This window comes from Panthera pardus, unplaced genomic scaffold, assembly GCF_024362965.1.
Source record: "Panthera pardus isolate Hobbes unplaced genomic scaffold, ASM2436296v1 HiC_scaffold_20, whole genome shotgun sequence".
NCBI lineage: Eukaryota > Metazoa > Chordata > Mammalia > Carnivora > Felidae > Panthera > Panthera pardus.
The window spans coordinates 90,423,731-90,484,678 of NW_026526766.1; the positions used below are offsets into that span (position 1 = coordinate 90,423,731).

General features: G+C 63.2%; 2 protein-coding genes across 2 annotated transcripts; both read right to left on the reverse strand.

Moving 5' to 3' along the window:
• Positions 1 to 46,556: 46,556 nt before the first annotated feature.
• On the reverse strand, positions 46,557 to 48,705 carry LOC109258249 (uncharacterized). Its single transcript, XM_053908497.1, has 3 exons — positions 47,692 to 48,705; positions 47,236 to 47,397; positions 46,557 to 47,090 (listed from the first exon to the last, which is right to left on the reverse strand). The coding sequence occupies exons 1-3, from the start codon at positions 48,287 to 48,289 to the stop codon at positions 46,861 to 46,863; spliced, it is 990 nt and encodes a 329-aa protein (XP_053764472.1). The 5' UTR covers positions 48,290 to 48,705; the 3' UTR covers positions 46,557 to 46,860.
• A 567-nt stretch (positions 48,706 to 49,272) lies between these two features.
• Positions 49,273 to 50,988, reverse strand: LOC128778659 (uncharacterized). Its single transcript, XM_053908498.1, has 2 exons — positions 50,019 to 50,988; positions 49,273 to 49,506 (listed from the first exon to the last, which is right to left on the reverse strand). The coding sequence occupies exons 1-2, from the start codon at positions 50,725 to 50,727 to the stop codon at positions 49,355 to 49,357; spliced, it is 861 nt and encodes a 286-aa protein (XP_053764473.1). The 5' UTR covers positions 50,728 to 50,988; the 3' UTR covers positions 49,273 to 49,354.
• Positions 50,989 to 60,948: the final 9,960 nt, after the last annotated feature.

A 60,948-nucleotide genomic window follows, 5' to 3' on the forward strand; every position in this document is an offset into this window, starting at 1 on the left:
GAGTTAGTGTGGGAGCTCGTGGTGATTCTGTTGGACATCCTTGGTAGAATTCAGCAGTGAAGGCGTCTGATGCCCTTTGGCCCCACCGCGAGGCCAGACCCATCCCTCACGCCCTGTGTGCCAGGAGGTCGGGGATGCAGTGTGGGGTCCCTCCTGGGGCCCCGCCGGGGGCACGTGCCGGGCTCCCGCTCTCGCTCTCCTTCTCTCTGGGGCCCCTGTTTCCTGCTGCTTATCAGACGTTGCCTGAAAACCATCCCTTCCTCTGTCTGTCCTGCTTGTTCCAGCAGCTTGAGGCAAGAGCTGAATCCAGTCCCCGGTTGAACATTGTGGCCAGAGCGGAAGGAGGCTGGGATTTCTTGTTTATTTATTTATTGCTGGAAGTTTCTCTCTAAAGGGATCTGGGAAGGAACGGACGTACATTCATCTGCTTTGGCCAATCATCTCGATGAAAACTTCTGAATTTTCATCTGAAACTTAGAGCAGGTCCAAGATGATCTGTACAAGGGCTCGCTCTGGATGCCGTGTCCCCCAGCGTGCCTTGGGGTGTGGGAGACGAGAGGGTCTCTCCGTCTCCGCTAGGAGGTGCCCTGGACCTTGCCACTGATGGAGGCGGGCCCGGGGCTGTGGGTCTGCCATCTGGCCTGCCCCCACACCTGCAGACACGCCTGTGCGTGAATTAGCAAAGTCGAAGTGGGCTGCCTGCTGGTGGGTTCCAGCAACATCTCTCCCACGCCCCACGCCGCTCGGCCGTCCTCAGGCCCATCAGAGCCCTGTAGGCGGGACACAGCTCAGGAACACAGGGACACGAATGGCTTGCGAGGAGGACCACCCTGGAGGCTCCCTGCGGGTTCTCCAGGGAAGGGACTTGGGGACAGGAACAAAAACCAGGTGCCCTCCCGCAGGCAGTGAAGGGACCCTTGTAAGCAACTCTCACTTTTTGCTCCTGGTTTAACTGAGGGGACCTGGGGATAAGGGCCAGACCGAAAGCAGGGTGACTTAAAAACCCGGCACTCAGGTCTCCGGGCTCAGCCATAGTCAGAGGCATGGGAGGTCAGAAGGACCCAGACCTGAGTCTGTGCCTCCCTCCTCGGGACTAAGGGGCCCACCTGCCCTGTCTGACCCTGTTTGTCCGCCTCTGGCGGTCGGACGAGAATTGCACCTTGCAGGGATTTGAGGCACTGGGGGCGTCAGGGACTTGACCTTCTTACGTGCTGCTCACACAACAGCTCCCGGGCGCGAAGGGTCACCCAGCCCATCACGCCTGCAGGGCCCCCCGTGTGTCATTCACCGCCCTTCTCCACGGCAGCGACAATGAGCCCTCCTGTGACAATGTGGCTGCCATCACATCCGTGACTGCAGGGGCTCCTTCGAGGACTCGCGGGCCATCCCTGACCTCCCTCGAGACTGTCGCTCTGTGGGCCTGGTGGATGTGAAGTCACTTGATTTGCTCTCACGTCCAGAGGGAGGCCGGCCTCGGCCTCGTCGGGCAGGTGGGCGCCAGCGGCAGGCAGGACGGGCGCTCGTCCACGGCCACCGAGCAGGCTGGTGGCAGGGTCCACGCCACTGGACCGTTCTCCGTGGCCTTACAGCAAACAGCCGAGTGGCTGGAAAGAGCAAGTCGTGCAGTGGGACTGGGTTACACTTTTCAGCCACGTGATCTGGTGGCCCCACGAGAACCCACCTGCCGAGTGAGGACCCGGTCACCTTTCCTGGAGGTGACAGCGCGTCCTGAGGCCGGCGATGTCAGATCCAGGGAGGCACCATATCCTCCCACCGGTGCCTCCCTGGAACGAGCCCTTCCGTGTCACGTCCACCTCCTCGCCAGCCTTCTTGCCCACGCCTGGCCCTGTGGCGCGTCCTGCCGGCCCCGCACGAGGAGGTAAGACACGCGCTTTCCTCCCAGAGAACAGCCACTCCTTTGCCGAGCGTGGTCTGCCTGCTTCCCGCCCACCCACCCCCGCGGCAGGAGGGAGAGAGCCTCTGATGTGTGCGTTGCTGCTCCGGCCAGCAGGGAGGGTTCTAGAAGGTCAGACAGCACGGCGTGCAGCTAACTGCTCAGCCCTGTGCCTTCGGGTAGCAGGCAGCCAGCCGCCCTCACCAGTGGGGCCGATGCCCTCCTGGCCGCCGTGAATGTGACTCGGGTGATTCAGGGCTGCGCCCCCCCAGTGCCAGGAGGCCACTGTGGACGCCCCTGCCCCGCCTCACCACTGCTCCTGCCCGGCCTTCCTTACCAAACCACCATATTCTGCCACGGGGCCTTTGCACGGGCTGCTCTCCGGGCTGATGTGCTGCTCTCACCGCATCCCCACAGTAAACTCCCCGCAGAGGGGGCTTCCTGACCCCATGGCATACAGCAGCCCCCTCCCTCTGCCTTCTTCTTCCGTGCGCGTGCATAAAGCGGACAAGAAGCAACCTTCCAGCCTCTGCTGGGCTTGCTGCACGGCCGCTGCTTTCTGCCGGCTTCTTTCTCTGCACAGCAGGCCAAGTGGAGGGGCACCGAGCCCAGTCGGAGGCGATTTGCCCCCATCGTGGAGAGCCTGCCAGGAGTCGGCGGCCCGGCGGCCGCTCCAGCCGCAGTCCTGTGAGTGCACAGAAACTCGTGTGACAGGGTTCCTTTGGGACCGGGATCCTGAAAACAGAGGGACCCCAGACCTGAGGCTGAGTCAGCGCCTAATAAAGGAAGTGCATTCGGCGTGTCCCGGACAAACCTGAGCGCCGGCTGGTCTTAAAACAAAAGTCCAGCCCACGCCAGCCCACTGGGGCCCCAGAGGCCACAGAGCCCCACCGGCTTCGGGGACTTCGGTCGAGCGGCCGCCGGGCCCGCGGTGCAGGCAGAGCAGCGGCTGGCGGTGGGCGGTGGGCAGGCCGGGTCACCCCTCCCGGTGATGGGGGAGGGGCTCCAGCGGGTCGACTCGGCACGTGAGGTTCCGGCGGCCAGGACGGGTCGGGGGGATGCACCCCCAAGCAGGCGCCCCGCTAGACTAGCCTGCGGCCGGGACCTCAACACATCCGCAGACAGGGTAGGGAACCATCACCCCCCCACCCCTCGCCAGGCATGTCATGCAGAGAGCGGGACCCCCTCGGAGGCCGGACTCCGAGGGGGTCCGGTCACGTTCTGTGCTCTGTGGCTGGCGCCCCTGGAGCTGGCCGTGCCCCCGCCCCCCCCCCCCCCCCAACCAGGAATCCCGTGTGTGCTGAGCACCGGGAGGGGGCGGGCAGGAGAGCCGGGAAGCATGGGCAGGCCTCTGCCTGAAAGTCAAGGCCCTGGTCTACCTGGTTCCACCCCTAGACCCACTCCCTTGGAAAGGGCCGGGGAGCCCCGATCTGGGACAGGTGTTTTAGAGCAGGGCCTGAAAGGAAAGGCTAGAGACCCAGTAGACGCTGACACGGGGCATCAGAGAACCCCAGAGCCTGGAGCTCCGCCAGGGGCAAATCTCGGGGAGGCATCCCGTGGGTGGGGCTGGGGGCTGGGAGAAGGGCCACGGGTGCGGAGGCCAGAGTCAGAGCTCAGGGGCGGACGGCCTTTGAGATCAGCTGGCCCAGCCGGCCCCAGTGAGGAGTCCTGTGGAGGGCACTGTGTCGGGGAGGTTGGGGGCCGGTCCTGGCGGCCCATTTGCCACGACAGGCCCGTTTCGTGGCCGGGTTGCAACGCTCCTCCCGGGCTTCATGTCGGTCCGGGGGCCCGGGAGGATGGCGCAGTGCCTCCCCACAAGAGACGCTCAGAGAAGGGGCTGCCTCTTGCTGTGTCACGTCTCCCGTCTCTCGCTTGGATTGGCACTCACCCCATGTTCGCCTGCCCCTCGCCCTCTCCTTCCCAAGTGCCACAGGAATAATCTCTCCAAGTGCACATCCGATCCCGTCACTCCTCTGCTCCGACGCCTTCCGTGGCTCCCTAGTGCTTCGGGGATGAAGCCCTGCAGCAAGCCCTTGCCTGGACCCCATCCCCCGAGGTCCTGTCCCCTGGAGCCGGGTGGGGGGCTGCTGGCCCTCCCTCCCCGCCGGGGTTGGAGGCTTCTCTCCCTGCACCCGGGGAGCGCAGCCTCTGCTCTGAGCAGATCTGCCGAATGGCTGAAAATGCAAATTACAGACGCTCCACTGGGTTCCTGGGAGGTGAGAAATCCGGCAGGAAGGGCTTATGAAGCCACTTGGAGGTGCCCCGGGCTTCCTGTTGGCCGCGGAGGAGCCTCGTACTGTTACCCCGATGTGATTTAGTGAGAAGGAATTTGAGTCAGGAAGAGCAAGCACCCCTCCCGCTTCCCATCAAAGGAGGGTCCATCTTGCCGCTGGACATCTGTTGAGGGTGTGTGTGTGTGTGTGTGTGCACATCCCATGTGCATGTATGCACACACACGTGCGTGTTCTAATCTAGTTCTAAAACACGACCCCAGCCATCTCACAGGGAGCATCAATGAATATTTACTACCTCGGTGTTTTTTTTTTCCCCAAAAGAAAAAAAAAAAAGTAATTTCGCTGTCGGGTTATTAAATCTATTTTTATTGCTACAAAAATGCCTCCCATCCATTAAGATGAGGGGCGTCTGGTGCTCACGATGATTGTGTTTCGGCCGCTGGGGCGCCTCCCTGTTCCGCAGGAGGGGGGCTGGTTGCAGGGCCCCCAGCCGCATTTCTGGGGCTCTGACGTCTTTTCTTTGCTTGGAGACCGTAAAAGAGGCCGCTTCTCAGGCAGCCGCAGGTGGATGGGGGTCTCGGGCCCGCCCACCCCCTCAAATCTGAAAGCCCCCACAGGTCAGGCCCGCCGGCGGTGAAGAACTTAGCGGTTTTCTGTTCAGTTTCAGCCAGCTTTGGCCAGGAGGACCTCAGGCCAGGTGCCAGGACCCAGCGGCCCTCCAGGGTGCAACCCTGGGACAGGAGGCCAGCCCTGACCTGCCCCCACCTCCCCAGTCCAGGAGCCCTTGGGTTCAGGACCGTTCGGATGGACCCCTCTGCAGTCACCTACACGATGCCTGACTCAGACCGCGGAGGCGTCCTCGGCTTGTCCCGCAGGGGGGTGGCTCCCATACGCCCTGGACCTCAGCCCCGGAGCAGCCTGTGCCCCGGTGGAAAGGGCGGGGTGGCCCCCTTGCCACCTGTGCCCTTGACCCGGCGGTCTCCATCTTCCTTCTGTCAGCTGTTAGCAGCCCGTGGTCAGCCGGTCACCCAGGGATCGGGAGCTCCGGGGCAAAGGTCAGGGCCCCGCCTTGGCGCCTGGTCCTGGGTTCAGGACCAGAGCTCCCACCTGCCGACCGGAAACGGAGAGCCCAGCCCAGGACGCTGGGCGCACCGGCTCCCTGTCTTCCGGCTCCAAAGTCTGCCTCAAACCAGCTGGACCCGGGTCCCAGGAACTACGAGCCACCCTGGAGTCCAGACCCCGGGCTGGGAGGGCGTGTTCAGAAAGGCACCTTCCTCCTCCGAAGTCCTTCCCTGCCTCATGGGGTGGGAACACTCGAAAGACGCCAAGTCGGTTTCAGACCATCCTTGTCAGTTAACTGTGCTTACTGATCCCTGACTCAGCACTGTCTGCGTGAACAAACTGATGCTCAGAACAGCCCCACCCCGGAGGACCTATTATTATTTCCACATGTAGACGGAGGCTCAGAGAACTTAGGGATGTGGCCCACGGGTGCACAGTGAGGGAGGGGCAGAGCTGGGATCTGAACCCAGGCCTTCTGCCTCCAACCTGGACCCTGTGCCTCGGACATGCACCACGCCAGGAGTGACCAGAACCTTCCATGGGGATTTATTTAACCTCCACGTGGCCTTTGGATGCAGGGGCGCGATCTCCATCTAGAGACAAGGATACACGGGGGGGCCATACGTGGCCGAGGCCACACGGATGCGCAGCCTTCCGGCGCCCACCGTGTGCCCTTCGGGGGCTTTGGCCGTGCTCAGCATAGAGGCCAGACCCTCACCTGGCCCCCAGGCTCGTGCAGTCTGAGCCCCTTGGCTGTCACTGCTCACCACGGCCCCCCGGGTGGCTCCCCCGGAGGTCCAGGCCCTCCCGCTCAGGCCCTTCCCAGACTCTGTTCCCCGGGCCTGCATCACCTGCCCCTTCACTCTCTCAGATTTCAGCCCCGAGGTGCCTCGCTCGGCCGAGCCTCTCGACACCTGCCTCACGGGGACGGCCACCAGCCGCGCCCAGAACGCCGCATCTTTCCTCCAGGGCTCCGGCCACTACTTAGTGCCGGAATGTGAGGTCGGGCTCCCCGTCCTGACGCCGAGCACCCGAGGGCAGGCTCCGGTGCCCTGGTCAGGCCCGACCTCATTACTGTTCCGTGAACGAACGAACGGCAGCCCGGTGTTGGCTCCGGTTGGCACCTGTTCTGACAACCCACGAGGAAGCCTCGATTCCCACCTCGTAGGTACAAATCCAAGCCCAGAGAGGGTCTGACACTTGCCCGTGGCTGCACAGCTCCGAGGCCAAGCCAGGCAGAGCCGGGGTCTAGCAGTCTAGCAGGCGTCAGATCCTCTGGGTACTGATTTCCAGGTGCCCCACGTGCCGGGTGAGCAGGACGGGACAGATGGGGGTATAAGTCACCTGCCCGCTTACGGCCCCCTTGGGCAGCCGGCCAGGTTCTGATCCAGTGGCTGAAAATGGCACTTTCAGGAGGGACACTGTGGGATGCCTTCCCAACTGATGCATCAGTAGGGCACGGAAGGGGCCTGGGGGGGACATGGGTGCAGCTGAGCCCTCCCGATCCTCCTGGGCCCAGGCCTGACCATCCCATCCGCCCTGCCGTCTGCCCACCCTCACCCCTCCCTCCAGAGCCAGGCCTGCGCAGCCTTCCCAGGGGGGATCTTGGTGGTCCTTTCACTTTTCAAAGCACGTTACTTCCCACTGTGACCTGGTCCTCTCTTCTCCCGGGAGAGAGGCTGGGCTGACCCCATGACCCCATATTCCCACTCAGGGACCGGGGGACAGGGATCGGGGCCCCGCCAAGGGCCGGGAGATATTTGGGGGGGGGTGCAGGTGGGGCCGTTGGCGCCTCTGGGCAGGATACAGCCCTCAGGTTCCCGTGCACAGCTGGCTGATTCCATCCCTGACCTGGGGCTCCAGGGCTCCCACCGTCCCAGACTCTCCCTCTGGCTGGGCTTCTGGCTGACAGCTCAGCTCACAGGCCCCCTGGACGACTAATTTGGTTAGGGGGGCCTCTCCCCCGGGTCCAGCGATGCCCCCACTCCACCCCCAGGGACTAGGTTTCTGGGGGCAAAGGGAGAGGAGAAAGATGAAGAGATACGCGGACAGATCAGAAAACTCGGTCTCATTTTTGAGTTTGCAAAGGGCTAGTCTAAAATATAGTCAGAAGGGGCGCCCGGGTGGCTCAGTCGGTTGAGCGTCCGACTTTGGCTCAGGTCGTGATCTTGCGGTCCATGGGTCCGAGCCCTGCACTGGGCTCTGTGCTGACAGCTGGGAGCCTGGAGCCTGCTTCGGATTCTGTGTCTCCCTGTCTCTCTGCCCCTCCCCTGCTCATGCTCTATCTCTCTCTCAAAAATAAATAAACATTAAAAAATTAAATAACTAACTAACTAACTAAATAAATAAATTACAGTCAAAAAAGATAGCCCGCATGAAAATCTCCTTTGGTAGGTCCTTTTTGGTAAGGACAAGGTGTTTTCAGACCTCAGCTGGGGCTGGCTTTGCAGCATGGCTGCGGGATAATTCATGTCTGGCGAGGGCGGTGGGGAGGGGGTAGGACGACTCAGGCTCTGTGGGGAATTTCAATGGAGGCTTCTTAGGTTTGCCTGTGATGTTTCCGAGTTTGTGGTGTAGACGCTGGCAGGTGTACAGGGCTCTGGGTACAGCATGTCCCAGCTTGGCCGGGCTGTAGGAGGAAGGGGGGGGCAGTTTCTACTGGGAGCTGACAGTTTCTGCCGGGAGCAGGCTTCGAGGGCTGGGGGGTCAGGAGAACAGCAGGCGGCAAAGTCAAGTGTTTTCACACAAACCCTGCCAGGAGGAGGCTACCCTGAAGGGCACACTTTGCCCCTTGAAATCCAGTGGGCCCTGGGAGCCGTTTTGTTGTTTTTTTAACATTACTAGAAAGTCGACCCATGGGTTCCAGCATTTTCTTACTTGTCATTTATGTATAGATTTAAATGTGTCCGATTTTTCAGTGTGTTTTTAATCTTGGTTGGGAAATGTCGCCGGAAAACCAGGCTCAGTGTTTAGAACATCCAAATGCGTACTCCTCACTCCCACCCACCTACGTGCGCTCTCCCTCCTGCTGCCAGATTTAGCAGGAAAAAAAATAAAATAAATAAAATAAAATGGGACACCCTGTGAAATCTGAATTTCAGAGAAACGACAACTCATAATATTGAGCACAAGTATATCCCATGAAATATTTGGGATGTACTTATGCCAACAAAATTATTGTTTCCCTGAGATGCAGATTCATCAGGGTGCTATGGTCCCGCTCCGCCCCCCGCCCCACACCCGCCCACATACAAGCTGTGATCATGTATTAACAGCCGCCTTCTTGTTACCCACCAACCGGGGCAGCCGTGCCCCGCCCCCACCCCAGAGCCTGTAACTGGGGCTTTTGGAGGCCAGTTGAGGCAGAGGCCTGTGTGTAGATCCTGTCTCTGGGGCCCGGGGACAAGTTCCAGCAGCTCCTAAAAGGGGTCTGCAGAGCAACCACAGAGGGTGGGTCTTGACTGAAGTGTGGCCCAGGTACCCGCCTCCTTGGCCGGCTCCCAGGGGATGCCAGTGGGCCAACACGTTCAGCACCCCTGAACTCCCGAGACCCAGCGGCATCCCTGGGGGGGGGCGGGTGTGCGTGGAGGGCACGCTTGCCCCTTGGGGCTGATGCCCACCGGCAGGCTGGGGACTGAGCCCCCAGAGCTCCGTGGGACCGAGACTACCATCCTAGGTGGGGAAACTGAGGCCAGAGCGAGCACGTGCTCCGGGACTACCCAGGGGGGCCCACGGAATCACAAGGGCCCTTAAATGTGGAGGAGGGACCAGGAGGGCAACGTCGGAGCGACAGGCTGTGTGAGCCACCGCTGGCTCCCGGAGCGGAGGAAGGCAGGCGGCCTCCAGCAGCTGGAAAAATGAGGATGCAGAGGGTCCCCCGACACTCTGGAGTGTCCCCTTACCGGGCTCTGGAGGCCCGGTTGCAGCCGCTGCGGGGAATCAGCTCCACCTCGGGGGCGGGACCCAGGATCCCCCCCCCCCCCCCCGCCCCAAGTGATCCGGGTGATCCCGGATCATCACCCTTCTTCAAGGTCAGCTGACTGGCCACCGTCATCCCATCTGCAATGTTAAGTGCCCTCTGCCTCCGGGCCCGGGGATTGGGGCGTCGTTGGTGGCCATTTTTCTACCACCTGCCACCCCGCAGGTCAGTGCGTAGCCTCTTGGAGCCTCAGTTTCCACTGCTGTAAAATGGGGGAGTGATGGCGCCTGGAGGGCTTCTGGGGCCACAGGAAGCCGTGCGTGCCCGCTGGCCAGCACCGCTCTGGGCACACGAAGGGAGCTGAGCCGGTGGCGGGTACTGTTCCAAGGTCGGTGTCTGACTTCCAGACAAAGGACAGCAGGTGCCACAGGGGCAGAGACCGTGAATCTTGACCTCGCGGCGCTGGACGCGCAATCTGATGCTTCGAACGGAGTGTGTGCGCGAGTGAATGAATGGCTGCTTCGCTGTCCGTGCAGGAGAGGCAGGGGAGACGAGCATTTGTAGACAGCCAGTGAATGTTTGGGTGGGGAAAGGGGAATCTAAGGATCCCGGGTCCCCCAGACCAGGGTGGGGGGCCTTCTCTCTCTGACGAAGGCCACCCCTCAAGGCCTGAATACCCTCCGTCCCCAGCTCTGCCACACGTGGTCCCTCGGACCCCATTTCTCCCCTGCAGAAGGTCCTCAGCTGTGCAAGGCTGCTCCCCTCCCCCAGCCCCTGCCGGGATCTGAGTGTACCCCAAGAAGGCAGCCTGCCACAATCAATGCCCCTGATGCCCTTGGTCAGGGACAGAGTGGCCTGGGCATGCTCACCTACCACCAGCCACGCCCCGTGTGGCTCCGAGGTCCTTGCCCCCTGGGGCTTCCAGAGCACTCACACTTGGGCCCCACGAGCCCCGCGGGGTGCTGGTCAGGCAGCCTCCGGCCTGCGTGGGCCCAGGCCTGTCCTGCAGGTATGAGGTCCCACTGAGGGCCCAGGGGTTGGGGGGTGGCGGTGGGATCCTGGGTCCCGCCCCCGAGGTGGAGCTGATTCCCCGCAGCGGCTGCAACCGGGCCTCCAGAGCCTGGTAAGGGGCAGGACCAGCTGCTTCCCTTGCCCCTCGGGGTGAACTTGGGGATGCCTCCCCTCCATCTGAGGGGCGCGGGTCGCGGGGCGGGGGGCGCGGGGTGGGCAGACGCTTCCTCCCTGCGGACTGGAGGCCACTGCTACCGTCCGAGCCTAGTCGGCCTCTGTCCCCCATGAGCACCGTGGCCCCCGGGCCTCGCAGAAAAAGGTCGGAACTCGTCTCTCTTGCGAGAGCGTGTCCTCCCTGCCGTCCTCCCCTGGTAGCGGGCCTGTGCCTGCAGCCCCTTCTATGCCGAGCGGTTCTCGCCGCCCTTCCTTGCTCTGGTGCGCGTCTTCCTGCTTCTGTGTGCAGACCCCGGAGGCCTCCCCCCGCCGGGTCCGCGTCCACACGCCTCTTCCCTAAACCTCCTCGTCCCGGGCCTGGCTCCTCCCGGGTCCCCGAGCGGCCGCACGGGAGCCGAGCAGGTATCCGCGTGGACCCTCACCGGGGGCCTTCCTACCTTCCAGGTGACAGGTGAGGCGTCACCCATCTTCTGCCCAAAGGGTTCCCCGTCTTCACCGAGGGGGCGGGAGGAGCAAGGTGCCCGCAGACATGTCTCCACCCTGGTCCCCAGGCCGGTGAGGGCAGCTGCTTGAGGGACAGACCTTGAGGCAGGCAAAGCAGCCCAGGACACAAGGACCTCAGAGCAGAGGAGGCAGGAGAGAGAGATGGGGGGCCAGGAAGACACAAGAGGGGCTCGAAGGCCAGGGCCCCCTGAAGAGAGAGCAAGGGCCACCATCGAGGGTGGAGGACTGGCCTCTAGAAGCCGAGCGGCCCTCAGCGGACACACAAGGAGGCAGGGGTCTGTCCTTTAAGGGATCGAGTTCTGTCGACATCCAGAGTGAGCAAGGAGGACGGTCTCCCTTAGAGCCTGGACCAAGGGGCCCGGCCGGGCTGACGTGTGATTTTGGCCCTCGTGAGACAGAGCAGGGGACCCTGTCACAACCACGGGGCCCTGGAACTGAGACAGTACACTTTTGTTCTGTCCAGCTACCAAATTTGTGCCCATCGGTTAAGGCAGCGACGGGTACTCGAGACGACAGTCCTTCGCGGCTACGCTCACGCGTCCTGGTGATACGTGCAAGTGTTTTGTGGGCTCTGGGAGCAAATGGGCCTTAGAAGCCACGATGGTTTCTAGAACAAGCGTTGGAGCCCAAGAGGGGTTGGGCACAAATCCGAACTGCTGTGTGGCCTTGGTGCATTTCCAAAATGCCCCGTGCCTCCGTTTCCCCATTTTTAGACGGGAACGATGACTGCGTCCGAGGATTCAATATGTTGAGGCCGTGATGCGCTCCCCACGGTGCTGGGCTCTAGGAATGGTCAGTGGACGGCGGGGTCATGATTATTGTAGCATCCCTGAATGGTGGCTTTCTGGCCTACTGGATCACCTCCGGGGCCAGGAAGCTCACTCTCTTATGAGATGACCAAGATAAAGACCTTCAGTTCCCATGTGGCATTGGAGGGTCCGGTGGCCAGTGTCAGGAGAATGAGGTCCAAAACCCAGCTTTGGCACAGACTCCCCGACGTGTGGGGCGGGCTGCGGTCCTTCCTTCTCTCTGAGCCTCAGTTTCCCCAACTGTGAAACAAGAAAACTGGCTATGACTCCCCTTTTCTGGTTGTGAGATTTCATGATTCTGTGAATTCAGGTCAGAGCTGTGCTGTTGATCTCATATGTAATTATTTTTTCTCAGGATTACACATTCTTGAATAAAAATGAAATAAAACCTTCAGAATACCTGATGAAATACTTTTTGACCTGACATTAATATGCCACATCGAAGGCAGGAAAATGAATCTGTAAGATTAAAGACGCGGGGGGCCCGGGAGTGTAACCGCCGGTCCGCAGCGAGACGGCAGGGGAGGGCGGGTGGTTGTTTCCGTGTATATTTATTTGCTCTGACATTAGCGTGTTAAGCTGGTGCATATGTAATTTCCCAGAAACACGAACACCGGTGGAATATTCCTCTGCTTCCGTATGCAGCCCTCATCATCAGAACGTTCTCAGGGACGTCGGAGGCACCGTGCGCCCCCAAATCTACTTGCTGACGACTCACCCTTCTCGGAAGACTCGATTTGGGAGGTGGAGGTGGGCCGTGGGCGTCCGGGAGGGAGACTGAGAAGGTGGCAGGGAGGAAACCAGGCGGAGACGGGGGCACAGCTGAGCCACGAGGCATGGTCTGCTCCCCAGCCGGCTCCAACGGCCACCGAGCGGGCCCCGTGCTGCAGGGATCAGGGCGGTGGCCCCAGCTCAGGTCACGTCAGAGGGGCGCGACGGGCTCTGGGGGGAAGGACGGGTGGCCGGCCTGGGGTCTCTGCCTCCAGGGAATCAGGCCACGTGTCCTCCCACCGCTCAGGACACTCTTCTGACCTTGGTGACCGCACGTGGAAACAGGTCAAGGGCCTGGTGGCGGTCCCTGTCCTGCCCCGGGCCGGTCCAATTCCCGCGGTCCCGGTGCTCCGAGAAATCCGCCCCCATCTGGCTGGAGCCCCAGGTCCTCAGGCTCCAGGAGACCTGATCCCGCCTGGGATGGACCCTTCTTGAGGCGTGGGGGAAAACCGGAGGGTTTAGCTAGGCTCGCTGGGGGCTCCGGGACCGGGAAGGTCAGGCGAGGGCCGTTCTCCTGCCCAGCTGTCTTTAAAACCCGGAAACTCAGCCCCGACTGAGCACGTGTCGCACAGGGTCAGTGTTCGCCCGAGGCCTTCAGGAGGTAAGCGCCACCCCCGTCCTGGAGCTCGCGTCCCTCCCTGTGGCTTGGACAGCAGAGCAGAGCAGAGAATGTGCCGGGGGTAGGAGTGAGGGGAGCCCTGCCTGGAGGGCGGCCGCCTTGCAGGGCAGTGGCGGTGGGCCCACAGGGTCGGTCATGGGACGTGCCTCTGGGGGGGGCCAAAGTGGACCCAGTCAGTGGAGGGGGTGTTGCATCCACACGACTCCTGAAACAGAATGCTACGGGCACCAGTGACGGTTGCAACAAAGTTTATGACAATGAGAGGCAAGGCCGACCGATCGGGACCAACACTCTTGACAAGAGTGTGGCCCAGAACAGCCGGGGTACAGAGTTTTTAAAGCCGATCACATTGTTTTATCATTATATGGGAACAGAACAGAGAAACAGTTCCTAGATGAGTTAGAAACAGTTGCCAGATGAGTCAGAAACAGTTATCGAATGAGGTGATTATTTTCGACTTTCTGCCGCTAAGTTGCAACCAGTGGATCTCTTTGACCTTGTCTCTGACGCTCTTTTTTGAGGTTTTGTTTCCTTCATTGGTAAAGCCTGATTCACAAGAGTATGAAGTATGATTTACAAGAGTAAAAGCAAGGCTGTTATCTTTTGACCTTCAGTGTCAGAACAAAGTTGTTATCTTTCAAGCTAAGCGTTAGCCTTACAGTACAATTTAAACTTTACAGGGGCAGGTCGGGCATGGCGGGGTGCGGGCCGGCCAGAGCCCAGCGCTCCCTGCGAGGGACCGGCCCCGGAGTCCCCCGGGGAGGCTCTTCCTTGGGCTGCATTCGGAGCCCGCCCCACGACGGCGGGCAGGACATCACCAGGGCACACGCCTCGAGGGGGCGCCCACCCAGGGTCAGCACGGGGACTCGAGCTCCTCCTATGCTCTGTGCCCAGATTCCTCTCCTGTCCCACCAGAGTCTGAGTCAGATGTGGCCACAGACGAGTGGGGGGGCGCCACCTGCCAAGCAGGGTCACCAAAGCCGGCGGCTGGGGGTGGCAAACGGCCGGCACCGCCCCGGGGAGGACCTGGCTCACGGCCCTCGGCAAGTGCTCTCCAGAGGCAGGGCCCCCGGAGCCGGGAGGTCTGCGGGAAGGGCTCCCGTGGGTCCACAGGTGCCCGTGGGCACAGCCGCTCACAGCCGGCACCAATGTTAATAACCAGGTGCTGCCGTGGACCGTGGGTGCGTGGTGCTCTCCCCAGCGTGGCTCCCGTTTTCTAAGGGCCTTTACAGATGTCAAGACCGGTCGGCCTACCTCTCCCGTGGAAGGTGTTTGGCTCAAGACTGCATGTGAGAGCCTCGAGTCTTGGCCTCTCAGCCAAACGCCGCCTGGCCGACCCCTGCAGGCACTGCTCAGAGCCCAGAACACACACACACACACACACACACACGGAACAACGCAGTTCTAGAAAGTTCTCAAACACGGGAAACGAAATCTCTGCACTGCCTACTGATACGGTCATCTGTAGCAACCTTCTCAGAAACGCACGGGCGGCCTAGCACCAAAATCAGGGTCGCCAAATTCAGGTGTATCCACGGGATCAGGGTCCCCTCCCCACTTTTTTAAAAAAAGAATTGATATGCAGAATCAGTCTCATTTTTAAAATTTTTAAAAAATGTTTATTTATTTATTTTTAAATTTTTTAATGTTTATTTATTTCTGAGACAGAGAGAGACAGAGCATGAGCAGGGAAGGGGCAGAGAGAGAGGGAGACACAGAATCGGGAGCAGGTTCCAGTCTCCGAGCCGTCAGCACAGAGCCTGACGTGGGGCTCGAACGCACGAACCGCGAGATCGTGAGCTGAGCCGAAGTCGGACGCTCAACCGACTGAGCCCCCCAAGGCGCCCCTCCCCTCCCCCCTTTTAAAGGAAGTGAAAAACAGTATCAGACTAGCTTCAGGGTGAAGGCTTAGTGACTGAGTTTGTGGTTCCCACGGGGCACCTGCTAGGTTCGCCTCCGAGCTGTTTGAAGTCTGGTCGGGAGGTGAGGGTAGTCCGGTCCCTGAAAGTTTCCTGTAACTGCCTTTGTAAAAAACAAAAATTGATGGACTGTTTTTTTCTTTTTTAGATCAGTTTTAGGTTTGCAGAAAAACTGAACAGACAGTACAGCGTTCCCATGCACACCCTCCACCCACCACGTCCCTATTTTTTATTAGTACTTTTTTAAAAGTTGGCTTTGCGGGAACACGTCTCCTGTCTCGATCTGGTGTGGTTCTCACGACGGGGACACAGTTGTAAGCTGAGTTTTCTCTTACCTTAAACCGTCCACGTGAACACTGCGTTTAAATCACAAAGCACCTGGTCGTTACGGGAAGAGACGTGGCTTGTTGTAAATGTTGGAACCAACGCAGGGCCAGGGCTGGACCCGGCTCCGGGCACGTGGGAGAGAAAGGGGGCCCAGCCCTTAGTCTCAAAGGTCCCCGTGTGAGTCTTTGTTGAGAGAAAAATGAACCGTTCCCAAGGAGCAGGGTCCGGGCCCCAGACGGAGCCGTCTGGGCCAGATGTGGAGGGCTCCCCGCAGGCCCGGGGGGGCCAAGAGCGCACACCCGTTCTGCCGACGGGATTCCTGCATCGTGGTCCGCGCTCCCTGCTCTGACCCACCTTGAACCGGAAGGACAGTCACGCGGTCCCCTTTGCCTCGCCGTCAACAGCCCGAGTGGTCGCCCTCCAGGAGGCCACGGGGGCTCAGTGTCTGGGGCCAGGCAGGGCATCCGATGAGGAGGAGCCCAGCTGGGGGCCACTGGCCCTATCTGCTTAGCCCCCGGCTCCCTGCACCGTGACGGTGGCCCTCAGTGGCTGCCTCCTTCTGGAATCCATCTTGCCGCTGCCCTTGCCGGGCCGGGGCGGGCACACGGTCCGCGCTGGGCTGGCCGCAGTCCCCTCCCCAGGATCTGAGGCTGGCGAGGACAAACGCAAAGGTGGGCGGTGGCTGGAGAGGCGGCCTCCGGCAGCGACCCCCCTCCGTGGAGGATCCCAGGATCCCCGGAGCCGCCCCGCCTCCCGATCCTTCCGAGCCGGGTTCTCCCGTGTTCCTTGGATGCCATGAACGGCCCGTGGCCCGCCAGCCAATCCGCTGTTGGCACCGTGGACAGAGCACCTGCTGTCCCTGCTGGAGAGGCAGTGTGCTCAGGGACATTGGCCCCTGGCAGGGACCTCGGTCTCAGGAGTGATGTCTGCCCCTGGAGTGACACAGGCCCCTGGAGCGAGGGCCACGCCTCGGAATCTCAGGCTCCGGCTGGGCCAGCTCCCCTCCGCCCTCCTTGCCAACTCTGCCAGCCTCCCAGGGACCCAAGCAGGTGCGTCACCTCCTATACGGAGGCCAAAGGCAAAACCCGTCTTCGCAGTTTCCTTCGGAAGTCCTTACTGCTCTCTAATCTCCGCCCCTGCCCAACCAGCTCTCAACACTCAGCCTTTGTGTTCCTGCGGACAGAACATGCCGGAAGATGGGTTGAAGAAGCTGGGCGCTCCTGCGCGAGCCCCAGACGTGCCCGGTGTCTTAGGGTGGCTCCGTGTCCCCGGCCTCCCTCGCCACCGGGGAGAAACCCGAGCTTCCGGGGGGGGGTGGGGGCGGGCGGTGGGGCCCCTTCCCGCCCCGCAGCCGCGCCGGGCCAGGCCAGCCTCGCACTAACTCCCGAGCCACACCGCCCACGCCAGCCAGCGCGGGAGAGAGCCCGTGTTTGCCCTTGAAGGCCAGGGTGGGGACTCTGGGCTGCGCAGAAATCCATTCCTTGGGATGATGAATGCCTTTCTGTCGGGGTGCCCTTGCCTTCTACGCGGAAGTCAAGACACACGTAAAAGCCCTTTAAGGACACTCGTTTACATGGCCACAGATTGCAGATCCTCGTATTTCACGGCGTTTACAGCCGGCCGGCGCCGAGACTGGCCCTCTCAGACCCCCGCGTCATTAATCCCGGGCGGCAGGAGGTCAGGCAGATCGCATCGCTCCCCGCTGACGGGCCCCGTGGCCAGGCTGAAGAGGGTCTCGTCGGGCTTTTTTCATTTTCCTCCTAACAGGTGAATATTTTCACAAATCCAAGTACTGTATAAACCGGGGGCGGTTTCCAGGAGACGGGCCTCGCTCTGCACGGTCCCGCGTGGTGACGAATCCAGGGTCCGTGACTTACGGACTGCAGCGTCTCCGGGCCCTGCCGCGCCCCTCCGGGGGTCTCGAGGCCAGCGAACTCTCGCTGGGTGGGGTGGCTTCTTGGGTGGGGTGCAGCCCAGGGGGCTTCTGTGCTTGCCTTCAGCAGCCGTGTGGCCACGGGGGGGGGCCTAGTGACCCGGCCAGGGTCATACCCCCCGGGGCTGGCTCCCTCCTGGGCAGACGGTGAGGGGGGGCTACAGGGCCCCGGGCCCATGCTCTGCAGGCCGCAGACGGGACCGGCTCCAGGGCGGAGGAGGGGCGGTCCCAGAGAGCCGGTAAGAACCGGGGGCTCCGGGAGGTGAGGTGGCTTGGCCGTGAGGCACGGAGGCCTGGGGACAGCCGGGCCTCGATGCCACGTCGTGTCCCCCGAGGTCTGTGTGTCAGCCAGCTTGGCCAGCAGGCTTCCTGCTGCTACCCAGGCGTTTGGGGACGCCAGCGGGGAGGCGCACGGCCACCCGAGCCCGGAGGCCCCTCGGGGTCCGCGTGGGTTTGCTGGTCAAGGACGCGAGGTGCGCTGCCCGTGGCTAGGACAGAACACGGAGGGACCTCCCCGAGTTTCTTCTGTGCTTCCTCGTGCCGCCAGGCCCTGGCCCACACTCCCCACGGGTCTGCAACCCGTCCCCGCCGCAGAGGGCAGCCGTAACGCCGGGCTCACGGACGCGCGGCCGGCGCTCGCTGCCGAGACCTCTGCGGACTGGGCCCGGCCGTGGCCTCTCCCGCTTCCCGGGATGAGACCCTGAGTCTAAAAGGAGCAGAATGGGCAGCAGACGCCGCACGGCCACCAGGGCATCCGCACAGGTCGGCGGCCCACGCGGAGGGTGGGAAGGACCTCGGCCAGCTGAGGGCGTGGCTGGCAGACGGTGGGGGGAGGAGGGCCAGCCCGCCGTGCCCATTTCACAGATGGGGACACTGAGGCAGCATGCGACGGCCAGGTCGCCGGGGAAACTTCGGGGCCCCGCCTGACGGGGTCACAATGCACAGGGCGAGGCCATGGCCCCAGGCCCCCCGCCCTGGAGGTGCCCAGCGGCAGTGGCTCGGTGGCCCAGCCTTAAACTTGAAGGCAGCAAGCTGGCCTGTCCCCCGGGAGAGGAGACGCGTGCCTGCTCTATTTGTTTTTATGTCATGTTAGTCATTAATTAAAACACTGCTTCCAGGAAACATATAAGCAGGACTCGGTGTCCACAATATTTTTTTTTTTTTTATGTTTTGTGGGACTTTGGGATGAAAGGAAACAGTGACTCAGTATCCAAATGCCACACTTGGCTGGGAAACGGTTTACATAGGAATAAATATGTGAGTCCAAAATGCCAAAACAAGCGGAAATCTGCGCCTGAGGAAACAGAGCAACACCGTGTCTTCGCCTTGGGTGACGCTGGTCCCCTGAAAGGCTCGGTTTCAGTCTTGGTGGAGGACACATCTCCCCCTTTGGGGTTGTTAGTAAACACAGCGTTTTCCAAAGCTTCCTTTGCGGGACCAGGGTCGGACTTAACAGCTGCAGAGACACCTAGGATCTCGTGTCCCCTCCGGGCCCCTCTCGTGTCCCCTCCAGGGTCCCACCGCCACAGGCCTTGCTCTGAGCGGGGAGACTGGGGCGGGGTCCGAGAGTCACTTCCAGAAAGAAACGTGGAGAGCCAGAGTGTGGTGTCCCCTCTTCTGGGGTCACTGAGGGAGTGTGGGCAAGGAGGGACCCCCCACCCCGGGCCCCCAGGGTCCTGTAGGCAGAGGCCCTTTGCGAGCCCACCTGCACACAGCAGGCCTGTGGGCCTTGGGGGCCGTGTGACCCCAAGACATAACCTGGCCCAGCCTGACGGTCGCGGCAGAACCCCGTCAGGCGGGTCTGGTCACGGCGCCTGGGAAACGGTGGGCCGCCCAGAGTCCAGAGGGGTGGAGGGTTTCTTCATGTGTCTACAGGCTGTACCTACCTGAGCATCTGAGATGATGGTCCCATAATCCTCCGTTGGGGGTCTCCGTGGGGCCCCCAGGCCACCCGGCTGGACCCCCCCTTGCCCTTGGAGAGAGTGGCACTTTAGAGGGCAGCAAGTGTGGGTCACGGAGAGGAACAGAGTTACCGGGTGTCACCCGTGGCGGCACCACGGTCAGCGTCCTGGCCTTGACCTGGCAAGACGCTCACCGCGGGCTCGCTCTGGGTTCTTCCGGGCTCCGTGGCCCGGTCACCCTGCCGGCCGAGGGACCCAGGCGAGGTCTCATCTCAGACTCCACTCCTGGGCTATCTGGATGATAGATGGCGATGATGTCATCATCGGGAGCAAAACGGAGCCGTGAGCGACAGGCCATCGGACCGACGGGAGGGTGGAGCGGCTGGAAACATGGCCCAGGCCCCACCCCGACCCAGCGCCCAGACGCGGCCGGGCCCGGCAGTGAGCCGCCGTGGGGAGACACTGAGGGTGGGGACCGTGCCAGGGGCGGGGACAGGCAGCCTGCTGGCTCTGGAATCCGCTCTGTGCCCCCAAACAGACTGATGTGCGTCCGGCACGGGACCCGTCCTCGGCAGGGCCCCTGCAGGCCCGGGGGGACGATCTGTGGAGGCAGCCGCTCACGGGACCCTGGCTGCCCTCCGTCTCTGCCAGCTTTGAGGCGACCTTCGGCTGGAAGGCGCTGGGCGGCGCCCGTCGCTGAGCACGCAGGGGTGGCTGCGGGCACCGGGGGTCTCCGAGGTCTCCGGGTCGCCGGATCCCAGGAGGGTGTGGTGTCCACAGGGGACCGCATGTGCCCGAGTCGCGGTGTGTAGGCAGCAGGGACACTGTCCTGTCCGGGTGAGGCAGGTGGGGACTGAGGGCTGGCTAAGTGGAGCACTGAAGTGTGGCTCACAGGGGAGGCACGTTTACGGGGCACAGGAAAGTGTTCTCCTCATGTCCAGGTGCCTGAGCCCAGCAGGACAGAGTGGGGGAGGGGCCGTCATGGAAACCAGCCAGGCAATGCCCAGGAGGACCCTGAAATCCTGTGCCACTCGGGCCCTGCAGATTCCAAAGTACAGATCCCTATGTCTGCAGATCCGGTGGGGAAGCCGCCCTCAGGGGCCCTCCGTCCCCTCCTCCCGCCTGGCCGTGGGGTGACCAGGGTTTCAGGCTGAGGCCCCCCCCCCCACCACCTCTCCTGTGCTGAGATGAAATTGAAAGCCAGCATCCTGGCTGGTGTCCCTCCTGTCCCCCTGCGAGCTCTTCTGGAGGCTTCTGGCGATGGAGGGAGGGGTCAGGCTGATCACGGGCAGGACCACCGAGGGTCCCACCACCCCCGAGGAAAGGCGGTGAGAGTCCTCAGACCCTGAGTCCGGGTGCCGCGTGCACAGTGGGACATCCCTGAATCCCCCCCCCGTGGTGACGGGAGCAGGAGGCTCGCGGCAGTGACGGGGCTGGCTGTACCTCCCACCGCTGCGTGTGGTCGCGCCTCAGGCCTTGGCTGCTCTGACCCGGGAGCTCCGGCTGTCCTGCCCGGCCACCAAGTCCTCGTGAGCTCGCATGGTCAGGCCGGCACTGAGCCTGGCTCTCCCCTAAGCCCAGAGGCTTATCTCCGGGGGCTCTCCAGCCCCACGGGCCCACCCCGGCCCACCCCAGCTCCTCTCAGTTGAAAGCATTGTCACCTGAACAAGGACAGTGGCCTGTTGAGCTGCCAGAGGGCCAGGGCCACATGACGGCCCCGCCTGGCCCTCCGGCCAAGTCACTTGTTTGGGGAGAAAGGCCTGGGGATGGGGTCTCCTGCCAAGTGCTTCCAGAACAGGCTGTCAGAGCCCCGTGAGAAGGAGAATTCCAACACCAGGGCAGCCTCCCCAGGACCTTGGCCCGGACTTGACCACCTCGGCAGTGGGTCTCAACGCCTTTCCTCAAGACTGAGCCCAGACAGCAGCTCGACCTCGGGGGGTCCGGAGCTGGTGGCAGGGGGCAAAATGGCCCAGGGGGGCAAGAAGAATCCATTCCCCTCGACTCTGGTGCTGGGAGCCGCCAGCCGTCCCCCTGTGGTCAGTCCAGGGGGGCTGCATGGAGGCGGTGACAGGGAGGAGGGCTCTGTACGTGCATGTACGTGTTGAAGCAGATAATTGACAGGCATGTCCTGTGTGTCAGGTAACGTGGTCACCAGGGCAAGCAAAGGTCCTGCCGTGGAGCCCACATCTAAAACAGAGGTGAGGCTGGGGCGCCAGGGCGTCTCCGTCAGTTAAGCATCCGACTCAGGTCACGATCTCACGGTTCGTGAGTTCGAACCTCCCATCCGATCTCTGCTCTCAAACAGCTTCAGACCCTCTGTCTCCCTCTCCCCCTCTGCCCCTCCCTCTCTCTTCTCTCTCAAAAATAAATCGACATCTAAAACAGAGGTGAGGCACTAACGAAACCCAGCAGCTAATATACACTAATATACAGAGTATGTAGCGTGGGTTGAAGAAAGGGTGGGAATACTGGGGGTGACATGGGACTCTAATTTGAAATAGGGGTCAGGGCAGGTCTCACGGACAGGGGCATCTGAGCAGAGGCTTAGAGGTGAGGGAGAGAACCCACAGGTATCTGAGAGGAGAGCATTTGTAGAGGGAACGGCAGGTGCAAAGGCCCTGTGGTGAGAACAAGTCTGGTATGTCTGTGAGCAGGAACATCAGAGCGGGGGGAGCAAGGGGGAGAGCACAGGGAGGGAAAGAAGGTCAGGGGGCACGAGGGGGCAGCTCTCGGGGCCTCAGGGCCGGGACTCTGGCCTGCCTCCCTGTGAAAATGGGTGTCAGGTGTGTGTGAGTTCAGTTGTGAAGTGATCCCGCCAGGGGTGCACTCCCCGTGTGGCTCCCCGTGGATGCCAGGCTGAGTCCCCAGGCCCGAGAGAAGGGTCCAGTGGGGAGGAAGGGCGAGGTGGGGGCACGGCCCGCTGTGTGCCTTCTCCAGGCCCCTCAGAAGCAGGGACGTATTCGGCTCTGCCCCCGGACTTCCCTGTCGCCATCAGGACACGGGAGCCATCGTGGCACGGGGATCGTGGCCTCCTCTGCAGGCCGGGAGCCACAGAGCCCAGGTCACTGGGTGACCGTCTCAAGGTCGCACGTCCCCGTGAGTGGCAGGGCCGGGGCCGCGCCTCGCCCCCCAGCCGTGCGAGCTCCATCCTGCATCGGGATGCGGTGTGACACCGTTGGCGGGTCCCCTCCCACACCGCGCCCTGTTGTCACTCCCGGCTCGGGTTGGAACAGAACCGTGGCCCCTGCCGGGTGCCCGTACCGCTGTCTCCCAGATGCCCCTGGCTGGTGCGGCCTGGCGGCCAGGACGGAGGCCCTGGGGCTGCCGGCCAACAGCCGCGTCCACACCCGCAGCTGGGACAGCCCCACTGCCCGCGCGTGACTGCCACCTCCCGGAAGACCTGAGCCCGGACCACCCAGCAGGCCCTCCCCATCGCCCCCCACCCCCGCCCCGCCCCAGACCCACAGAGACTGGAAGATGTTGCTTGTTGCCTGCGGCTAAGATTTGGAAGTGATCTGGGGACAAGACTAATGCCACCCACGTGACACGGTTACCTTGAGGACGAAGGGGAGGGGTGTGCGGAGACTGAGCTCCAGCTGGGCCCGGGGCCTCGCGGTTGCTATGGCTGGCACGGCCCATGTGGCAGGTGGGCCGGGCGTGGCGGGCGTGGCAGGCGTGGCCGCCGTGGCCGCCGCTGTCCTCTGCTTCCACTTGCCAATGCTTGCTAACCAGGAACCCGGTCTCGGCCTTTTCCCGTCTGCCCCAGCGCGGCTCAGGAGTTCGGCGGACTTCCAGAGCCGACGCCCGGGTTTTATTAGCCGCTGTAACTGGGACGCTGTCGTGGGAAACTCGCCGGTGGCTCCGCTCCACACGCTCCACCCCTCCCCCACGGGGAAGCCAGGGCTCTTGAGTCTGTTCCCTTGGAGCAGCAGGAGAGACAGCGACTGAATTCGTCTGCACATGTGGGCTGCTGAGGCTTTGACTCCAAGCCACTTGGCTCGCTCCTTTTTAATCTCCCCCTTCCGCTTTGAAACGGCTGGCAGCTAAGTGCGGCTCAAGTGCGCATTCTAGGCTTCGTGGCCAGGCTCCTTCTGGGCCTGACCCCTGTCCCGAGCTTCCCCTCCAGCCAGTGGGAAGGAGGGCTGCAGCCCGGCCGAGAGCTGACGAGAGCTGGCAGTAAAATCTGGCAAAACCCCCCCGGAGGATGGGTCGGAAGGGCACGCGGGGGACCCGGCACGCAGGGGAGACGATGCAGGGTTGAGGCAGGGTCCTGGGGGGCGGGTGTCAGGCAGGGCATCGGGTCTGGACTCGGGTTCTGGCGGCTGCAGGGGCCGTGGATGGCCGGGACAGTGCCCTGCCCAGACCCCACCTGGCCTGGCTGTGAGCCCCCAGCCCGCCCCCGGGGCTGCCGCTCCAGAGCTGTTCTGCAGCCTGGGTCTGTGTGGGGTGGTCCCTCCCCAGGCCAGGACTGCATCCTTGGACGGCTTGGCTGGCACCGTCACTGGGCAAAGAGGTGACGCAGCCTCTCCATGAAGAAAACAGGCCCCAGATGCACCGCCCACATCAGTCTGCGTGGACCGCACGTATTTGGAATTAATGCTACTTTTTCCCTTTTTAAAGCAGTAGATGGTCCCTAATAAAATTGATTCATTTGGGAAGGCATCCTTGATTTGAAAACGGATCTGGGTCAAGATAACAAGACTAAAGGGCAGGTTGGGCCCTGGGCTGGGCTGACAGGGGCTGGGAGGCCTGCTACAGCGTCCTGTCCGGGCGCCTGGCTGGGCCGCAGTCTGGGGAGGCCCGGCTTTCCCAGAACTCGGGACAGGGGCAGGCGCTGCGTCCCGGCCCGGCCCCTGCCTTTCTCACCACGGTTCCACCTCTTAACAAGCGGGACCATTTTTAGGGAGCCTGCCAACGCCTGGGTGGTTTTGTATTTTGCACGCTGCAAACCGCATCTGCGGGGGTGTTAGGGCTCCTTAGTACCATGGAAATCTGGGGCAGTTCGTGCGGGAGGAAGAGGGGGGATTTTGAAAGGGAATCCCAGAGATGGGCTCTGGAGACGCGGATGGCTTCCCCAGCTCCGGACGGCTAATTTCTTCAAGGATAGGGGTGGGGAGTCACCCTGGCCCTGAGGACGTGTGCCTGGGCGTGTCCCCATGGCCGGACCTCTTCCCCTTTTCTTAACGGGGGCCCCTGATGCCGGCCCCGGACCCGCCTGCCCTCCTGCAGAACCCCAGCCAGGGCACCCATCGGCCACCCGCTTCCTGGATATTGATGCCCTCCGGGGACATAGCACCCAGCGCTCCGGGTGGGCCAAAGGGGTCTGGCCTGTGTTGCATCCACACGACTCCTGAAACAGAATGCTACGGGCACCAGTGACAGTCACAGCAAAATTTATTGCACTGAGAGGCAAGGCCGACCGACCGGGACCGGCACTCTTGACCAGAGTGCGGTCTCGAACAGCCGGGGTACAGAGTTTTTATAGCCGACCACATGGTCTTATCATCACCTGGGAACAGAACAAAGAAATAGTTCCCAGATGGGGGTGGAAACAGTTCAGACCTGCCCTTGCCCCAATCCAATCAAACACTAATCCAGTTGATTTTCCTAGAACTTTTGTTCCCTTGATTGATGGGACAAGGCTGTTATCTCTTAATCTGTTGTTTCTTAAGGCTACAGGTTAGCCCTACGCTACAATTTAACCCTTACAGCCTGCTGCTGGGGAAGGTGGGCAGACGGTGGTGCTGTCCTTCTGGAAACATGGAGAGACTCTGAGCATCGCGAGGGATGGTGGGGTGTCGGGGGGCCGGGGACAGGGGAGGGGCCTGACTACTGTGCCCTCAAGGTCCTTCCCCGCCCTGGACTTGCGAGGACCCAGACTTTTGGAACCCCGAAAATAATGAGAAAATTTAATAATAGAAGGCTGAACTCAGACCCTCCCCCAAATGAAAAGTCTGCTGCTCGTATATTTCATGCAGAGCATCCCGGCCTTGGGAACAGTTTCGGGATTCAAGGGCACCGAGTACTGTGCATACAGAGGGCTGTCCATAAATGCTTGTTGAAAGGAAAGGCTTCCCGTCATTGACAAAACCCGAATGAGCGGTCGGTCCCTCCCCGACCAAGCCAGGTGTCGACCTTGGGATGGTGTTCATCATGAATGGGCTGACTCAGCTCGTAAAATCTGGCCTCAGCAGATGCCTGCAGGGAAGACGGTCCAGGAATGCACCAGGTGGCCAGAGAAGGGGAGGGGGCGGTGACATCTTGCCTCTGACCCTAGATGGTCCTGTGACCGAGCTCCCGTAGCTGGCCCCGAAATTCGAGAGCTTCTAGAACGCCCCAGCCTTGGGGGACTTCGGGATACTGAGCTCCAGGACCGCCGCTGGCTGGCTGGGGACAACCTTCCCTCCTGGAACGTGGTCCCTCGTTTCCAAAGTGGAAAAGTCGGGAGCAGTTCTGAGGTTTCTTCCAGACTGTCCACAGACGAGGCAAGGCCCGCGCCCCTCATCCTTGTCCCCAGCAAGCGGTGGGACCCCATTAGGGCGTCGGGCCGGGCTGCGTGATGCTGGGTGGCCTGCATCGTCCGCATCTGGGCGCATTTCGCACGCACCGAGACTGCTCTGTGGCCAGGCCAGCCTCCAGGCGGCTCAGCCACAGGCCTTCCCGGCCCGGGACCTCCCCACTTTTTGTGGGTCTGGGAAGGGGGCAAGACTCTACCTACCTCCCCCCGGGAAGACCACTCACAGCTCATTGGCCGGAACTGGTCACGTGACCGGCCTGGGGCCTGTCCTCCACTCCCCGGGCCCCAGGAAGACTTGGAAATGGGATCTGGTGACAGGAAGGACTGTGTCTACCTCTTACCTTTATCGTAAATGAGCAAATGCAGCAGAGCTTGTTGGAGCCTGGGTCACAGTCACTGGCGGGGTGGGGCCAAGGCCAAGAAGATGGTTATTTAAATGATACTTCATTCTGGGAGGGCTTTGTCCCTTCAACACGGACGAGATGCCTTATCGCACTTCAGCGGAGTCCCTATTTAGGTCAGCGTTTGAAGGGTGTGTCTGAGCAAGGGAGCCAGCGCTGGGCTCTGGGTGTCTCCTTGTTCCTGAGTTCCGGGAGAGGCATCAGGTGATAACAGCCCCCTGGGGGGGCGGGTGGGGGGTGATGGATCGCCCCGAGGGAGCAGGGCGGACCCTGGGCAGGGGGCAAGGAATGAGCGTCTGATGATGGATGATCTGAGGAGGCTGGTTTAATTTCCCACCACCACCTGCCACTCGGCGGCCGTCCCCAGCGATGCCCGCGTCACTCTCCAGGCTCTGTCCATCCATCAAGTCAACACGAGGTCAAAAGTGCTTCCCATTTCATTGCCGGGGGGGGGGGGGGGGGACTTTGTGCTGGGGGAGGGGGGACGCGTGCCTTCTCCGAAGCACAGATGGGAGTTCGGCAAAAACAGGAGGAAAGCAGTCCTCAGACACCAGCGTCGGGTCCAGGCTGGGGGTCAGTAGAGCTGGGAAGAGCCCCAGGACCCAGGACCCTGTCCCCGCTGCTGGGGACACCGCTTAATCAGGACGTTGTCCAGAACCGTCAGATAAACCTTCTCTCCCGGCCAGGCTATATTCCTTCCTCACGTTGCTGTTCCAGAAAGGACACTGATTTTTCCCCCACCCACCCCACCCCTGCGTGGTAGGGGTGTTGCACGTGTGTGTGTGTGTGTGTGTGTGTGTGTGTTGCCGATCTCTCTTTGTTGGCAGAGAGCAGCCAGGGAAAGCAGAAGGATGTCCCATATGTCGGTGACGAAGCTGTCTCATCACCGTCAGGGACCAGCACCCTCCCTCCCTCCCACCACACCCGCGTCCGGGCCCTTTCCTCCGAGCCCCCTCCCCCCGCCCTGAGCCGCCGGAGGGTCCCCACCCTTGGTAAGTGGTTGACCTGTCCAGGCGGGGAGTTCTCGGCCTGTCCCTTAGCGCCATGCCACGAAGCCCGGTGCCCACGGATGACTCATCTCACAGCTGGCCTCGGTCGCCATACTCCCTCTCCGAGCGGGCACTCCCAGCCTTTAAAAATAGCTTGATTGTTTCCTTCTGACTATAAAACTAATCCATAGTTATTGCAAAAAAAAAAAAAAAAAAAAGCCGGGAAAATTCAGAAAGGCTGAGGAAGGAAATCCTGACCCCCCACTAGCCACCACCTTGTTTCCTGTGGAAAGATGCGCACATCGGGACACGCCCATAGGTATCACGCCGTGTGGTCACTTTCGTGGCTGCACCAAGTCGCTGCGAAGACCCCGGTGTTGGAATCGGTCCCGGGGCCCCCGGCGCCTCGGCCCCCAGGGTGACCCCCTGCCTGGGGCTGCCTGCTGCTTCTCGCCCGAAGCCTCCACCGTCAACACCGTCAGCTGGCGAGAGCCAGACGGCCGGGACCGGGGGCCGTCCGAGGGCCCGGTCACTGCGCTCCAAGGAATCAAGACGTTGACCCCAAGGATGAGAGAACATGTTGCAAGTCCCCGTGGCCCCGGGGCTCAGCAGTCCCGCTGCACCTGCTCGGCCTGGTCGGGCGGCACCGGGGCAGGTGTGGGAGGCCGGGCCCCGGGGCGCTCACCCTCTGAGGGAGCCGCCCTCCCTCCCCTCAGGTAACAGCATCGAGACCCTTTTGCTGAGAAACTCACAGTCACCCGACAGGTGGCCCCGGGCTCTCGACGCACAGCCCCCGTTTCGACGCCCCCGGCCGTGCGAGGTGTCTTTTCTGGATGAGGAAATGGAGGTTCGCAGAGGCGGGAACTTGCCCAAGGGTCCAGCGGGTCAGTGGCCAGGATCCCCGGGGGAGGAGGCTGTGGGCCAACACCCGGGCCTGGTTTCTCGGGGTCCCTCGGGGTCCACTCCTCCGGCTCCCCTTGGCACTAGGCATTCAGCCCCGGTGGCCTGGAGTACTCGCTGAGTGCTGACCGGGCCCGGGGCAGAGGACCCGGGTGACGAGGCCTCGAGGCCTCGCTTCCCTGAGGTTCCCCGAGGACAAAAGTCGTTCTCGGCCAGAGCCTCGGGGCCCTAAGTCTGCCGCTGGCTCGCTCAGGCTGTGACGGTCGTGCGAACGGTGCGTGGTCCTTGCCGCCCTGCCCCCGTCCTCCCTGAACAGGGAGCCTGTCTACCGCAGGGAGCCAGGGACAGACAGAGACACAGAGACAGGCACGGGGGTGGGGGTGGGGTGCGGTGAGGGACCCCGGACGCCGGGCTCGTCCTCCTGGAGTGTCAGGGGAGCCCTTCACACTGAGGTCGCTTCTCTAACACAAACCTGCCCTGTGCCGAACCAGAGCGGGCGGGCCCGCCGTGCCGGAGCTGACCCCACGTCGGGAGAAGCAGATAGTCAACAATTACCCCGTAATAGGCTTTGATGTAAATAACCATTTGAAAAGTCTTTTGCTGGGGCGCCTGGGGGGCTCGGTCGGTTCAGCATCTGGCTCTTGGGTTGCAGCTCAGGTCATGATCTGACAGTTCGTGGGTCCGAGCCCCGCGTTGGGGCTCTGAGCCGACAGCGTGCAGCCTGCTTGGGTCTCTCTCTCTCTCTCTCTCTCTCTCTCTCTCTCTCTCTGTCTCTCTGCCCCTGCTCCACTTGCTCTCTATCTCTCAAAAATAAGCATTAAAAAAAGTACAATGATAACAGATCCTTTGCCTTTTATGTGCTTTTACAGGGACAGAGGAAGGGCAGGAGTCGTTCGGGCTCTGGACAGCCGGCCCTCCTCCCGCCCCCGCGCTCACACACCCGAGCACCGTGTTTTTCTGCCCCGAGAGCAGGTTGGAGCCACACGCGGCTGGCCGTTCGCCCTAACGCAACGGCTCCCTGGCTGGGAGGACGAGGCGGGGGGCCGGCCGTGCTGCTGTCCCCGAAGGCCGCGGGGCCACCTTGGAGAGTTTCTCTTCCCCTGCTTCCCGGCGGTCTGGTCACGCGTCGTTCCTTTTTACGTCCTCCACTGGGCGCGCTCTGAGATTCGTGAATCTGCGTTTCATGCTCGCCACAGAATCTCGGGAACGTCTGACCCTCCCGCCGCTCTCCTACCCTGTTGACTCTCTTGTCCCTGGCCGTGGAGTCTGCGCTCGCGTCCCCAGCTCGTCCCCGCCTGCCCTTCAGACGGGGGGACATCGCACGGCCCCACCTTTCACCCTGCCCCTTCCGGCCCTTTCCATCCTGCCCGGCGTCGCTTCCCACACCCCAGCTCTCGAGTCCTGGAACTGCCACGTGACTCTCTCCCGTGGTTGTCATCTGTTTGTGGAGGCTTCCCGTCTGTCCATCTGTGTGTCTGTCCATCCGTCCGTGTGTGATGACATCACTCAACCGTGTCTGTATCCTCCACGGTCACATCTCGGCCACCAGTCCCAACACCTGAGGCCTCCAGGGCCCGTGTCCGTCATCCTTCCCCGTTTCCAGGCCACGGTTTCCTGCTGGCACGTGTCCAGGCAATTTGTTGTGTTGACCTGGGGACGCGCGGGGGCCAGGAAGCTGGACCCGGCTGTCTCTCTCTCGAGAGAACACCGAGATCTGCTCGGGCCAGCAGCCTGTGTACGGGCAGGTGGGACCCATCCTTTCGGGCTTGGCTCTAACTTCCCCTGGAGAGGTTCACAGCGACACCGGCCCCGCTCCCGAGGCGCAGCCTCTCTGGGGCGTCGGTGAGTGCGTGGCACCTCGGCCCATTCCTCGTCACGACTGGCCGGCACTCCCGTGTCCTCCAGAGCGGGGGTCCGCTCGCAGCTCGGCCACGGCGAGAACCGTGTGTGCCCCACCGAATGTTGTGAGGGTTCAGCCAGACTCCGGGGGCCCCGCTGCGGTTCGAAGGCTCCTTCTCTGTGAATCTTGCTTCTCTCCGGTGCTCCGTCCCCCCAAACTCCGATCCCCGCCCCCCAGCTGAGCCAAAGCACTTCCCTCCACGTGGGCAGTCACCCCACGTCGTCAGGGGAAGGAGAACCCCACGGACAGAGTCCCAGGTGGGAACACACAGGGTCTGGAAAGTGCCCCCCGGGCAGGAAGCCGGTGATGGGGGACGCACAGCGAGCCCCCTCGGTTCCAGCCCCACGGAAGGGCAGCCTGGGAGCCGCCGCGTGACTGTTCCCCGGGCGGATAGACTGGTGGGTCGATGTTTGCGGCTGTGGGACTCGTCTGGCTGAGGCCGTCTCCCCCGTGTTTCTCTGTAGTTGTGATAAGCGCTCTCCCGAAAGAGAGAAAGCGGGCGCTTCGGACACGGTGCGAAGAAGCTGGAGGCGTGTGTGCCCTGAGCACAGCCAGCCACCTTCCCGGAAGAGCCGGCGGCATCCGCGAAGCCCCCCGAGTCAGGAAAGGTGCTTGGTGTGGTCCAGAGCTGAAGCGGGTGCTGGCGGGCACGGCTCCCGGCACCCCCCAAACCCCACGCCTGGCGCGGAGGAGGGAACCGAGATTTTGAGGCCCCCGTCCCTCGGGGTGGGAGGCAGGGGACAGAGCCCCGGGCCACCGCCCCGCCCACCTACCCCGGGGTGCCGTGGGCCTGTTGTCACCCTGTGTGTTGGGGACCCTGCACAAACGTGCCAGCGGGGGGAAGGAGGCTGCGTGCAGGAGATCCCAGCCCGTGGGGGACGTGTCTAAGACCAAGCTCAGCCACGGGAGGCAACACGGCAGGTGGATGCTTCCCAAGGTCACGGGCCGAGCATCCTCGGTGGGCCCCCCAGAGGCTCATGGGTCCATTTGCAACAGGAAGCTGGGCTCCCGCCCCTGGCCCTTCCCCAGGGAGCTCTTCGAAGCTCGATCCAAGTACGCACGCGAGCCACACGGCCCCAGGGGGGACTGTTTCACGGAGGCAAAAGGAACCCAAGACCCTTGATGTGAAAGATTTATGGGCACTGTCTCCGGGCCTCACAGGCACTTCATCATCCGTGATCAAGGTGCCCCATCTGCACAGAAGCACATGCCCCCCCTTTCCCGGAGTGACCCCTGAGACCAGCTCGATGTGGGCGAGGAGTGATGGATGGTCCCACGCCGTCTTGCTTCAGGCGCTGGTGTCGGGGACAGGAGGGCCGGGGCCACGCGCTCCCCATGGCTTGGCTGACCTTCGCCGGTCCATCCAGATGGGGGGGGGGGCGGCCCTGGCCTGCTGGCTCCTGAGACACCTCCCGTGGCAGTCTGGGGTCTGCTGCACCTCTCTGGCCACGCTTGTCATGGGGACAAGGCTCAGAGGAGGACGTGCTCAGAGCAGGAGCTTCAGACCGGAACTCGTGTGTGGGTCCTTCTGGGACGCGCCCGGGGCCTCTGGCCCAGCTCTGAGTCTCCTTCTCTAAGTGCCTGAATATGGACCAGAGGGGGGTCTCTCTGAGCCACGTCATTCTGGGTGGGTCATCGTCCGGGGAAGGAGCTCGCTATTCAGAGCCCCAGGTAAGCAGTGGCTCCAACTTGACTCTTTCTGGAACAGAGCTGATGTGCCAGTTCTGTGGGCTGTGATTTGGCTTCTGTGCCCGGGTCGTTGGAGGATGCCACAGCGTGAGGTCACGGACCCCACAGGCGCCTGCCCTGGGAGCTGGAGGCTCCGTGAGGGGCTGCCGACTGGGATACCTAAGAAAACCTGAATGGAGAGGGGGTGCTTCTTAGGTCCAGACGTCCCAGGGAGGCGGGGGACCCGGCCAGTCCCTGCACTCGTAAAGCTTTTCCAGCAGCTGGCCTTGGAGCCGGTGAAATGTCACCGGAGACGGATGCCCGGACACTGGCTGAGAATTTGTTCCGAGGCCTTGGCTCGAACCAGGAGCCCCGTGTCCAGAGTCTGGCATGGGCACGGGCTGCTGTGCGTGTCACTCCCCCAGGCACCGCAGCCCACGGCTGGTGTCACGGTGGACGCCCGTCTCGGGCCCCTCTGATCATTCGGCCACCGGCTGGAATTGATGGCCACGTTTGCCACCGAGGGGCCGAGACGGGGCCGGCGTGCACAGGGCTCAGCCTTGAGCTCGGCTGACCGACTGCTGCGACGCGGAGGTCGGTTGCCCCCACACAGGCCACCCCAGCCTGGGCAGCAGCTGACCGGATCGGGCGAGGGACGGCTGTGCGGTTTTTCCAGGTAGCGCCGTGCGTCGCTTTGATGGCCTGAAGGCCTTTGATCCTGGCGCTGAGGGTTTGTGCCCCTGACCTTGGCCGGCTTTAGCTGATGCCCCTCTGGCGCTGCTCAGCTTTTGATACCAGCGGCCAGCAGCGGGGGAAGGGCGGGCCTTGGCTTCCCTGTGACAGCAGGGGACAGCTGGCCGTCCGCTCTCACGCCTGCCCCCGGACCGTGCTCCTGGCTCCTCCGCTGCCCGGGTCGCTGGGTCGCTCCCCACCTGTCACGTGCCCTCTGAGACGGACCTGACATTCCAAACGCCCCAGAGACTCGCTTGTCCGCGTGTGGTGGGTTGAATCGTGTGCCCAAAGATACGCTCAAGTCCCGAGCCCTGGCACCTGGGAATGTGGCCTTATTTGGAAATAAGGTCTTTGTGGGAGTAAGTGAGGTGCAATTAAGGACAGGCCGTGCTGGGGCGGGTGGGCCCCGATCCCGTGTCTCGTGTCCTGTTAAGCAGAGTCGGACGCACGCGTCCCGGACCTGAGTCCCACTCTCCTTGCAGGCGGCCCACGGCAAAACGACCACAGCTCTGTTCCCGCCACTTCTGACGCTGGGAGCAGTGGCCCAGGTGCGGAGCTGGGGCTGAGCCGGACAAGGGGGGAAGGGGGCAGCAGGCCAGCGAGTCGGGGGGGGGGAATTGCCTGGCCCCCAGGAGCCGCCCGCATCCTCTGGGGTCATGCCCTCGCGCTCAGATCCCTGCCTGCAGCCCCGAGACCCTCCGCGGAGCTACTCCCCCCTCGGAAGGAGCAAAGTGGAGTAAGATTACTAGTGACACCTCCTGGGGGGGCCGGTGATGGTCACTCCCGTGTGTAAGAGGCTGAGCCACTGGCCCGGAGGCCCGGATGTTTGGTTAAACCCTGCTGAGGGTGCGTCTAGAGGGTGCTCCTGGGTGAGGTTGGCATGTGAAGTGAGAGACGGAGTGAAGCAGATACCCTGTCTAACATAGGTGGGCCTCACCCAACTCGTTGACGGCCTGAATAGAGTGAAAAGGCCGAGGAAGGGAGGGTCCCCCCTCTCGGCCCGCCTGTCTTCCAGCCGGGACACCGGTCCCTTCCGGCCTCCCACTTGGGTCGGATGGGGACAGATGCCATCGGCTCTTGGGGCTGGGCCTCGGGCCCGCTCGGCCTCTGCGGTCCGTGAACCGCTTCTCCCGGTGAATCTCTTCACGTGCACACACCTCCTGCTGGATCTGTTTCCCCGGAGTCTGGGCAGAGGGTCTCGGCACCTGAGCAGCCGCTGCCCCGACTGGTTCACCCTTCCCGTGACTGGTTGCCACCTCCAGGGATGTGCTGGGGATTAAAGGGCCCAGCAAACTGCGGCCCACGTGTGGGCCAAAGCTGGCCTGTTTTTGTACATAAAGTTTTTTTTTTTTAAATTGTTTGTGATGTTTATTTATTCTTGAGAGAGAGAGACAGGACGTGAGCAGGGGAGGGGCAGAGAGAGAGAGAGGGAGACCCAGCATCCGAAGCGGGCTCCAGGCTCCGAGCCGTCAGCACGGAGCCCGACGCGGGGCTCGAACCCACAAGCCGCGAGATCATGTCCCGAGCCGAAGTCGGACGCTCAACCGACCGAGCCCCCCGGGCGCCCCTGCACGTAAAGTTTTATCAGCACACGGCCGCCGCTCCCACTGTTTGCCCATCCCGGCTTCCTGCTACACGCAGGGCTGAGCAGTTAGGGCCTCGCACATGGACGAGGCGGCCTCGTCGGAAGCACGCTTGTGCCCCCCTCACCCCTGCCTTGTGCCGTGCCCTGTGGGCGCGAGCTGCTTTGCTCTGGGGTGCGGTCATTTGTCTCAGCTTCACAGGGGCACCGTGTTGCCCGCTAAGAGGGCCCCCCAAGGTCGTGCACGTGGTAGGGCTGTCCGTGGGCCAAGGCCGGGCGCCGCCCCCTCCCCCTCCCCCTCCTCTCCCCCCCCCCACCCCGGCGCCCCCTGCCTGTCTCTTGCTGACGCCCAGGCCCCTCCCCCCCCACTGCTGCTGCTGCCGCTGACAGGCGCCTGACAGAGGTCTTCGCCGCTAATGAAAGATTTTGCTGCTAATGAAGGGCTGGCTAATGAGGGCTAAAGGGACGAGCTGTCTAACGGATTAACCTTTCAGAAGGGGTTTGAAAGGTAGAAAACCCTCCAGAATTCGGAGCGAGGGAGCGGAGACGGCGGAGGGACGAGGCAGCGGGAAGGTGGCGAGGTGAGAGCAGAGGCTCACGGGTGGGGACGGTCCACCTGCCGGCTGGCGCACGGCTCTTTCGGAAAGCAGACGGGGATCGTAGCGGTGAGGGTGTCTTCCAGCCACCCAAGGACGGCGGTCTGCAGCATTTGACCTCGAGAGCCTGGGGGCCCCTCAGCCGAGCCCCCCCCCCCCCCCCGCCAACCTGTTCCTCGGGGACCATCCGGGGAGCCCCAGAGGACAGGCAGCTCAGGGCATCCGAGGACGCGGCCGCTGAAGGACCCACTCCTCCGGTCTACCTGCCCTCGCTGAGAACCCACAGCCAGAGAAGCTTTGAGGATGGGGGGCTTCCCGGAGGAGGGGGTAGAGCTTGTCTGGGAAGGCAGGCAAGATGCGGGGGCGAGGTGGGCCAGGGCAGGGGGACGGTGGGGAGCGGGTGACGGGGGGCTGGGCCTTCACGTGGGGACAGAGGACGGGCTCGCACGCCAGGCACAGGGACCGCGTTTCTCGTGGAGTCCCAGAGCTTCAGGGGCTCCTGGGTGTGGCGCGGGGAGCCCGGCCACGGGGAAGGAGGGGGCGAGGAAGAGAGCTGGAGCCCAGGAGTCCCACTCAGAGACCCGGCCGGGCCCAGCGGACGGCCTGCGCCCACTCCCCCATCAGCAGCCACGTCCCGCGGGCCCCGTGGGACCGCTGAGTGTGTGCGGAGAGCGGGGGGCGGCCGGGTTGCACTGTCCCCGGGGACTGGCGAATTTGAACAACGTGGTTGTCTGGTGCCTGGCCCGGGGCCGGCAGGTGCGTGTAGAGCGGCCCTCGGAGAGGGGAGGTGTGGGGCTGTGGACGAGACCATCCGCTCAGGAAGGGAGTGTTCCGTCTCCAGGCAGGACCCCCAATCTGGGTCGAGACAACATTTCACACACGAAACCTATGTGACACCAGCTGTGTCCCCTTCCTTGGGACCCTGGCCGTGTTTGTTGCCCGGACGTGAGTCCTCCCTCCCATCCTGGTTGGGCCGTTCCAAACACGGCCTGAAGTTCTCCAACATTCCTTCCGTCCAGGCCGCCCGGGACCCAGACTCCTTCCCGTGTCACCCCCCACCCCGGGAGCCCCGCCGGCCCTCTGGCCCACCCGCTGGCCCGCTTGGCCTGCACCCTGGCCTTTGTCCGCATAGCTCCCTGTCCCTCGAGGATCTGCCCCCACCCCGGGACGCTTTGCTTCTGTCCCTTGTGCACACTAAGCCTGTCCCCGTTGCAGCCTTCCCGCTGGAGGGCACGCCCATCCCGGAGGCTCACCCTCCCTGAGGCTGGTCCCTTCCTCCCCATCCCAGGAAGCCCGTGGCTGATGTTCCGCCTCCGTCACCCCCTCCGTGGAGCTGGGCTTATCTCGGCGTCCCCTTGCTGTGCGCTCCGCGGGGACGGACGGGGTCTGTCTTGCTCTGTTGCTCAGTGCCTGGCACGCAGCTGGCGTCTCCTAAATAGTCCCTGATGAGGCAGCGGGGAGCCCCCGAGGCCAGAACTGCAGGGAAAGGGGCTTCCTGGGGCCCCACAGCCTGAGTCTCACAGCCTGCCCCTGGGAGAGGTGGGAACCCACCGGAGGACGTGAGGCGTCAGGGGGCATCAGCTCATACGGGGTCTCCCCCCGTCCCCGGGGGCAGGGGGAGCTCTTCCAACGGGAATACGCCCAGCGTTGACTGTCCGAATTTCAGCAAAAATAATAAAATCCCTTAACTATCTCGTCTTCCGACGGCCGCTCTCCTGACAGTTTTGAAATGCACTTGGACAGGAGCACTGGGGCCCTTCCCGGGGCCGAGAACGTCAGGAGCTGACCGATCGAAATGAAAAACCGCCTAAGAAGAGGACCCTGACTGAGAAATTCTCCCGATAAGCATTTCAATGAGTCCCCAAATTGATTTCAGATACCAAGATCCCTGATAAAGTGGAAATTTACAGTCTCACTGCTAAAATTCCTTCTCTATCATCGACTCAACAGATGGTGTTTCTTCGGGCTACCTTTAATAGCCCTAGAAATTAAATTAGTGAAAAATGGAGAGCTTCCATAATATTAAAAGTCAACTGTGGCTTCAGGAACCCGGTGAATTTCCACCCACAGAAGCAATCCTGTATGAAAAGAAGTTGGAAATGAGTTTCTGCTTAAAATGGAATTGCTGATCTGTCCCCCACTCGGCCCCTTGGGCCAAACCCGGGGGCCGGGACGCATCAGGCGGGTCCCCTCCATGAGACGAGAGGCGGCGTGAGCCAGAGGGTGGCCCAGTGACCCCTAGCGTGCACGTGGGGTCGCTCACGCCCCTCTGCAGGCAGAGGAAAGGGTCATCAACGGTCCTGCGGCCACACGGTGCGTCAGGCACACACAGACTGGGACGACTCAGCGAGGTTCCAGCGTGGGAGACCAGGGCAGCGGCTCAGGCTCCGTCCGTGCCCGACTGTCCCCACGTCACAAGTCGGGAGGGACACACCCAGACCCAAGCCTGTGTTTCTCGGACCCCAGACTCAGGTGCCTTTGCCCGGGGGTGGTGAGCAGGGCCTCTTCCGGCTGGAGGCCGACGTCGGCCTCCGCCAAGCGGGGGCCGGGGGTCCCTGGCCTCTTTCCTCTCTCCCCCCGCTGCCACTTTGGACACGGAAACCTCATCCGACCCCACCATCGACTCTCTGATGTCTTGCCACACGGTCGCGCCAAGCCACCCGCCGCTCGGAAACCCCTCCCCTGAAGCACGTGCCCGCTGGCCGTTACCGGGAGCAACGCAGACCCCACAACGACCAAGTCTCAGCCCACGCCTCCCTGGAGCGGAGTCTCAGAAGTGTTTCAAGCCGTGTTGACCGTGACTTCGGACACGCCCTTGCCATGGCTTCAGCATGGCCGCACTGCCTGCGCGTCAGGGCTCGGTCTGAGACCCTCGAGAACGGAGAGTGTGTCCTAGTTCCCTGTCACGCGGACTCGGACCCACCACGTTCTCCTTCCTGTTTCGCTCACGGCTGGCGTGCCAGTTCCAGGGGGCTCCTGCTTAGGGCCTTCCAGCTAACTCAGCTCTGAAACTGGGCCGGGAGACCCCCCCCCCGCAACCCCTCCCTGGGGGGCTCGCTTCCCGCCTGATAAACCCAGGCCCACGGTCACACGCACAGGGAGTGGGGAGCACGGGACGGTAAGAGGTACGACTTGCCACGCGCAGAGGCTTCCGTCGACGCCGCCTTTGGGGAGAGACGACGCCCCGGACCCCTTCTGGCGGGGGCACCCGTCTGCTGGCTCCTTTGGCCCCAGCGCGGGGCCACCTGAGCCGTGCTCCCCGCTGGCCTCCCCTTGACCTGCTGGCCTCGGTGCACAGAGCCCGGGTTCTGCCGCGCGTCCCTGTGACCTGCAGGGATGGCAGCCGGTCCCCGAACCCCCAACCCCACGAGGGGTCTCGCCGGCCCGGGGGCGTAGGAGCCCCTTCTGCTCGCCAAGGGTGGGGACAGCTGCTCTCGGCCCCCGGGCACAGAAGGGGGGCTTCTGGGGTCACGGTGACACCGCACTCACACGCTGAGACCCAGGAAGAGACTGGGGGGAGTTGAACTCGGGATAGCTTATTTCTGGAACTCCCTCCCAAGCCGCTTCTAAATGCCACCTGTTTCTTCCAAGGGCTCCTGCCACCAAGCAGCGTGGAGCAGACATACAAGCTGAGATCTTCCCTCGCCCACCTCCCTGACACTCCCCGGTGGCAGCTGGCTCCTCTCCCAGAACATTTTCATGCATTTCTGCGGGAATAACGAGGACAGGTACATTCTTCATCTGGACGAGCTGTCTCCTTACCTCTCCATCAGCGGAAGGTGCCGGAGAGCCCCTGATCCCCGGCGTGCTCAAGCCACACAGACACCCCCCGCGGCCAGGGTGCCCTTGGAGGTCAGGGACCAGACGACTTCCGGTCAGGCTCTCCGGCCCCCAGTCCCCCCGCCGTGGAGCCGCCCGGGCTCACGACTGCCCGCCAGCCGCTCTCAGCTGCCCCTTCTCCGAGAGCACTGCTCCGGTCCCCAGGCACCAGACGGGGTAGCGCGTGTGGTGGGAACCTGCGTCCGGTGTCCTGAGCGTGTGATCGCCGGCACGCCTAGCTTCTCACAGTCCAGTCCCCTGGTCTACAAAATGGGAAACAAAATAGCTCCCAGGTCGCAGGACCATCGTGCTGATGAGTGGGATCGTGTGTGGCAGGCCCTTTCAGAACTTGGGAGGCATCTGAGCCCAGGAGAGGAGCTCGGGGTTCTCTCGGCTCTGCTTTTCCATGTGTTGGCTCTGTCCCTGGGCTGGCTGCCTCATGGTCGCAGTATGGCTGCCAGGAGCCACCCCTTGTCCTCGTGCCCCCTCCTTCTGGGAAGCACATGATGTCCTACAATGGCCAAACGTGAGTTCTGAAGGTCATCCTGATGGGCCAGGTCTGTATCGGGAGGAGGGGGTCACGCCAGCTCAAGCCCTTGGGCCACCCCAGTCCTCGCGTGGGGGCCGCACGTTGCGTGGAAAGGGCGGGAGGAACAGGGAGAGGTTCCCTCCTCTCGAGCTCCTCTCCGGTCCTCTGTTGTTCTTGGCCACGCCACATCCCACCGATGATCCGGGCTTGATTCCTGGGCCACCTTCATGACCCTGGTTCTCCGTCCTCTCCTCTTTCCAGCCCGCGGCCGAGGAGGTGAGCACGTGGCCCAAACCCGGTGTGGGGCTGGGAGCCTCCCCTCGGACCAAGGGCCACAGCCTTCCCCAGAGAGCAGGCTCCCGGCGACTTTTCTCCTTGGCAGCTAAGACGGCTTTTCCCCAAAACAATAGAAGTATGCTTGCACCTGTCTTTGTCCACGATGAACAGGGAGGGGCCCTCACGGCCACCGCTCGCCTTTTCCTTTGTCCCCGAACGTTTGCTAGGGGACCGTCGCGCGGGTCATGGTAATTCTTTGCTGAGAGCGAATCTGATTCTTCTGAAAGTTCCCGTCGGCACCAACACGTGCAAACAACGCCACTGAGTAGCCCGATGAGACCGGGGGAGTGCGGGGCACCCTCCCTCCCTCCCCCCCTCCCCGGGGTCTGGGCTTCGCTGCCACGGCCTCGGGCCCCGGGGAGGCGATGCCACACGAGGATTACTGCGGGGACCTCCCCAGTGCCTCCGTCAGAAACAGTCACATGGACGGACCCTGTCGCCCCGATCTATCTGATCTGTAGTCCTTGCGCGGGTGGACGGGTGGGGGCGGTGGAGGGGGTCCCGGTCAGCAAATCACACCTGTGTGAGGCGGGGGGTCTAAGAGCCACCTGGCCAGCCCAGACCCAGACAGCAGGGGGCTCGGGGGCACCAGGGGACGGAGGACAGGGTTATCACCTTCGGAAAATCTGGCGGCTGAAGCCAGGCTGTCACCCAGAGCCACTCTTTCCGAACTTTCGGGCGCACGCAAATTCCCTCGTTGCCCTTCCGCTGGCCCGCGGGCCGCCCGCCGAGCAGCAGGGACGCAGGGCGTCATCTGGAAAATGGTGACGGTCCCATCACACCCATTCACAACAAGAATGCAGGTAAAAAGCCCTCCCGCCCCCGCGCCTCTGCGGTAACAGTAAGAAGGAACTGGGTCCTGGCTGGCCGGGCTGGAGGACGAGGGGCCGACCGTGAACAGCCACACGGGAACCCAGCCCCGTCTGGGGCCGCTCTGCCCGGGCACAGTGCCTCGGTTTCTTCCCCAGCAAGAGGGCATCACCCCCCTTTCGGGCTGCGCACAACCGAGACTCGGGGCCTTGGGCGGGGCCTGCGTCCTCTTGCTGCCCAGCCTCTCCATCCCGAGGGCTTCCGCACCCCGGGAAGGGGCCCTCGCTCCCCAGGAAGGTGCAGATTTGTCTGGGGACATCGAGTGTCCGGTGTGTTCCGATCACGTGAGGCTGGAGGCGGGTGGGGTGGCTTTGTCTGGATAAGTAGGTTCTACTTGGAACAAGAAAAGCCCTGGGGCCCCTGACGGAGGCACCGTCAGGACCCCCTGGCTCAGGGGGCGCCTCTGAGCCCGATCCCTTATCGAGCCACCTCTTGGGTGAACCGACGTGCATTCATGCATTCGGTATGCTTCCACCTGTGTCCCGAGGGTCAGCCCGGCAGCAGGAGACTTCGGTCAGCTGTGATAGAACTGGTGAGGCCCCTGGCCCTGTTCTTGTCAGAAGAGACAGCCCGTCACCAAGCGGCCATCGTGACTCAGAGCGGCTCGAGGACAACCTGGACCGGGAGGGAGAAGGATGGGTCCTCCCTGAGGAGTGGATCTAGCCACGCAGGTTCTGGCTGCCCGTGCTGTGCGCAGAAGGGCAGCACGCGCAAAGGCCCTGAGGTGGAGGCTGGCAGGACGGGTGTGAGGAAAAGAGAAGAAGGGCAGAGCGCCGGGGAAACACGCGGGCTCCGGCCGACTCCAGAGTGGGTTTCCTGGAAAGATGCAAGGGCTGCCCCGGGGGTCTCTTTGGGGACCAGGGGCTTGATCGCTAGGCCCCGTGCCCACGTGCTCCCGGGAGCAGGGATCCTGCCGTCTGGCTCTCTCCACGGCCCTGCACGCAGCCCAGCGCCTGGAGCACGGGGGGCGCCACGGAAGTCACATGGAAACGAGCAGGTCAGTGCGTCCCCCTGGTTGGGGGGTGAGCACCGGGAACAACCCGCCCTCCCAGCTGTGCCCGAGCTCCTGTGGCCAAAGGGAAAGGGCTTCCTCTGTCCGCGTGGCTGGCCTGTCCTGAGGAGAGGGGTGCGGGCCGGGTGCCCCTCTCCTTCTGCCAGATTCTGCCACGTAACCACGGTGGGCGTCATGACCTCGGCCTCTGCCTCTGGCCTCCATGAGCGGGCTCCACGGGCCTCACTCGGGGCCGGGCGAGAGGGACTGTGCTAGCCTGGGCGTGAGGCACGACGCCCCGAAGGATGGACGGAGACGCGCCAGGCCCCGGCAGCGGCTTGTGCCGGCCCCGCTGGCTGTCCCTGGGGCCTGCGTTCCTTTGGCCAAGCTCACCCTAGTGCCCAGGGGACACGGCTCCTCCCCCAGAGGTAAGGTGCCGGCAGGAGGGACTGTCTGCTGAATCATAACCCACCCCCACCCCACCCATCTCTGGCATCCCACGGCTCTGGGGGTCTTTAACCGCAAGACTGTGCGATCGGTCAGACGCGGAGCCCCGGAGACGCGAACCGGTGCCCTGAATGCCGGCCCTCTCCGCCGCGGCCTTCCTGGGGTGCCCCCCTGCCCAATCCCACTGCGCGCCCCCCGCCCCGAGGAGCCTCGGCCGAGCGGGTCCGAGCCCGGGCAGCAGGGCCACGCAGACCGGGTGCGGAGACGGGCGAGCCTCTGATGCGTCGTCAGACAAATGGGAGGCTCGGTCCCCCACCCCTCCCTCCTTCGCCCCCGAACAGATGAGCTGCCTCTCGGAGGTCTGCGGGAGATCCGTCTCCCTCTGAGCTCTGGGGCCGCCGCGCTCCCAGCACACGCATCCGCCCTCAACTACCTGCGCGGGGCCACCCCCTCCTCCTAAATTTATAGGCGGCGCGTCCCTCCCGAGAAAACACACGTTAGTAACGATAAACACAGGCTCCGGCCTCGGAAACAAATGCCCCGAGCGTGGAGTTCAAAGCCGTGGCGGCGGAATCGCGGGCGCGCTCTGCAGAGACAGAGCCGGCCCGAGTCCCTGCGCGGCTTCCCCGGCCCGGCTTCCGGGGCCTCTGCGGCCCCGTCAGCAGGGACGACGTGGCCCAGCCCAGTCCAGACCTCAGAGGACGGGGCGGGGGGGAGCTGAGGAAGCAGGGGAGGAAGGGCGAGTGTCGCCGTCTGAGGGCAGGAGAGCCCCGTGTCCGCGGATGGGAGCCACGGCCTCAGCTCTCTGGCCAGGTGCCTGGGGCTAGAAGACAAACGAGCCCGCCAGGGAACCCGGCACCCTCACCGACCGGAGCACAGCCGGAAATACGCCCGGCAGAGGCTCCGTGGACAAAAGGCCTGTTCCCAGTTCATTTGGGGAAGGGCGCTCCGCTCCTTCCGGCCCCGCTCGCTCGGTGCGCCGGGGCGGGGTCCGTGGACTGGTCAGCGCTCTGGTTTGCCAAGGGGTTAGGGCTCTGAGAAACACGGGGGGCCGCTGACCCCCGTCAGACGGGGAGACCCCTGCGCAGAGAAGAAAAGCGACCTCACCCAGGCTGCCCTCAGCCGGGGGGGCGGGGGGGGGGCAGGGCAGAGTCAGGGCCAGATTTCCACACAGCTTCCCACCGGCCCTGCCACCCTGGTGTCGCTGCCCCTGAGCCGCTCGCACGCCTCCACGGCACGCGCCTGGCCTCCCCACGCCTCCCTAACTGTGGAGCAGCGGGAAGGCTCCAGGCTGGCCGAAATCCATCCACACCCAGCCCGGCCAGATCCTGGTGTGTGTTTGCAAAGCACTTTCTATCCGTCGTTCCCTCAGGAGGCCCCAAGACACTGCCCGGACGCAGATCCTGGGAAGGTTAAGAGCACCCCAGGTTGCCGGCAGGAACCCAGGCCTCGGCCGCCCACTGGGCCCCTTCTCACCTCCCCAGGGCCCCCTGCTTCAGTCTTGCCTCTCCTCCCTGCACGCCAAGCCCTACGGCGATCTCCGAGGACGCTGTCGGCTAGACAAGGCAGAAAGCAGAGCCCGACGCGGGGCTCGAACTCACGCACCGTGAGATCATGACCTGAGCTGAAGTCAAGAGTTGGATGCTCTGCCAACTGAGCCGCCCAGGCGCCCTCTCTGTTTTTTATGTTAACGGTTGTCCCCACCCTTGGTCCTTGGCTCCACGGACTGGAAAGATGGCTGGCCCCAAGAGCCACCCTGTCGCCACCTACCCACCGTCTGCCCTGGGGGACCGAATTCGGGGCTTTCCTCCAGCACAGCCGGCTGGTGAGAGCACCGTATGGTCCCGCCTTGGTCCTGGCCTTCCTCGTTCCGTGGTTACTGTGGATGTCGCCCCGGGGCCTGATCTCGATGGGGCCCTGCAGCCTGGGAGTGGCTGCCCCCAGGCCAGGGTGGAGGCTCCGGGCAGGACCAGAGCCAAGGACTCACATGCCTCTGGGAGCGGACATCCCCAAGAGCCACTGTTTAACCATCAGATGACTCAAAAGGGTTCCAATTTTGTAGAAGCTGTTTACACGGGCGCACCAGGACACGTTAGCAATCACGCCCCCTCCCTCACGCGACTCGGGCAGGGTGATAGAAGCGTGTATTCCGGGTGGTGTTACTTCCGCTTCAGCTAGGTCTCTAAGTGATCTGAGCAATCAGGTAGTTTACTGAGAGCCATTTCCATGGAAACAAAAGAAAAACAAAGGGTAAGTAGTCCCAGCAAGGCCCGCACTCGTTCTCGGAGCGGAGAGAGCGTCCAGCTGAGAAGATTGCCACAGGGCCACCGGCGGGAAGGCCGTCCACATAGGAGCCGCAGCGGTGGCTGCCCGGACGTTCAGTCGCCCTGTCCCCTGCAGGAGCCGATGTGGCTTCAGCAGAGGAGCAGTTTGATTTCCATCTGACTCCAAGGCAAACGAGCGGGAAGAACTTAGAAACGTCAGCTTTTGGGGGGTTCTAGCCACAGGTTGGAGGAAAGTGGGAGAACTCCGGATCCGGTCCGCGTGACGGGCAGAAGACAAAAGCCCAGGCGGCTGGCAGTCCTGGACTCTGACGTCCGCAAAGGTTATCGCGCAAACACGGTTTTCCTCTCCAGCAAAGCTGAACACGGTTAAGGTTCATTTGTTTGCGCACCGAGTCTGGTTTTCAATAAACTCGGCCTGATGATGGATGTAAGGAGAGTGTTACTTAAGCGAGAAGAGTGACTGAACGTACAGGCTCTTTTACACCTGCTTTGCCGGAACTTTCCACGAGGAATCCAGACTGTACTTCGAAAAGCCTCCAGGGGCCGGGAAGCCAGGTCAAGGATCCGTCCAGTTGTGTCCTGTTCCAGGAAGACAGATTCTTCCCAGTCTCAGGCAAATACATAAATTGTCATGAGGAATGACAGCACTAAGAGTTTCTGAATTCTGGAGGGATCAGGTAGGGAGAGGAAGATAAATGTTTCGACCTCCGTCGACGACTCACTTTGCCAGATGGCTGTGAGTTACAGGCGGCCGCAGAGAGAGAGGAGAGGAGGAAACCGCGTCCTTCAGACCTGGAGTCAAAGCACAGAGGAACCAGCAATGTTTAAATGAATCCCCTTCTAGGGGCGCCTGGGTGGCTCAGTCGGTTGAGCGTCCGACTTCGGCTCAGGTCATGATCTGGCGGTTCCTGAGTCCGAGCCCCGCGTCGGGCTCTGGGCTGATGGCTCGGAGCGTGGAGCCTGTTTCGGATTCTGTCTCCCTCTCTCTCTGCCCCTCCCCTGCTCGTGCTCTGTCTCCGTCTCAAAAATAAATAAAAATATTTAAAAAATTTAAAAAAATAATAAATGAATCCCCTTCTCAAAAAACAGTAGGCTCCATTCCTGACCTGGAAGTTCCTAAAAATCAGGGAACTACCTGCATCGGGGTCCCCTGGGGAAGCCATTGAAAGGGGTCCCTGGGCCTGGCCAGACTCTCCTAATCAGAGCTCCTGGGGGTGCAGGGGAGTCTGCGGTTTTAATCATCTCCCCCTGCCCCAGGTGAGTCCTACACCCTCTGCGGCCTGAGAGCCCATGACCTGGTCCAATCTCCCTTCACGCTTGGGAAAAGGAGGTCCAGTTCCCCCAGGACTCTCTCGAGTGGGTAACACAGCCAGTGCTCAGCCCAGGGTAGTCCCTGCTTGGGGAATTCTCTGACCTTTGCAGGAAAGGGGCCGCTCGACCGCTCATCTTCCGCACCGAGGATACACAGCCCAGCTCAGAACTGGCTGGACAAGACGAGAAGTTCGCAGCCGGAGATGAGCCTCTTGTGCATTCTGTCCATCTTCTCTCCCGGGGCAAGCGTGGCTGGCCCCTTGGCCTCGGGGGAAGCCCCTCCCGTCCGCCCCCATGTGCCTGGGGGTGTGTGCGTGTGCGTGTGCACGCGCCAGATGGCACGCCAGCCCTTCCCCCGGCCCTCTGCGCACACGCAGGCTGCAGAAGGTGAGCTGGACCCAGGGCATGTTTTATTGAGCAGTTAGCAGTGTCGTCCTTGAGCTGGAATCTCTTCTATCCTTCGTCTCCTGGGAGCCACGCAAGAGCCCCGTGGGCAGGGTCCTCACCTTGCGGAGGGGATGAGGCTCAGGCTGCTGAGGAGGCTGTCGGCATCCCAGCCGGTAGGTGGAAGGGTGACGGGACCCCAAGGTGTCTTCCCTTCCCTACATCCCTACGGCAGGGGTGCTGGCCGTGGTGCTGACACCCTCCTGCATGGCGGGCTCAAGCTCTCCACTGTCTGAACTTGACGTCTGCAAATCTACTTTCAATAGTCCCTCTGTTGAGGATGGCACAGGCCTCGAAGGTGAGCCACACGGTCGGGCGCCACGGAGCCCAGCGGGACGCCTGGGTTTCTCCCGCGTGAATGCCTCCCCGCACCCTGGCTGGCCCCGCCTAGCACTAGGCCCCAGTGGCGGCCTCAGCGGGCACAGTACCGTGAGGTCGGAGTCACTGTGGCAAATGTCATGCAGAAGTGGGGAGGGTCAGAGGAAAGAGGGTTCCAACGCCGGATGGCAAACGCAGCTGTGACAAGCGGGCTTTTGGTGGAAGGGGAGGGGAGCCGAAGACGTCGGGCAAGGGTGCGGGAGGGTGAGGGGCCCGCGGGCTGGGTGGCCCCAGACTCTGAGGGGCGTACCTGATCATAGCATTGCTCGTGCCACAGCCACAACATCCAGCCCCGGGTGCACCCACCCCATGCAAACGGATCTAGTTTACAGAGTAGCTACCCCCGTGGGCTGGAACCTGGACCCCCGCCCCCAGGCTGTGCCTGGGCCACTCTGTTACTTCCAAGGCCAGCTTCTCTGAGCCACGGACAGGAGCAGGGGCCTGACGTGCCCAGATCCGAGTCTGCGGGGGGGGGGAGTGGAGGAGGGCTGGTGTGGCAGGAGAGGCGATGGGGGACCGCAGGGCAGCACCAAGGACTTGGAGAGGCAAGTCCTGACGAATAGAGTCCATTGTGGAGGAAGGTGGGGGGTGAGGGAGGAGCCCAGGCCCTGGAGCTCCTCCCTCCACGGCACAGGAAGGGGATTCTGCTCTGAGCTGCAACCCGGGAGGGTGTCGTCTGAGCCATGCTGGGGGCTGCTGGCGTGGGTGTGGTCCCATGTCAAGACATGCCCCCCCACGCAGATGGAGAGCATTTGGGGGGCTCTGCCTTCTAAACACATGAAGTGTCTAAGTTTTATGCATGGCCTGGTTTATTTATTTTTAAGTTTTTTTTAATGTTTATTCATTTTTTGAGAGAAAGAGACAGAGCGTGAGTGGGGGAGGGGCAGAGAGAGAGGGGGACACAGAATCGGAAGCGGGCTCCAGGATCCGAGCCGTCAGCACAGAGCCCGATGCGGGCGGGGCTCGAACCCACGAACCGTGAGATCGTGGCCTGAGCCGAAGTCGGACGCCTCACCGACTGAGCCCCCCAGGAGCCCCTGCATGGCCTGATTTATTAATTTAACAAACACCGAGCGCTGGGCCAGCACTCAGTCAGTCCCTGCGCTTAGTCCTGGGAGGGGGGCACAGGTGGTGTCGGGGCGTGTTCTAGGGAGGACACCTTGGTTGCTGGAGGGGGCCTTGAACGCCGGTGCCACCTGGCTTGATGTCATGAGTGTGGTTCGCCACGTGGCTGTGGCTCTCCACCTCTCAGCTGCTAGCCGGAAGGCACTTCCGGGGTCCCCCCCCCCCCCACGTGACCGCTTCCGACCAATGAGCTCTGAGCAGAAGGGGGCGTGACGTTCGATCTCTGGGGCAGGTGCGGGGCTTCCTCCTCCAGGACCAGCACTGCCCACGGGGCTTCCCAGCGGCCTGCACCATGAGTGGGCCGACCCGTGGGGTCCCTGTGTGTAAGCGACACCTACCCCTTTGTTGTTTTAAGCCCCTGCGACCTTGCAGACCGGTCCTGACTGACTTGGGCTCTGAGACCGTGTGGACCTGTAATTCCAAATGAGACTGCAGATCCAGATGTGTATCTCCCTGAGCACATCTCTGGGAATCCGTTTCGGGGATCCGAGACCTGTCGCCTACGGGAAGGATGGGAAGGGGCCAGGGGTGCTGGTGGAGGCAGGGGCTCTTCCTCCCAGGGGAGGGTGGGGCCAGGGAGGGGCTGTGATGGGGCCTCTCGACAAGGGCTCCAAGTCGGGGACACAGGGATAAAACTAAAGAGCAAAGTCCAAGTGGCCAGAAAGGGGAGCGTGTTGGTTCTGAACACCTGCGGTTCGGGAGACTGGCGAACCTTCCCTAGACGGCACCCCGAGGGTGGGCAACCAGGAGTGAGTGGGCAACACAGGGGTGAGACGGGGCAGGAGGACACCCACCTGGGCGGCCCTCACTCTGGGGCGGAGGGCACAATGGATGCCCCATCGAGCTCACCAATGTCAATCCTACTTGGAACAAGACGCTCCTGTTTCTGCACTGAGGCTGTGTCTTTGGGCCACATCTGAACATCAGAGGTCTGGGAGTCAAGGAGGCCTCCCTGGAAGAAGAGACGCGTAAGTTAGCAGCCAGCCTCGGTTCAGTGAAGGGGGGCAGTGGGGGCGGGGGGTGGGGGAGCAGGTCTGGCGTCAGGGGCTCGGGCCGGGACCCTGGCCCGCTCAGGGTGGCGGGCCCGGCCCGTCCTCTGGGACTGGGGGCCTCGGGAACCAGAGGAGGGGGTCGGGCACGGCCCTGCCTCGCGGCCCCGGGCGTCCCAGGCTCCCAGCAGGTACGTGGGCGCAGCTGGCCGTGGAGGGCGGGGTGCACAGGGGCTCCGCTCGTAAACAGAGCCCGCTGCTCCTTCCCCGCCCCCCCCCTCCCCGGCTGCGAGAGGTGACGGTGTCTGTTCCCCATTAATCTTGGTGAGAAAGCGCCGTGGGCTGCTGTAATGAAACCCGTGCGTCTGGTTGCCATGGCACTCCTGCCAGTGTCGGTGCCCATCAGCCGGCAGAAGTGGGTCACACGTTCACCTCCTCCTCGTGTTTGAACTTCTGTAAAATAATGATGAGTCAGACCCAAGCGTGCGCCCCGCCCGCCGCTGTGAACTCGCCCCCTCGGCTGCTTCCTGAGCTGCCTTAACGAGCTGCCAGCCTGACGAGGGGCTGGTGCCCACCCACAAGTCACATCTGGTGCCAACGTGCCTCTGTGCTCCCAGACCGGCCGCGGAGGCCTGGGCACCTGCCACACACCGTCGTGCAGGCCCCTCGGGGAGCCTGAGCTTCGCGCTCTCACGCGGACCAAGGGGCCTGTGGACGCGGCCGGTGGGGGCGGCTCGGTCCAGTCTCCACCCTGGGTTTCTATTTGTCTGGGGTCAGGGGGCCCGGCAGGGTCTCCTGCTGGCCGCCTACACCCTGCCTGGGATTTTTACAGTGTCACCCACTCCAGGCACAGAGGATGACGAGACAGACAGACAGGGCGCTGCCTTCGGAAGGAGGAAGGTGAGGCGAAGCTTTTGCAGGCGCGGAGATGCTGGAAGATGGGAAGGACAAGGGACACACTCTAGTGGAGTGAACGGTGGCCCCCAAAAGATATGCCTACTCTGAGTCTGTCACTATGACCTTCCTTGGAAAGCGTCTTTGGAGATGTAATTAAGTTAAGGATCATGAGATGAGATCATCCTAGTTTAGGTGGGAACAAAATCCAAGGGCAAACGTCCTTAGCAGAGAAGGAGAGAGGAGGCCAAGTGAGACCAGAGTGACACTCAGGGACGCTGCCTCAAGCCGAGGGCCACTGGGGTCCCTGGGAGCTGGGACGGGCAGGAGGGACCCTCCCCCGGAGCAGCGCCAGACCCTGGGGGAGCTCGGAGCCAACCTCGGCGGGAGCCAGAGCCTGCAGCCTCTGTCCGCTGACAGGCCACCGAGGCTGGGTGGCGGGGCGGCGGGATGGGGTGGGGACCTGGGGGCATCTGCTCAGGCCCAGAAGGCGGAAGGACCTGCGAGCTGTCGCGGGCTGAGTGAACGGACACCTCTTACCGTTGGCCGGATATCAGGGGAGGGACCGCGGGGCCTAGGGCTCGTCCTGGGGCTCCCGTCTGAGCCGCGGGGGGAATGTGGTGACGTGTGGTGAACGGGACGGCGCGGGGGCTTTGGAGGTGACGGGGACACACGCTGGGCGGACATGTCCGCCAGACGTCGGCGTGCAGATGCCGGTGGGCGAGTCTAGAGTGAGGAGGAGAGGCCGGGGCTGGACGGGCCTCTGAGCGCTTGGCACGCCCCTGCCTGGAAGGGCCCGGCTCGGAGCGGGTGCTCAGCGGATGCCGGCCAGCGTGCGTCCGGGCTCTCTGCCCAGCCACGGGGCCGCAGGAAGGGCCGGAGGGGGCCGGGGCAGCCCTGGGGTGGAAGAGGGGGGCCTTCTCCAGGGAGGCTCCAGAGAGGACGGAGGACGGAAGGCTCAGGAGCAGAGGCCTCCCCTGCCCGCCGTCCTCACTCAGCCTCTCTGGGCCCCGCTCGGAGTCTGGGAACCTGGTATGGAAGAACCACGCCGCCACCCATCCAGGCCTTGGCAACCCCCCTCCCCCGGACACAGGGAGTGACATCAGCCTGGGGCCAAACTCACCCGCGCCGCTCGGCCGGAGGCCCCAGTGCGGCTGTCCCCTGCTGGTGCTGACTGCCCCCGACCCTGCTCCCCGAAGCTTGGGAGCTAGGAGGACTGGGGCCTCTCGTGCTCTGACCTTGGGAAGCCAGGAGGGCGGTGAGGAGACGCGGGCTCTGACAGCCTTCTTCTCGAGAAACAAGAGATTTCGCTCCTGAAGCAACACGTGGCACTCGCCTCGGGGCTCCTGGCTCCGGGCGGGGCTGGTGGGGATCCTGAGGGACGCGGTCCAGGGTCAACCGTCTCCCGTGGTCATGTTCCCCGGGCCGGCTCACCTGTGCCCACCGGGCAGGGGGGAGGGGCACGTGTTCCCCCTCCTCCCTGGGCTGTGGGTCTCCCTGGGATCCTTCTCCATCACCCAGACGGGACCCCTGCCCTGGGCTGCACGACGGGGCTTTTGCAGGGGCTTGGGCACGGCTTCCGTGGAGCAGGAGACGCGCACCACACATGCTGGAAGATTCCCGAGGGGCATCTGAGGCACACCAGATGGCCCAGGTGCTCCAGTTTTCAGGGGAGAAAATATTTCCCAGCATCCCTTGCGTGACAGTAGTTGTGTGACCAGTGGGATAAGCAGAAGCGTCATGTGACAGCTCTGGGGACGGTCCCCAAATGGCAGTTGGGTGATCACCCTGTGACCTGCTTCTTCTTTGTCCTCTCCTTCCTCCTGATGCCTGGGACAGAGATGTGAGGGCTTGAGCTCGGGCCGCCATCTTGGGCCATGAAGACAAAGGGGAGGCGGAATGGAGGCCAAAAAAGTCTGGGTCCAGGAAGCTGAACTGGCAAACCATCCCTGCTTGGCAAACCACCCGTGGCTTGGCCAAGTCTAACGGAACAGAGAGAGTGTCACTGTGAATGTGACACTCATCTGAGACCTGAGATGAGGAGGCCACTCCCAGCAGAAGCAACGGCCCTCGCCAAGGCCTGTTTGTGAGGGCAGGACGTCGGGGCCCACAGTGGTTGGGACGCACTTAGGGGGGCACGAGGCTGGGAGCTTGTCAGGGGCAGACGGCAGGGGCTGGGAGTCAGCGTCCCATCCTGGTGGTCCCACCTGCCGGGAAAGGGTTCCGGACCGGTCCTCTGCACCTGTCTGTGATGTCAGCAGGGGTCCTGGGACCGACCAATCCCCCCTCCCCAAACTGAATGAGGGCCTCTGTCCCCTGGCAAGGACCTCCCCTGAACCTCATTGCTGGCCAGGCCCGGGGGAGTCCTGGGCTCCCGAGTCCACAGCATCTCAGAGACTCAGAGGGAGTCAGCCCCTCCCGACACCCCCCGCCCGGACGGTGTGGAGAAGTCCCCGTCGCTTACAATCAGCCTCCACACCTGCTTTTGCTGAGGGTGGTGGCTCAGGGAGCCCCTTCCAGGCACACGGGCCCCCCCAGGGTCCTGCGGGGTTGCGGCACTGCCACGGCGGGCGTCTCCTCCCAGAGGAGGGGCGGCGGAGAGGGAGGGAGGACCTCCGGCCCCGGGCTCGCTCCCTCTGTGTGCCCCCGACACCGTGCGGATGAGGAAGGCCGAGGGGTGAAGCCTGGAAGACAGGCCGGTGCGGGGAACAGCCTGCGTGTTAACGTTTGAATGGGGCGCACGTCCCCCTGGACGTGGGCTCCTTGGGGAGCCCCCCCCATACCAGCATGTCCCAGGATGGGCGCCTGCAAATGTCTGCAAAGCGAGCCACTCGAAATCAAATGCCAGGGGCTTTGCTCAGACCCGGGCTCCAATCGTCCCCACCTGCCCCCCGCGCAACCGGCCTCCCCCATGAATTCGCGCCCTCGGCACCTTTAGCAGCCGGCCACCGGCCAGTGGCCACCGGATGCTGGGCCGTGCCGTCCCCCACACGTGTCTTGGCTGCCAGACCGTAACCCCAGCAGGGGAGCCAGTGCTGGGGTGAGAAAAGAAGGTGGGGTGCATATGGGAGGAGGGTGCCGGAAGTCCCGTCCCTCCCTCCAGCAGCCCACTCGGCAGGCCTCAAGGTGCAGACACCCGACTCTTCTCCGGATCCTGCTCTCCCTCTGGGGGGGCGAGGCCAGCTGCTCCCGGGGTCCTCGTCTCGTGCCCTGCCGTCCCCGTGCCGCAGGAGGGGGGACCTGGGCCCTCTGTGAGCTGAGCAGGTTTTTTCCACTGCCTCCTCTGTTCCCTGACACGAACTTAATTAGCTCTCTGTTTTCCAAACAGGCGACGTGACTCAGCACTTTCACACGCACGGTCTAAATTTGTCCCTAACCCCCCCCAGGTGTCTCTTAGCTCAGTCCTTCCGTCAAGTTCCATCACAGGGTTAGAGCCCACGGCGGAGGGTGATTTCCAGCAGCTTCCTGGGAGGACCAGGTGGGGTCCGGCCACACAGCCTTTCTCCTGACCGCCCGCCCCCCTGCAGAGGGGCGGGCCACAGCCACAGATGGCCCAGGTTCCTTCCTGGGGTTTGTCCTTTCTCCTGGTGGGAGGGGGCTCCATCCCTAGGAGTTGCTGGAAGTTAAAACACAAGGTCACCATCCGCTCTTGCTCTGCAGGCATTTCCGGAAAGCCGTGCAGACCTTTGCTCCAGCTGCTTGGGGTGAAGGGCACAGTAGAGGGGGGTAGGGCTTCACCAAAGAACAGCCAAGGGACCCAGGCCAGGGAACCCCCCCCCAACTCTCTGCCCCTCTCCAACTCCCTTCCCCTTCTCCTCAATCCTCCCTTGCCTTCCCCACCCTGCCCTCCCCCTCCCTCCTTCCCCTCCCCTTCTTCTCCCCTCTCCCCTTCGCACCCCCCTCTCTGCCCCCCTCTCCCCTTCCCCTCCCCTTCCCTCTGCCCCCCTCTCCCCCTTCCCCTCCCCTTCCCTCTGCCCCCCTTTCCCCTTCCCATCCCCCTCTCTCTGCCCTCCCCCCTCCCCCTCTGCCTCCCTCAGTGCCAGTCTTTGCTTGTGCTGGGGGATGGGGGGCACCGTGGTTAGGGGTTAGTCGTGGCCCTCCCCTCCTCAGATATTAGCAGGAGGCGGTGACCTGGTGGGGGCGGGGAGGAGCTGTGTCTACCCACCCCCTGCCCCTCCCCCCTCCCCCTGGGACACATCAGTGAACTCCCTCCTTCCCCCACTTGGTCTTTTAGGGCGATGTGACGAGGTTTTTCGGGATGGTCAGGGACACCCCAGCAGCCAGACCCAAGCCCAGTGCCCTCCCCAGCACACCTGCTCCCCTCCCACTTGTAGGGGTCCCGGCAGGAGAGAGCCCCTTCCTGGGGGCCCACCTACGTGTTTCGGAGCTGGCCGCATTTCTGTGCGTGTGGACAGAACCCGCTGTCACCCACACAGTCCTCCCCCCTGCAAGCTCCCTGAGACCCCCAGACCCAAGGGGCAGAGGGAGGGCCCCCCCTGTTGCTTCCTGGGGCTCCTGCTCTAAGGAGCCACACAGGCCTGCCGGCACACTGTGAGTCCGGGCAGCGAGGCGCAGGGGTGGGGGGTGCACGAGGAAGCTCTTGGCCAATCCCTCCCTCCCCTGCCCTTCCCGGGGTCCCCACGCCCTGCTTCAGGCCCCTCTTGCTTCTTTAAAGCAGCGTCTTCCCCGCCCTGACCCCCGCCTCCCTCAGGTAAGGACCCCTAAAGGCCACTGGGTCACCCCTCCTCCTCCAGAACCATCGATGGCTCATGTCGGTCTTCAGCATCTGCCAACCCCTCCCGACGTGTGAGGTCACAGTTCACAGGCTCTGGGGTCAGGACGTCGTGGGGGCTGCTCCTGCGTCTTCCGCAGGGTCCCCGGCCCCTTTCCCTCCTTTCCTGTGTGCGCCTGTCCCCGTCACCCCGGCTCCGGCTCGGCCTGAGAGAGCAGCACCCCTGGGGCCCGGACAAACCGGCCGGCTGCGGCTGCAAGGGGGGGGCCTGGTCCTCGGGAAGCCGCGGCCGCGCAGGCTGGGTGCGCAGCGCTCCTCCTTGAGTGGCTGCGACACACAATTAGGGATGTGGAATGCGTCGCATGCTAACGTGCACGATTGCTCTCCGCTTCTCCTGCCGTCATTAAGCAGCTAAATAATGTGGCCAGATGCTCGGAAACGGGCTGCCAGCGTCAGCGCCAGCCCCGCCAGAGGCCGCTGAAGCAAGCAGTCGGCCGGTGACGGACGAGCAGAGGGACCCTCGCTTCCTGCCCGGACCGGGGGCCCCTCCTGCGGGTTCTCGGGCTCTTCCCACGGCACGAGCGGGAGCAGCCGCCGCCCCCCCCCCGCCCCCCGGGATCTTCGGCCAGGGGCCCTGACTCGTCAGCCGGGCCTGAGCCGCGGCACGCCTCCTGTGGCCCGGTGTGGCTGCCCGAGAAAACACGTTGGCTGTTTTCTGGAGAAACGGAAGTGGGGCCCCCGCTCGCTTGGGCCGCTCGCTGCCGCGGGGCGCCTGGCTGAGCCCCCTCCCGCCCTGTCGGTCCAGCCGGGCCGGCGGGGAGACCCTAGTTCTGGCTCCGCCTTCACCTTCTGTCGTGCGACCTTCAGGAGCCACATAGTTTCCATCCTCTGGGTGGAAACGGACGTGGTGACCTCAGGCAGCTGCCTTCGCAGCCAGGCCTCCTCCGCTCTGCCTCCGTCTTCTCCAGCAACGCCAGCGTGGCCTGCTCCCCGCTCAGAGCCCTCCGTGGCTGCCTGCTGCCACTCCGGGTCCCGCCGCCTCACGCCCGGGATGGGGGCCTCAATCGCCCCCCCGATGGCTCTCCTGCCAACCGGTGACCGGAGTCCCCGGCCGCGGCATGGCGGCCACGGGAGGGGCACAGCCAGCGCCCAAGGAGGTCCCGTCCCGCCGGCAGGCGGCGTCCGTCACGGACCTGGCCCCTCCGTGAGCTGGCTTTGTCCTGAAAAGGGCCCACGTGCCTTCTGGAAGGACCTCACGTACCGATCCACCCAAGTTGTGTGCACAATTGGAGCCAGTCACCCGGCGGGCCCCGTCCTTGAGGGATGAAGGGGTGAAAGGGACGGCCCACGAGGCTGCAGGATCAGGGTGAGAGGAACCCGCAGCATAAACGCAGCACCGCCTCGCCCTGTGTTGACGTTGCGTCCAGTCCCCGCAGCCCTGCCAACCTGGGTGAGCCTCTCCTCTGGGGACCAAGGCCATGAGCTCAGGGAGGTTGAGTCGCCTACCCGGGATCACCCAGCGCTGCACCTCCAGCCTCCGTGAAGCTGTGGCCCAAGAGGTCCCCGGAGGTACGCTTTTTATCCCCACCGCCTTGGCAAGATCTGGTCCCCTTGACCGGCTTCCTGGCTCCCCGGCCTCCGGGAAACGACCTCCCCCAGCCTCCCCTGCGCGCAGATGGGGGTCACAGACCGACTCTGGCCTTGGGAATGGCACCTGCTCAACATGCCTTTCGGCAAAGAGCTGGGGGCTCAGGACAGACCGAGCGCCCCGGATCCTCGCGGATGCCCCCGGACGCCCCTGGGTCCCCGCGCACCGCCTGGAAGGAGAGGAGGGAACCTGGTGCTCGCTCGCTGCTGCTCATCCAACGTGTCAGAGAGAACACGGCCCGTCCATCAGACCGCGGGCCAGAGACCCTGGGGGTACTCGGGAGGGTCTCTCTCTACATCTGTGCGGAGCGCCCAGCGTGCCCGCGAGTGGAAGCATCCGGGACTGAGCTCGGGAGGGCCAGCACCAGGCCCTGAAGCTTCTCCCCCCGGAGAAGCGAGGGTCCTCCCTGGAGGGGAGGGGAGGCTTAGGGCGACACGTGGCCGCCACCCTGCGCCTTGGCAGGCGCCTTTTGGGAACCCGGCCCCCCCAGGGCCGTGTCCTGTGCCCCCTGGCAGCCTCAGGGACATGTTGGCTGACTCCCGTCCCAGTTTCAAGGGAGACCGTTTTACAACAGAAGGGAGACCAAGGCTCGTCTGAGGCTCATCTCCCTGATTTAGAAAGCCAGCGGTTCCAGCAGCGTGCGGTGGCCGGTGTTTTACGAGGCCCTTTTACGCGCACAACGCATTTTACGACTTAAGAAAGCGACCGGGCAGCGCCTGCCTTTCCCTGCGCAGGAAATCGACACGCCCAGCATCTCCAATCAATAAAATCACATTTTGCTGACTTTGAGATGTCATCCCGGGGGTGCGCTCGGGCTGCGGGAGCCGGGTGGGGCGTGTGGAGCCGGATGCTGGTGTGCAGAAAACCCATCTGGCCGGCTGCACAAGCAGATGGCCCCGGGCGGGCGGGGCGGTGCCCTGGAGGTGCCGGGTGGATGGCCCAGCGGGCAGAGGCTGCGGGGAGACTCAGGCTCGCACCCCATGGGGGCTGGGGACAGAACAGAGGTCGCTAGATCCGGCCCTGCCTTCACGCAGCAGGCACCCCGCCGGTGATTTTCCTCCCCTCCGCTTGCATACGGCCAGTGGTGGGGAGCTCACCACCAAGGGAAAGTTCTTTCTGCATCTGCTGAAAACCCCTCCCTGGACCCGCCCCCTTGGAGGCTCCACCTGTTAAGATTGGACCCTTCTCACCCAGAAGGGAGGTGGCCAGCCCCAGAGAGCCCGGCTTGGCAGGCCATTGCTCCCAGCTGCCTCCTTAAGCTCTGAGACCCAGGTGCCTTCGCGTTGCTCCTGGCCTCAGCCCCACGCCTCCCTCCTCCCTCCTGCTCGGATGGCTGGTCCCCCCGGGGCTGGGACCTGGCCCCCCCCCCGCAGCCCCCCGGTGGGGGGCTCTTTCTCCAAGTGGTCCAACCCTGTCGTCTCCCCGCTCTGTGAAGCCCCAGCCCATCTCCTGCGGAACCTGCCGGCAGCATTCTGTGCACGGTCCTGCCCCAGCAGCCGCTCAGCCCTTTGGCTCCATTGGCCTGCTTGCCCCCCTACCAGGGCCACCCTGGCAGTGGGTCATGCGCTTGACCTGGTCACCCCAGGGTATCTCCTCCTCCCAAATCCTGGCTCCAGCCTCCCTCCCTCCAGCCTCCAGGGTTGTAAGTCCTCAGACGGGGCCGTGCTCTCACGACAGATGGCCACCCCGCCTGACCTGCACGGCGTCTATGACCCCTCCCGGTCACCCCGCTCCCGCTCGCTCCCACTCGCTCCCTGTGCCGTGAGAAGTGACCTTCTCACTGCGGTCGACAGGCCCGGCCCCCGAGCGGTTAACCCATCGATCTGGTGCTCTGTGTGCTTGTGGCTGCCCAGGGGCCTTTGACTCCCAGCACTGCCTTGAAACCCAAGACCCTACGCCCCCTCTCCCAAGTCCCCCCTCACCTGACGCTGACCTCCCCTCTCTGCACTGAGAACACAGGGGCAAACGGAAAGGGGCCGCCGTCCCCCCAGGGCCCCCACCGTGCGTCTGCCGAAGCTCTACTGCTCCCAGGAGTGGGGCGCCCGGACCCACCACAGGCCCCTGTTTCCGTGAGTCCCTTTCTACCCCTGGGGATTTGCGTCCTGCAACTGCCCGCCCGTTCCCCTGACGGCCCCCCTGCGGCCCGGCGTCCCCACCTGCGCAGACCCGCCCTCGGCCCCGGGCCCCTCCCCGGCTGCCCCCCTCTTTCCCAGCTTCTCAAAGGGGCTACGGCACCGGGCACCCCAACTTCTCCAGCGACCCTCCCCTCCTCCCGTCTGCGCCCTTGTCCTTCCTCCTTCTGGCTCCAGCCACACCTGCTGGCTGGCTCTTCCTCCCATACGCCAGGTGTGCGTCCGTCCCGGGGACTCGGATCCCCGTGGACGGTGTCTCCCGGGAGAGGCACCTTCTCTCCCATCCCTCTCCACCCCTGCTGCCAGCGGCCGTGAGCTTTCTGATTTCTAGCCGCCCCCTCCGCCTCCACCCCCAACATGGTAGGCCTGCGGAGGAGAGCCTGCCTTCACCACCGCATCCCCAGTGCCCAAAGCACCACCCGGCACATAGTAGGTGCTCCGGAGATTCTGGATGGGTGAACGGATGAACGGTTGTTTGGTTAACTGAGCTCAGAAGCAGATGGTTACGTCCCACACCGACTAATGCGTCAAAGCAGCCCCAGAAACGGAGGGTCCCTCTGGCCATTTACAAGGCCCTGAGCTCACTCACCTCTGTGCAGACACCCGGGCTTATGGGTCTCTGTGTTCCCCATGGCTGCAGGGCCCTCCATACAGCAGGTGCCTGTGCGGGGAACCCCAAAACATCAGGCTTGAAGAGCCTCAGCTCCTTGGGCATCGAGGTCTGGTAGCTCAGAGGGGGAGGTGAGTAGGGAGAGCCATGGCCTCGCCCAGCCAACGTGGCAGGTCAGCCTGACCCGTGGCTGCAGCACCGGGGACACACCTGCCACTCACTTCTCATGCTGTGCGTCCACCAGGAATCCCAGAGAGAGGCTCCTGGGCACGATGTCACAGGTGACCTTGACGAGCAAGGTCATGGTCCACGTCCCCAGGGCTGCCAGCCCCAGTGCCCCTGCTGTCAGGGAAAATTCTAGACCAGACCAAGTAGCCCCAGGGCCATGTGCCGCCATCAGGGAAAATTCTAGAGCCCTGAAGCTTTTGCCTGGTTTATTTGTTATCCGATGGTCTTAACGTCCACACAGCAGCTCTGCTCCCACTTTCCCACAGGGGATGCCCCGTCTCGGGACAAACAAGTCTCACAGAGAAGCTTAAACGAGCAGCGTGTTTGGAGATGGTCTGAGCGAGCCCCAGACCCAGAGCCAGCGGAGCCCAGATTGGGATAATTTCACCATGAGGGGGATCGCACAGCTCCGAGGAGGCGTCTGTCCCGCTGGCTTGAGCGATCGCCTTGAGGCACGTCCGTGACACCCGTGGTTGGGGCCAGTCCAGGTGGGTGGAGGCCGCGGCTCAGGGACACTGTTCGGGGCCAGGGTGGGGACGCATGCGAGGGGCACACGTGGAGACGAGTCCACGAAATGGAGACGCAACAGATTGCCCTTCCCTGGCAATCTGCCGCAGGCCCGTGCTGTGTGCCGGCTCAGGTGTGCGGCCCGGGGCCCCAGCGGTGGCCGAGCCCCAAGGCCCTCTGCCCCCGCGGGAGCTCACGTGATAAAGCAGCAGAGGTCAGCAAACATCACGGAAGAGGCCGCGGAACAGCGCGAGTGAGCCTGTCTGCAGAAACGCAATTTACGGGCACCGTTCTCGAAACAACTGGCTGCACCTCATCAAATAATGTTTCTGTAACTCAGAGCTAATTGGTTTTCACCGTCAACCTTACGCATTCTTTGGAGTAGGATCTATTTTCTGACTCTCTGTATCTGTACCCGTCGCCTCATTTCCTCATTTCATTTCGGCTGCTCTGAATAATTCACACACAGCAAACTGCTTCTAGCTCCTTCCGCCGAGACATCGGAGGGGGAGGCTGCGCTGTCAGGCGGGCTGGGGGTGCGGGCAGCCTCCCCTGATGTGGGGCCTGGGCGATTTCGAGCTACAGCAGGGGCACCGACGGTGTGACCTCCACGGCCCCAAAGGCACTGGGGCTCTCGGGCCCTTCTCGTCCTTCTTGCGTCGCACCCGACTCGGGTTTGAGCAGCAGGGAGGAAGTGTGCAGAGGCCAGAACGGGGCGGGGGTGGGGGTGGGGGAGACAAGAACCAGAGCCAGGCCAGGTCCTGCACCCCACGGGGACGGCATGCCGGAGGGCGCGAACAACCTCGTCTCTACGCACGGCGGGCGCCTCCGAGGACGTCTGGAAAGGTTTGCTCCATTGGAACGGAGAACTGACCGCGGCTGGAGTTTCCTTTGCCTTTCGAAGGCCCGTGCCCAGCTTGAACCAGCCTTCCTCCTCGATGCTCTGGTGGGACTACGTGTACACGTCATGCAGGGGCAGAGCTGGGCCCTGGGGACACCCAGAGACTCGCACGCGGGTGATGGATGTGCCCCTGCAGGTGGGGTTCACCTTCAGGTGGAGAGAAAGTCTGCCCTGTGAGCCTCTGGGGCAAACGTGCCGGGCAGAGGGCACAAAGGTCCTGCCATGCCACGCCAGAGACGAGCAGACCCGACATTTGCGGTCTTCCCGAGACCGTGTGGCCCTGTGGCTCTAAGAGGGGGCTTGTCACTGTGGCTATCTGTCCATGGTCGGAGAGGCTGCTCCCTGAGTGCAGCAAGGTGGTGGGCACGGCCAACCCGTCCCCAGGGCCGCTGGAGGTCACCGACTGCTCCGGCCTGGGCTTCCCGGCCCCTGCGATGGGATGGCTGCCGAGACGAAATGTGGGATGAACTCGAGGGGCTCTCCTGGCACCCAACACGCCATGCTCTGGAGTCAGGGGCACCGACGGACTGTTAGCCGGGTCCCAGCATCCCCATCCCGAAGCCCCAGCCTCCATGCTGTGCCAGGTGGGCTCGGGGGGTCCTCACCACGGTGCCTTTGGAAGCCGCAGCCCTGGAGGGTCAGTTGAGGGGCCCCCGGGGCCCCGTTGGCCAGCCCTGGAGCAGGGGTCTGACCAGATGACGCTGGCCTCCAGTGGGCAGCACCCCCTCCCAGTGCTAGATGCCTACGCGTCCCTGTGGCTTCCTTTGCAAAACGCCCTGACAGCCCGTGCTGGGGCCAGAGAAGGCGAGGGTCTCAGAACAGGGTGTTTCTTACCAGAAAATCTCCTCTCAGCTTACATTAAGCCTGTACCTACGGAATCATTCCTGGCTCGAAGAGGCTGCCTGAATTTTTCTGTTATTTTATTGCCCTTCTACGGGCAAAATTAGCTGCTGGTTTTGCAACAGAGAACTGGGGGCTGGCAAACGCCTTCTGGAACTGTCTCATCTCCGTGGCCAGAAGGAGAGCCCCTCGGCACCCGGGGGTCACGCGTGGACAGACAGCCTTCCGGAGGCCGGACTCAAGGAAGCACATCCTGTCCGTCCTCAGTCATTTCTTTCTTTCCTCTTTTTAAAAACTTTTAAAATATGTTTATTTATTTTTGAGAGACAGAGACAGAATATAAGCAGGGGAGGGGCAGAGAGAGAGGGAGACACAGAATCCGAAGCAGGCTCCAGGCTCCGAGCTGTCCGCATAGAGCCCGACGCGGGGCTCGAACTCACAAACCGTGAGATCATGACCTGAGCCGAGGTCGGACGCGTAACTGACTGAGCCCCCCGGGTGCCCCCGTCCTCAGTCATTTCTGAAGCCCCTGGTTGCGAGGGCCGGGCCTGGAGCCTTGGAGCTGTAGTA

Coding starts and splice junctions, on each gene's coding strand:
- LOC109258249 (XM_053908497.1), bottom strand. CDS start 48,289: ATGGGCACCGACACTGGCAGGAGTGCCATGGCAACCAGACGCACGGGT. Junction 47,398..47,691: donor CCAGAGTGAGGGCCGCCCAG/GTGGGTGTCCTC, acceptor TCCTTCCCGTAG/GCGACAGGTCTCGGATCCCC. Junction 47,091..47,235: donor GGGCTTAAAACAACAAAGGG/GTAGGTGTCGCT, acceptor CCTTCTGCTCAG/AGCTCATTGGTCGGAAGCGG.
- LOC128778659 (XM_053908498.1), bottom strand. CDS start 50,727: ATGGTTTGCCAGTTCAGCTTCCTGGACCCAGACTTTTTTGGCCTCCAT. Junction 49,507..50,018: donor CGCCCTCCTGGCTTCCCAAG/GTCAGAGCACGA, acceptor TCCTCACTCTAG/ACTCGCCCACCGGCATCTGC.